The following is a 62,332-nucleotide window of genomic DNA, read 5'->3' on the forward strand; positions in this document are numbered from 1 at the left end:
ATTTTTGAAGGTTGAACCAATAGAAATAAGAGATAAAGTGCTATAGGGTGTGCACTACGACTAAGGGGCTACTCGCGAGGATTTGAAGTTATTAAGTGTTCAAGTATTATAGGATTGACTATTGGGTCTATAGAAAGATAAAGTGTGTCTCAGAAGGTAGTATTAACAGTGGGTTTTCTACTTTAAAATATAGTCATTCAGGTTAAGTTCTATGATATATGTTAATAGTCATTTTTCTAGACCCTAGAGTTCAATGAGTGTAGTTCAGTTTGGAGTCTAGTAAGGGATCTCTCAAACTTAAGATGATTGCTTAAAGCTAAGGGGGAGATAATAAAACAATAGACCAAGTCAGGCTCTTAGATTCTAATAGCGATGTCAGTATGATATAGAACATTAGAAAGTGAGAGTGATACTCAACCCTTTCATATCTCAGTATTTTTCAGTTATCCCAATACCTACTCACTCCTTACGTTTTAGTTCCATGATCATGGTTCATGTTCATGCATATGATAAAAAATCATGTGCTCTTCCAGTTCCTAAATGAGGAATTCCAGTTCATTTCAGTAGTCGGAATCACATTCCATAAGTTATGAACTCCAAGTTGAGGTCATGCAGCTCATAACTCATGTACTCATGCTTTATAGTGTGCTCGGTTTCCATAACTCATGCAGCACACCAAACAATTTGCTAGATTCATCTTATAGCCAGGTATGCCCTCAACTCAGATCACTTTAATGAATCCATGATGTTAATTCATTGTTCATCAGGTTTCAGTTAAGAGTCAAGTCTTATATGATATCCTTCCATGTTTCAAGGTCTTATGTTCTAACCTTTTAGTGACTCCTCCTTATGTAATAATAGTAGTGATGAGTAGATTTTTCTTGTTGATGAAAGATCATTGTATGCTTATCTTAGATAAGACCATAAGTGTGAAGTAAGATTTGGGGCCAAGTCTTTGATACATATGATGGTTAGTGGAAATTTGTGTGTGTATGTTCTTGGGATAGCATGTGGGAGTTATATTGACAATGGTTTAGAGACTATGTGAAGTATTTATTTATGGGTGTTTGCCTTGAAGTTCATATGTGGTTATAAAGATAGGCTTGAATGACATGTCGTGATTTAAGTGTAGGAACGTAATATCTGCTAGTAAATCCATAGTAAGAGTTTAGAGTTAGTCATCTTTAAAGTCTTAAGGCACGTTATGTTTAGGGTGTGATCTCTAAAAAGATATAGAAGACTGAATCATATGGTTTAGATTAGTATCGTTGTGCGGCATGTTGTATTTTGTGTTTTGGAGTTAGGCTTGATCGCAGTGAGTGGATTTAAGTCATTTTAGACATTAGTAAAATGATTTATCAATGCCCATATGAGAATTTTAAGTTGAATCGATTGAGCATGGTATTTAAGGGGAATAGTATAGTTAAGGGAGTATTCGGGAAGTGTGCTAAGCTGGAAAGTAAGAAGTTGCATTGCCTAAGGCCTGGTAATTTTACCCTAGTTTATGAATTATATGTCTATATTCTGTGCTATAGAGTAGTGTCAATGTTGTGATTCCTTAGTCAGATGTCAGGTGTAGATTATTCCCAAGATTCTTTTGCTCCCTAATGTTACTAGAATATCCTTAGAAAGAGTGTTGAAGAGATACTCCAGTTAAGCATAAGTTTCCAAGTATAATTCAGTCTGTATAGTCAAAATTCAGTTTAACAGTCAGGCAGACAAGTTACTGTGGTTTTCGACCTTTTCGCCCAGCCCTACTATCCGAAGTCTCATGTATATGACCATCCCCAAGATATAATCTATTCCATATATGTAAATTGGGAGTCTAGTTCAGTCCAAGCATCATGTTTCAGATTTAGCTATTTAGTCATGACTCGGTTCATAAGAGTTCAGCGCATATTCTCAAAATTTTCCAAGTATTTTAGATTAGACAGTGTAATACCCTAGTACAGTCTAGGTATTGTTACCTCATGATTCGGACTTTTCTAAGTTATCACTTATTACTTCAATATATATTATTAGATCATGAACACTTCAAAGGAATCCTAAATTCTCAGCATGAATCAGCTCCTTGAAGCAAGTAAAGTCAAATTAGCACAGAATTCAGTTTCATGATAGAAGTTTAAATGTTTCAGATCAGTTATATACTTTCTTAGAAGACACATCATGTCTGCATTATTTCATACGTTTAAGATTCAACATTCCTACCCATCATTCAGGGATGAATAATCCTAAGGGAGAGATAATGTAACACCCCACATTTCGGGCTAGAACGAAAACCATCTTTCCTACGCGTAGATGCTCCAAAAGCCGTAAATCCTATCAAAATTTGGTATGTTAATAAATTATGCAGGGTGGGATCCTATTTGAGCATGAGTTGAGATCATAGAGGTTGCTTAACTCAAGGACTAGTTGAAAGCTTTCCTATCATTCAAGTTTTAGTGAACGTCAAAACTTGGAACAAATTAAATCGACCATAACTCCTTTTATATGACGAACTAAATGGTGTACTATATATAAAATAAAAGGTCTTTTATTTCTCTTTCCAACACCACCAAATTTACCAAAATCCAATACCGGAGCTAAAACGTTATGCCCATTTTACTCCAGCATATCAGCCTGACAACTGAGTGACGACAATTCTGACGACTTGTCACAAATTTAACGACTTGTCAGAATATGTCATCATCCTTAGGAAGAAACCCATCAATTTCATCTCCTAGGTGACGACAAAAGATGACAGCTTGTCACAAATATGACGGCTTGTCAGCCTTGGTCGTCAGCTGGGAATTTCAGCAACTGGGAAGTGATTTCGTAGGGGTATTTTTGTCTTTTCCTAACACCAAAAACCTTTCACATGAATTAAATCACCTCTTCGATGTTATTAATCAATCATTATCAGTTTTACAACATCAAAAACTTTCTTTTCACTCTCAAAATAAGATCAAATTAGGGTTTTCTCCAAGAACAAGAAATTGAAGAAAATCAAGACTTAAGTTCAATATCTCCAAGAAACAAATCAAGATCCGGGTTTCATCTATTAAGATGTAGGTTCCATCTTTCATATCTTATAATTTAAGGTACGTGGGGTTTATCCTAAAAACTATATGGTCTTAAAACTATTAGAGCATGATTTTAAGATTTTTATGCATGAATTTCAAAGGGGTTTTGGAATCTATGTTCTAAATTACGTACTCCGAATGTTCTAATGTTACTATTATTTTGACCTTATGGTCCTATCCCTTAAATTGATTTACATGTTTACATATATGTATGGTATTTGAGATTTAAGATTGTTTGAGAGCATAAATTCTGAACTCCCTCTCTTGTATTGGATTAAAGCTTATGGTTTTGTTGGAAAAGAGTTGAAATGCATGTTTTATGATTTGAAAGATGTTTTCTCATTATCCTTAAACTTGAATATGATTTCAAATTGTTGATAGGGTATTTCTTCATATAACTATGGGATGTTAAAGAGAAAGAATTGCATGAGATTGAGACTTTTAACATGACCACCTTTGTTTATTGAATCATTGATAAAGAAAATTAACTACATTATTTTACATGAGTTTCTTGAAAGAATTGTTGATATGGTGGTCCGAAATTTCATGATTTGAAAACAAAGATATAAATTGCTATAAATGGCTCAGAGAATGTGACTTGCAAGTCAATGGTATGACGATACCATATATGTGCATATGCCATAACAGAGTTAAAGATTTCAGAGTATGTTTTCAGAGCATGCATGTTAAAGAACTAAAAATGGGCATAAAAGCAGTTAGGTGGTTACCCGAAGAAGGCATGACTTCAAGTAACTCTTAGCCTGAAATCGTTTTTTTTGATACAGGTAGATTATTATTGTACGCTAGCGAGGCCGTGTGGCGTAGTAGATTCAGAGACTCCGGCACACTTGGGTTGGGAGATCTCATATATCCCATGGGATTATAGATTGTAGTGTACACCACCTAACGCAGAAGTAAGACAAAGAGTGTCACAAATTTTAGATGTTTTCACAGAGTCTTTTAATATGCTCATGTGATTTCTTACTATATGATATGTTTATGAACTACTTTAAATTGCTCTCATATATATGTTGAACATAAATGATTATTTTAGATTTTCTCTGCGTACCAGTACATCTGTATTGACCCCCTTCCCTACCTCTCAGGTTCTGAGACTCAGTCTAGGGGTCCAGATAAGCAGTAGATAATTCAGACAGCAGATTAGATTGTGCAGTGGTGAGCCTTCTCTAATTTAGAAGGTCTGTCCTTTCAGATTATGTCATCTATTATAGTTTTGGTCTACTGGGGGCCTTGTCCCAATTTTCAGATAGTTGTCAGATTTTTATGTAGTAGAGATTTCGCAGACTGTTCCAGATGTTGTTAGTGATTTTTGAATTTCATTCTTATAGTAAAAATTTATCCAGAGTATGACCATGTTTCCGTATTAGATCATAATTCTGCATTTTCTTTTATTATATGAATGTTGTGCATGACTACCAGATAGAGCAGGACGTCCGGGCCATCATGTTTCGGGATGTCCGTCACGACCAGGCCCTAGTTCGAGTCGTGAAAACGCCTAAGAGCATATGCAAGTGTACGTAGTCTACCAAGTAATATAGTAGCCTTCAAGAAAGCAGAATATCGATTCCACAAAGACTTGATTTAACAATAATTTAATTTTAGTTCACCGTCTAGATTAATTTAGTGCAAAAGTAACAAAAAAGAGAATTTTAAATTATTTTATAACTTAAAAATCAAATAAATAATGTGGAAAAAAAATTCTTGGAACGATCAATGGAGAAAATCCCAGTGTTTAAGCACTTCAAACAATCATACTATGTTATTGAATTTCATCCGTTAATTTGTTTATCTTGGTTGTTGATTCGTAGGGTTAATTGCATGATCATGGTTTCCCAACCTATAATCTTTTACCTAATTTGGACATTACAACTACATCATTTATCGGGGATGTAACAATCCAATTAAGTAAATTGAAGCTATCATCCTACGTGTGAATCAAGTAAGGCATCTAAGTACATCCCTGTCCTAGACGCTAAGCTTAATTCTTTATTTTATAAAAGAATAAAAACTCAAACTTTGCTTATTCCCATGTTCTTTATCCCTATTCCCTCTCTCGAGATCAAAAGATTGACAATATATATATGTATATATTTTATGGGTGATTAGTCCATAAAATAATTAAAACAAGAATAAACAAACAACCAAATATGATAATCAAAATTAACAAAATTAATCCAAAATAATAGTAATCATGTTCTAGGCTTTAAGCCCGGAAAGGGATTTTAGCCAATAATATTCATAATCACGATCCAAATATATGAATACATGATATGAAAAATTAAATACCAAAAATAAAATTAAAGCCTAATAAACCTTATAGCCGCTTCCGTATTTTTCCTCAAAAGATCTGTCCAGGCAAATTGAATATCGTCTCTAGTGGTTAATTGGAAATATATATATATATATATATATATATATATGTGTGTGTGTGTGTGTGTGTGTGTGTGTGTGTGTGTGTGCGCGCGCGCGCAGCTGTCCCTTTCCCATGTAAAATTGGAAGTATATATTTAAAACAGTCCCACTTTTGGTAGAATTTAACAATCACGTGGTCCCCACTAAATTCCCACAAAAAATAGACCTTATTTTGTGTGTCAATTGTAACTAAAATATGGGATAAAACTGTGTTGTGTTGGCGCTATTTACCAGGTTGTGTATGCTTTAACGCGACGCATCAGTTAACGCGTTGGCACATCGATGCGATGCATTGATTTCACGTCGTCTCATTAAAATTTGCGTTAAAAAATTTGGTTAAGTGTGAAACATCCTATCCTTTGCTCGTGTCTTTTGTAGTGTATTTTGAATGAATTTCGAGTGTTTTTATCACCAATATATCACGGTATTTAGTTCACCAAGACCCCTACAAAATCATACACCACATATTAAACATCAAAACAACACAATATTCTCAATAGCAAATCAAAACAAGAGTTAAGATAAGGCAAATTTGCAATAATCTTCCACTTATTATTCCGACTCTCGACTTAATTAAATTAAGCTTTGCACATTACAAACAAGTTATTCCACATAAAATTACATAATTAAAATAGAAAATATATATATATGTTAACATACTTAAGTACTTAATTACAAAAAATAGCAACACTTTTTCCTAATTACATTCTATAACATATGTAGCATTATTTTAAGTGGTCCTTATTTTTTTGCCGCTTAAAATTTTTTACTGTGAGAAAATTCCCCTTTTCACTCCTCCTTCATTATCTTTCCATAATTTAATTCTTTTTTCTATTTTTCTGCCATTAACCATCACTCTCTCCTCAATCTTATTGCATTTTGCACGATTCTTGCACGATCTGTGATAAGGATTTGCTTCCCATATTTCAGGTAATTAGGAATCGTATTTTGCATGCGAGTGAATTTTCAACTGACAGTTGAATTAAAACAAATATAACAGATGAATCAACAATTGAATTTGATTCAATCGAATAACTGATTCGTTTTGCAATTGTTATTAATTTCGCGTAAGAATCAGTTCAATTTGATTAAGCAATACAGGGTTGGTTTTGAAGAAATTGAAAAAAAAAATATGCTGCTGTTAATGGTGAAAAACTAAAATTTGAATTATTTGATTATAACGGATGTCACGTTTTTTAAGTTTTTTAAATGGAAAAGGAATCAACATATTTACTTATTGGTAATTATACCATATATAGCTCAACTAATTTCAGTTAATTAAGTACAGTAATTTTTTTGTAGATGTATTTTTACAACAACATTTTTAAAAAATACAAAATAAAAGTTTCTATAAAATGTAATTATGAAACTATTGCTATAAAACTAGTAATTAGGCTCTTAAGTATGCTACTTGTGAATTTTACCTATTAAAATATTTGGAACAAATTAAACACATCAGAATCCACCGAGATCAACTAGACACATACATAGCTCAAGCTAGTAAAACTAGTTTTTCGGGTTGAACTCTAAATGACTCAATTATACACAAACTTGTTTGAAAAATACTTTGGACATTGTAAATACACACTTGGACACATAAATGCTTATTTATATCAATATAGACACATTAACCACACAAATTGCTCTCAAAACAAGGTGAAATAAGCTAGAATAATGACACCAAAGTGTGTAAAATTACCTCAGATCATCACCCCACACTTACACTCTTATTCATCCTCGAAAAACTCTTTACTCTAAGCACAAAAATTTGAGGTGATGCTACACTTTTACGAAATTCAATACACTCAAGATAGCACTACAATGACTACACGAAATGCAAGTTTCTACACAAAGCACGTTATTTACATCATTGAAAGCTCAAGAACACTACTCCAATATATCCTAGCCTCAAGAATTGGCTCACCTACATGAAAAACTCATGCTTATCATTCAATCAAGGACATCATACAAATCATCCACATTTATCAAACATGTTCCCCTCATAACAAGAGAGTTACCAATAATCACTCACAATAATGCAATTTATAACATAATGGGTACAAAAATCAAATTACGCTCACTCTCACAAAGAATTCACAAGTTACACACAATGAACCATAGGATTTCCCTTAGTGGAATGCTCCACTAATAGTCGAATATAAAGCTTAGGATCAATTAGGTCTTTCTCAGGTTATAATGTAGGCTAAGGGACGGGTAGGAACAATTTTGTAATAGTGACTAACCTTTCTAAGAGCTTTAATACACTATATTAAATATTTAAAACTAATCGTCAGCAACCAAATTATACCAATTTTTCCATCCACCTATCACCTTTATTTTTACCCCATCTCTTTTAAGCATTTTGACAAACACTTGGTGGACACATAGTTTACTACCACATGATGCAATTTTTTCTCCTTTTTCACAATCATGGAAAATATTTTTAGAATAAATTATATCACAACCATCCACCACACATCAATTACACACCAATAACTATTATATTGGGGCATCAATTTCAACTTTTTCTTCTTTAATTTCTCAAACTCCTTACTAATTCAATTTTTTTTAATTAAAGCACTTATGAGCTTTTTGGATCAAATTATGGTTTATCAAAGAAGAGATTCGTCTACTTATGAGGTTGAGAAAGAAAAGGCTAAAAGCTCAATGGGGTTAAACTAAGATAATATATAAAGGTAGGTAAAAAAAAAAAAGGTAAAACAAGGCTATCAAACAAATGACTAAATTATCTCCTAAACCCACATTCCTTATTTTGCTTTACGCACAAATTGGGCAAGTTCTTGACATCACATGCAACAAGAAATATAGAAATACCTCACAATCACATGGCACATGCTCACCTCAATAGGATTATCATAGACTCCTAACCAAATAATAACATGAATTCAAATTTAAGCCAACAAATACAAGAGTAAAAAACATGAGCCTAGGATTGTGTAATGTGGAATGTAAAGTGATTATAAGTAAGAGACGATGGATATTTTCAGTTTCTCTCCAAATAAATTAAATTTTCCCTTAAATTTTTTCTTTAATTCCTAAACCCAAAACTTTGACATAGGGGAGCAGCTTTAACAAATTAAAATCAGGTGGTGTACTATGGTTTCGAACTCGAGACCTATGAAATGCAAAGTTGATAGTTGACCAACTAGCTGCAAATAGCATTTGTTCATTTTTTTCACGCAGATATTTTATTTTACTCTTTATTTAGATATATCCCTAAGGAATAAATATATTTTTTTATCTAATCCTTTTTAATTTAAAATAATAAAAAAATTAAGTGACTCGTTATAACAATTTAAAGATTTTACATATAGATTAGGTCTCCCTCATCAAAAAGCAAAATTGAATATCAACCGATTCTATAATTTGTGATGAGAATAGCGTAGATAATTGATTAAATTATTCTCTAATTTAATGGTTCTGCATTGTTAAATTTTTACCAACTTTTTAATTAAATTAGTTTAAATTATAGATTTAAATAATTGTTGATTTAGTTACTTTTTCCCATTTGTTGTTCTTTTTGTTTATGAAACACAATTTTGTATTCTTTCATTTTGAAAAAATAACATGTATATGCTTTGTAGTCATTGCTCCTCTTTTCGAATTAAAACTTTAAAAAATTGAGTAATGAATTCAGTTAGTCTTAAGAAAATTAAAAAAAAATAGTGTTGAAGTAGCAAAATAAAGATTAATAAATTCGTTGAACATGAATAACAAAAACTATAAATGAAGATATTACAAAAGTAACCCAAACAATTAAACAATAGAGGACAATTAAAAAGTAGTTGTCCACTTGCAATATTAGGTTGTAGGAATGCATCCTTATTAAGAATAACAATTTTAACATCGTTTTAACAACTATGAATGAGTATCACATCTAAAATATATCCTTCCTTAAAATCCTTACCATAGATAAATTCTCTCCATCCGTTGTGTATAATACGTCAATTATTAATGCCACAAGGACCAACTTGAGCCAGATGCAACTCAACACCTAAATGCCTAATCTTAATCGTCATCATATTTTAGGGGAAGTACCTATTAACGCTATGTGGCAACCACTATAATTTCACAAAAAGATATGATGTATTAAATGAAGAGACATAGAAAGAATTATTACTAAAAAGTAATAAATAATTCTACCACTCCATCAAACGTCATATAGGATCGGTGTAGTTATTTTTTTGAGAGACATGCTAAGGAACTTTGTAATTTGTTGTGTATCGTTGAGGTGGAGTGTGCACTGTGAGGTTATTTTAAAGAGGAGAGGTGACCTAGTTTTTGACTCTAACTTCTTAAAACTTCTATTCCCGTTAATTTCAATGTTTGACTAGTTAGGTTTTTGGTTCCCATATTTAATTCGATAGTTTGAATGAATGGGTTAGTAATTTTTTCAAAAAAAAAATATGGGTGGGAGAATCTAACACGCGACCTAAGGAATGTGAACTTAATGATTAATTAAATTTTCTACTAGAGCTTTCAATGTATCCCATACGACAAAATAATCAAAGCCCAATCATTGAAATTTGTCCCATATCTCATACGTTTCAACATTATTTAATGTAATTATTTATAATTTTTTTTTGTTATAGTCACAACTATTAATTTACTAAGAATCGGAGATTGTTGGATCAATCTACACTAATTGTGTTGGTTGTCAATTTGACACGATAGATCAATCCTTATTAATTGACTTGTAATGAATATTGTTGAATTAATCTACATTATGAATTATGTTGATTCTCAATTTTGTAACATAATATCAAACTTTATTAAATTCAATCATGAAAGGGGATTCTTGAATCAAGGTAAGTTATAAATTGTGTTGATTCCCAGTTTGACAACATTATATCAAACTTTATTTATTGACTTCAAAACAAAATAGTTAGATAAATAGACTTAACTAATTGTGTTGATAGTCAATTTGACATGATTATATTAAACATTATGAGTTGACTTATAATGAAAATTGTTGAATCATTCTACATTTTGAATTACATTGATTCATAATTTCTCAATATTATATTTAACTTTATTAATTGATTTTGAATGAAGAATGTCGAATCAATCCACGTTATGAATTGTGTTGACTCCCAAATTTTAAAAATTATATCAAACTCTATTAATTGACTTCAAATGTAAATTGACAAATCAATCTACATTATGAATTTTGTTGATTCTCAATTTGTCAACAGTATATCAAACTTTATTAAATTCAATAATGACATGGGATTGTTGAATCAATATACATAACAAATTATGTTGATTGTTAATTTGGCCCGATTATATTAATCTTTATCAATTGACTTATAATAGAAATATCGAATCGATCTACGTTATGAATAACGATGATTCTCAATTTGTTAAACAATATATTAAACTTTACTAAACCCAATCATGACATGAAGTTGTTTAATTAATTTATGCAATGAATTGTGTTGGTTGTATTTAACATTATTAATTGACTTTGAATGAAAATTGTCGAATCAATCTACGTTATAAATTGTGTTGACTCTCAAATTTTGAATACTATATCAAACTCTATTAATTGACTTCAAATGAAAACTATCAAATCAATCTATGTTAGGAATTGCATTGATTCCCGATTTGTCAATATTAGATCAAATTTTATCAAATACAATCATGATAAGAGATTGTTGAATCAATCTACGCAACGAATTCTGTTAATTGTCAATTTGACCCGATTATATTTAACTTTATTAATTGACTTTAAATAAAAATTAATGAATCAATCTGCTTATGTATTGCATTGATTCCCAATTTGTAAAATATTATATCAAACTTTATTAAAATCAACCATGACAGAAGATTGTTGAATCAATCTCTGCAACTAATTGTGTTGATTATAAATTTGGCCCAATTATATTAATCTTTATTAATTGACTTCAAATAAAAATCATCGAATCAATCTACATTATGTATTGTGATGATTTCCAATTTGTCAAATATTATATCAAACTTTATTAAATTCAATCATGACAGAGAATTGTTGAATCAATCTGTGCATTGAATTGTGTTGATTGTCAATTTGGTTCGATTATATTAAACTTTATTAATTGACTTATAATGGAAATTGTCAAATCAATCTATGTTATGAATTGCGTCATGCATGGGATTGTTGAATCAAATCTTGCTACGAACTGTGTTGTTATCAATTTGGCCCAGTTATATTAATCTTTATCAATTGACTTACAATATAAATTTTCAAATCAATCTACGTTATGAATTGCGATGATTTCAATTTTTCGAAGAGTATATCAAATTTTATTAAATTCAATCATGATAAGAGATTGTTGAATCAATTTATGCAACGAATTGTGTTGATTGTCAAGTTGGCCCGATCATATTAAACTTTATTAATTGACTTACAATGAAAATTATCAAATCAATCTATGTTATGAATTGTGTTGATTTCCAATTTGTCAAATATTATATCCAACTTTATTAAATTTAATCATGACAAGGATTGTTAAATCAATATTCACAATGAATTTTGTTGATTATCAATTTAGCCCGACTATATTAAACTTTATTAATGGACTTATAATGAAAATTATCAAATCAATCTACTTATGAATTGCGTTGATTCCCAATTTATTGAACATTTCAATCTTGACAGGAGATTGTTGAATCAATTTATGAAACGAATTATTTTGATTGTCAATTTGGCCTGATTATATTAATATTTATTAATTAACTTATAATTGATATTGTCGAATCAATCTACGTTATGAATTGCGTTGATTCCCTATTTGTCGAACATTACATCAAATTTTATTAAATTCATTCGTAAGAGGGGATTGTTGAATCAATCTACACAAAGAATTGTGTTTATTGTCTGTTTTGCCCGATTATAATAAACTTTAGTAATCCACCCGATTTCTAATTATTTTATTAATGTTCTTTCAAGTCAAAAAGTAACAAAAATGTTAGAAAGGTGCATTATTTTATTTAAAATGCCCTTTGATTTTGTTGTGATAAATCATTCCAACTTTGTTTACAGGCTTGGTAATTTTATAATTCTTTGGTATATCACAGGTTTATCGATCATTATCTTTATCTTCTATTATGTTTCCTATATTAATTAATTTATTACAGTACTCTTATTATTATTTTTCTCCCTTTTTATCATAAATAAAACTAAAAGCTCTGAGAAGAACGATGATGCTTTGCTTGATAAGACCACGGAGACACGTTTTGCGGGCATTGACAAACACTACTCCAATAGCCTATTTGCATTACAAAAGATGAATATCATGCAAGTCCTAGTCAAATGGAGGGTGGATGAGATCGAGGCGATGATGAGGTAAAATGCCAGTGTCGGTGTCATTGATATTGCTGAAGTGCAACCACCCCCACCCCATCCCAACAAAGATTAGTGTTTAATTTAATGTAATAAATACCATTGTCAGAACTCTTTTGTGAAATAATTGTTGGATTTAAATAATGGTATTTAACTTTCATGAATTTTTGCTAAAAGGCCAAAGTTTTAATTTCTTTGTTATTACAATTTTTGATTTTCTCATATAATTTAGTTCTGAAGAAAAATCCTAAAAAATAAGAAGTGCAATTTCATTCAATTTTTTTATTTAAGAGTACTTGGTATTATTGAGTAGATGAATTATTTTATTTTATTGGAGTTATTCATAAACTTTTTATACAATTGATGTCAAATTTCTACATAAATTTTATGATATTGAAAATGATATGAGTTGGAATTCTATGTTAGGGCGTAAAATAGATTCGATAATCATAGTAAAATTGAAGAGATCATACTTGGATTTGAGTTTCGTCTTCATTTTAGTGATCTTATTTTGATTTGAATTAAAGGAAGAGTTATAAAACATAACTAAATCAATTATAGTGTGTATCCTTATGAAACATTTAGTTCCTTATGGTTGTGTTAGTGTTCATTGTGAATAACAAATCAGTGTTATAGTCATACAAAGTCATTCAACAATAACAAGTGGGAGATGTGGAATTCATTCACTCAAATTAGGTCTAATCAAACTTATGAACATGCTTAAAAGAAAGAGAAATGTCAAGTTGATCAAATTTTGTAAGAATAGGCATGGGGTAGGATGTTTAATGCTTTTTAGGTCATGATCACTCCAACTACTCCCTTAATGAATCTTAGGTAGAGTGCTCAATGTCTTTTAATTTGATTGATCACTCCAACTACTACATCAATTAATTGTCTTAGTGCATCAGTGTATATATTACGTTAGTTTTTCATTTCATCGATCTAAATTTAACCTCATTAAAACAAATTGCAATGTTTAGCAAAATCAAAGCAGTAATAATACATATGCAGGTGAGTTAACTTTTTTATTTTGATTGCATTAATTGGTTAATTTTAGTTGGTCCAAATAGTGGTTAAGATGTGCAAACTCACAAACTAGTGAGATGTAGCATGCTTCACTCAATATTCTCATCAAATTAATGAACATGCATAAAAAGGGGAGAAAATATCAAATCCTGTAGATTTACTGTTGCTATTATAGAAAAAATCATGGGGTAGAGTGTTCATTGCGTACTGAGGTTATTGTTCAGTGTAATCAGGCCTTTAATTTGTCAAACTTTTTCAACGTGTAACATTGGCAAATTTTCCAATGGTCCGAACTTTGAAGTTCATATTTGATTTTTCTTTTGTATATAAAAAATAATATTAATTTAACTCACCTCATATTTTTGGTTTATTAACCTGTCTTTCTTATTCAATTTGTAGTCATTTGCAATGACTCATGACTCAAACATTAAATGTAACCAACCACGTTATTTTTGTTATTGCGGTAATTTAGTTGTGTTGAGAATGCCACACACCGATTCAAATCTAGGTCGACGGTTCTTTAATTGTTCGGTTGGATAGGTGGATGCTTTTATATATTTGATTTATGATTATTTTATTTTGTTAATGCAAGATAATTAATCTAATTTGATTTAGTATAATGGTGGGTGCTCTTTTTTCGAGTGGCTTAGAGTGGATTCACTGATGAGCGACCCTTCTACATGTAATTTAAAAGGAGTTGCCAAGTTTAAAGTCCTCCTAAAGCTTCAGAAATCCCCAAAAAATAAGGATCTTCTGACGTCAATGCTTATTTAAGCCGAAGGGAAAACAAATCATTCAAAAGATTACTAAAAGAAATAAAATGGAGAGGGATCAACTTAAATAAAGATTGTTTTTTGCTGAAGAAAAAAAGAATGCCCTTATTTTTTTTGTATAATTTGCTGTTGGCATTAGATTTTTTGGAAAATGTAATAGGGATGTACTAGGACTGAATAAAAAGTATTTCTCCTAAAATAATAATAATTATGAGAATTTTTTATTCATAATCCACTATGGGTGCAGTCTACAATTTGAAAAGATGCACTAGTAAACCTATACAGGTCAATCAATCACCATCGTAAAAATAAATCTATTACTATTCAATCTTATAAGTCAAAGGTAAAATATAAAGCATTCCAAATAACCAATCCACACACAATCAATTAATGTTAAAGTGTGAATGATTTTAACTTCTGGTCAAGGGCGAGAAACTCTCTAAATTTTAGTGATTCTAGCAAAAATTTGGGAATTAAACCTCGGAAGAAAATCGTCATAGTGTTTAAATTTTTTATAATGAATTAAAAATTTTATGTCGTAACTATATAAAGGTGTAGTTGTTTTTGCTGAATCATAGCGGACTCTTATTATTCATTTTCTCCAAGTGTAACTTAAAAAATGTATGAGTAGACATAACTCTGTTTACTGTAACTATTATTTTATCTATTTATTATTATGATAATGAGTTTTCATGTTAAATTTTTTACGCAACCTTAAAATATACATTGAACAAATGCATTTTCGCATAGAATCATTAAAGAAAAGAATTAAAGGATTCTCAGATTATGAAGAATTTGATAAAGGATTATTGTATTGTCAGATCAAATTGTCACTTGTATAGTAATGCTAAGGGGTTTGCTCAATCACATGAGCTTGCTCAGTCACATGAGCATTAATGCTGATGAATGCTTCACTCCTCCATCATCACCCCCTAGACAATTAATATGTGTTGATAATTATTAAGCTTATTTTGATTATCTTTGACTCCTATGATTGTAATTTTATTTTATTTACTTATTAATTAAATAAATTCTTGCCTTCCTCCATTGTCGAACGTTGATTGCATTTTTTTCCTGCCGAGATTTTCCTACTGATTTTCATTAACCTAATAATTTATGTCAAAAGTATGTTTCAAATTTCAAAATATCACAGGGAGAATTGAAAATTGAAAATAACCATGGTAGAAGATTTGAGGTGGATTTATGCACCTCAGAGTTGTAATCGAGGCTTATTTAGCTTCATTTTGGGTACTTCTTATGTGCTTCATGAGTAAATAATGATATAATTAAGAATCTAAGTATTAAAATACTCGATTACAATGTTTAAGGTGTAAATGAAACAAGGTTGGATTCAAATTGATCATTTAGAGTTCAAATGAGAAAACTAGTATTACAAGATTGAGTTAGGTATTTTTCTAGTTCATCTCGATGATTTCTCGGGAGTGTAATGAGTTACTAATAGTATAATTATGTAATTATGTGTGGAAAAATATTTTTATAATGTTTGAGGTTAAATTGAATCAATTCAAGAGTCATAACTAAGTTAAAGATCAATAGGGTGAAACTAGTTCTTTGCTAAGTTTCTAATTCACCGTTGTGGATTGTTTGATGGTTTGAAATCTAATTCATGGTTTTTAATTCTATAGGATGCTTTTTGAGTTGATTATTATTATATATGGATGATACACAATCTGAAAATCAAGTGAAAACAGTATCACAAGATTTGGAATGGAAGGACGAAAGCATGGGATGAGATTCAAAGTAAAAATGGACAATTTGGAGTGATGGCGCATCGTGGAGGCAAGACACCGTAATTGGGGTCGTGACTTGAACTTGTATTCTTCTTAAATTACTTCAAAACAGTGTGGTATTTCTATAATACCATGACATATACCAACCTCGATAAGTGGTGCGACGCGCACCCGTCTCAAAATTGGATTAGCTTGTCCTCCTATAAATATGACACTTGAACACAATAAGAAACACCTTGAAGACTTTTAAAGTGTGTGGGAGACTGGAAAACACTTCAATTAGGGTTTTTATTTCCATACTTTATTTTTTTTATGGATTTTATAATGTATTCATCTATCGTGATTATGGTTATGTCCATGAACGACTAAAAGCCATTTTTTGGGGTTAAGGCCAAGAATATAATTACTATTGTTATGATTGATTTTGTTTATCATTTATCATATTTGGTTGTTTTTTATCCTTTTCATTACTATTTTAAGGATTTTCAACCCGTAGAATACATCCATTGTAATTTGTGAGCCCTGAAGGAGGAACACGAGGTGAGAATGTGGGGTAAATAAAATAGAATTGTAACTTTCTACAGAATGAAGTTATAATTTGCATGTAGGATAGGAATATACTTAAGTGACCTATTTGGTTCTCTTATGAGATGAAATATTAATGAATTTAACTTAGTAAACCCATCCCAACTCAATGATGTGGTTGTGGAGCTAAGTTAGATAGGTGACTAAAGGATCAGAAGACCATAGTCATAATATGAACCCCATGAATCAATAACCAAAATAAGTAACCCAATGAATGAATTTTAATAGCATAGTATACGTAATATCCTATATTTAACTTAGCTTAGTTCAGCTTCTAGTGATTGCATAAAAGGCTTGAAGCCCGGAAATTTAACTAAGTGTTGAAGACTTAGTCTTATTTTTAACCTCTTAACTTTGAGGATTTTTAAGTTGATCTTTTGGACTCAGAGATGATGGTTCTTGAGATAATTCATGTTCAAGGATGTAAGGAGCATGTCTCAGGGAAGTTTTGAATTTTTTGGATGAGGATTAGGTCGTGTTTGGATTTTGATTCCAACAACTCATCACTATTGCATCGCATCTTGCCCTATATAGCGGTGAACATGTCATCGCATCGTGCTAGGTCTCAAAAAGGCATTCCACTTATGAGTTTAATCTTCTGAATGCAGTTAGGTCATTTCCCACCGACTCAATTCACAAAAACATAAGATTAAATATCGGTTACAATATTATATGCCCATTCTCCTTCCGCTTTCTCTCAAAGAAACCCTAACCTAATCCCAAGAACTTCAAATTCATGTTACTTTGTCTTCAAGATAAGTAAGAATCTAAGTTTCCAAATCCAAGAATTTCAATAAAAGCTTTCAAATCATCTCCAAGGCTTTCAAAGTCAAGGTTTATCCATCAAATCAAGCCTATTAAGGTATGTGGGGTTATAAACAAGGGTATTCTTTCACCCTTGGGCCCAAATTGCATGATTTTAAGATTCAAATTACTTGTTTTGAATAATGGTTCATTCTCAAGTTTCTATATTCTTGAACCATGTTATAATAATGAGATTTAGATCTTTAAGTTTATCTAGAAGTGCTTATGTTTATGTTTTAACTTATAAGATTTCTATTATAAATGAGATTGCACAATCTTGATTTGATATTGTTGAAGTATTTCAAGATTGTTACTGAGCATGAAATGTTGTTATGAATCATCATGCCTTTTAATGTTGTTATGAATCATTATGCCTTTTAGGCATGAATTTCAAGCCCTATGCTTAAGTTTTGAGATTTCAAGAAGATCATGCTCTTAAGTTCTCTTTGATAAGTTTATATCAAGATTTAAAGAAAGAAGTGATTTTTGAATCCTAAGCTAAGTTATGGATTCCACATTTGTTTATCTTGATTATAATTTAAAATAAAGAGATGAATAATTGGTTTTGATTATATACCCTTATGCTACTTTAAAGTAAATTTCCTAAAGTATGAGCATATAATTAATAAGGGAGTAGTATTTAACACCGAGTTGGGTACGAGTCCAAGGTCGCATGCCCAAAAACTATGAGCCAACGTTAGTTAAGCTTATTCCCAATATGGATGAAGTTAAAGATAGTGGTCAGTTAAGTTAAGGTCCTATTTCAATATAAGGGTAGGACAACTCTCCTCAACATGGGTAAGACGTTGGACTCCATGATATCTCACATGGTTTATGCTGGTTAGAAGAACCTCCCTAAGAAAGAATAAGAGTAAAGATTTTTGAACTAGGTTTTATAGATCACAAAGTTTATCATTTTCCTTCATTACTCTTGTTTATAATTTTACAGCTTTTGTTTAATTCAAGCCCAAGGTAAAGTCATTTACACTTAGCATGCATTATTTTAAAATCTAAGTGCGTATTGAGTTATTGATTTACTTATGAATTCACCCCCATATGTTCATTACATTCCAGAAGTACTGATCCATATATATGTTTATGTGTTGGATTGTCTCATAATGTAGGTTTTGGTGCTCAGTTCATACAGCGTGATAAATTATGGGCATCTCCCCCCAATCTCAATGCTAGGTGAGTCCTCATAGTTTGAGGAACCATTTTGTCAGACATTATTATTGATGAAGTACTTTATTCATTTGATTTTAGTTAAGTTCGGGTCAATTAAGGCTTATCCCAGTGTCTCTTTAATTAGATGTAGAGGCTTGTCCGACCCATTTCTATTTAGACTTAAAAGTATTTGTTTTCAAGATTTCTATGTTTAAGACTCTCAGTAAGATATAAATTTAGTTTCAGTTCAGACGTTAATTTAGTATCTCAAGATTTTGTAAGTCAAGTTTATCCTTCTTATAAATTTCAAAGTTGTTAGAAAGCTAAAAGGGTTAGCTTGGGACTACTTGTATTCTTGAGCATCGTGTGATGTCTAGGGTGTATTTCTGGGTTATTGCAAACTTGGTATTAGAGCCTAAGGTTTTAAAGAGTCCTAGAGAGTCAGACAAGCCGCATAATATAGAGTCTTGATCATAGGTGTGAAGCATGCCATATTTATAAGAAAGAGGCTATGGAATAAGTTAGGAATCATCATTTCTTTCATGATCTATCATACTTAAGTTGTATTTATCTTCTTTAACTCATTCTTTAACTTGATAGAATATGCCTCCTCACCGAGCCAATGAATGTAGAAATGGTGACCGACCATCCTTGGCCACTGACCCTCTAAATTAGAATATGTCTCAAGCTAAATTTTGAGCTGCCTTTCAAGTGTTGGCCCAAGTTTTGAATGCCAATGTTCAGGTAAAGAAAAAGCGACAGTCAAGAAACAAGCGACAGTCCTACTTTAACAAAATGGTAGTCTAGCTACAGCTAGGATTCGTGATTTCTTAAGAATGAATCCTCCTGAGTTCTTTGGGTCAAAGGTTGGTGAGGATCCATAACTCTTTATTGATGAGGTAAGAAAGATCACTTAGATTATGCATATTACTGAGGAAGGGAGTACAGATTTGGCATCCTATAGGAATGAGGATGTTGTTCTTGATTGGGGTATTATATGGAAGAAAGGTAAAGGTGAGAATGCAACTCTTATAAGTTGGCAGGTGTTTTAGGATATGTTTTTGTAATACCCCAAGTTTTCATATCATAAACCTCTCATCCTTTCTCATGAGATCAGATCCAGGGTAAAGTAATGGTTACTCATAAGTTGACACTCTCGTTTCTATCTTAGCCATATAGTTATTTTTCTTGAGGATTCATGCACTTGCAGACCAGTTTAGTAGCTCATTATTCTTGAGATCCAGTGATTCAGTTCTATCAGTTACACATGACAGCTTGAAGACTAATAATACTCTATATTTTAGGTTAATTATCCACATTCGAGGACAAATGTTCCCAAGGGGGAAATAATGTAATACCCCGTATTTTCGTGCTAGAATTCTAACCGTCGTTCTTGCGCATCTAAGCTCTAATACAAATGATTCTCACGTGAATACAAGTTGCATGACCATTATCCTAGTATATGGAGTAGTTTATAGGTGGAAAATGTTTATAGGAATGACATAGAACAAGGTTGAGCTAAGACCAATTGATTCATCCAAAGTTTGATATTTGATTCTACAAGGGTCAACTTCAAATGTGAATATCTCTTAATATAAAGGAATTTTTCATCCCAAGACGTATAAAATTGTAGATAATTGAATTATCTTTCCAATGATAACAATTTTTCATAAATCTGATACTCGAGCGATGAGTTATGCCCATTTTTGTGAAAGACAGTAAGGGTGTGCGATGGGCAATGCGTCTCGCAATTAAATGTAGGGCTATTTTGATTCATTAGCAACTTGTTGTTTATCTTGTTGTTCTGGTGTTAGTTGAAAGTGTGGGTTTCTATGTAGTGACAGAAGTAGTAACGTTTTGTTGAAAGTCTTGTGTTAGTTGAAATTGTGGGTTTAGAAGTGTAGTGGCAAGAATGGTGGTAAGGGCGATTTATTGAATATGTATAGCTGAATTTTTTCTTATGATTGAATTAGTAATGAAGTGATATACCCTTGTTTGTTAGTTTAGTGAAGTTAGAGAAGGATATTATTAGTTAAGGTGGATTGTTGTTTGCTTGAAGTATGGAAAGAGTTATTGATGGTATTTGTTGTGCTATAAAAGTATAAGTTTTGATGGAAGTACTTGGTGGTTGATTATTGTTAATTTAGGCTTTCCTTAGATTGCAAGAGGAAGTTTAGTTGAAATTTATAGAGCTATGAAAGTAATTTAGATGTGAAGAAGGGTAAATAGTAATGATGTGAAGAAAGAGGATGTGTTAACAGATTATGAGTAAGATAGGCCATATGATTATGATCGATTGTCATTGTGTACTAGTTTTTCTTAATGCTATGTTCTATAGTTTTGAAGTGAAAATTATGTGTGAGATTAGGTTGTAAATCATGTTTAGCTCTAGATATTAAGTTTGAACAGTTGATGGTTTAGTGGTTGATGCTAGTTATATGGAGGTAATGTAGTAGGCCTTAACCGTGTATGCAAGAGTATAAGATCATGTGTTCGTAATTAACTATGGTGTAGAGGCATGCCCAAGGTGCTATAAGGCTGCATTATTTTTTGAGGATTATTGCATATTGTGTGGTTAGTTGTAACGTTGAGTTGCTAGGTGGGGAAAGGCTAGTTAGATAATTTATGTTGTTCTTAATAGCTAAATTAAGGAGTTATGATTGAAGATGTTGAGTCTTTTAAGTATGATTTTATTCTCATGGTTTGGGAAAAATATAAGTATAGAAGTATGATCTTGGTAGGCTATGATTATGTGATTAGAGATTTAGATATTGATGCAAATGAGAGTGTAAGTCTTTGATGATAATTATTGAAGCTAGGAATTAAGGATGGCATATGGATGGGTTGTTCAAGAATGAAGTCGGTAAGTTCGAAATTAGTTTATTCTTGTGAGTTTAGCATTTATGTGTAGATAATAGAATGATGAAATTATGGATTAATCTCGAGGATATGGAGTAGACCACATACTTAGAATACCAGCTTTGACCTAAGGGGGAGATAGTTAGTGAAGAACCAAATCGAGTTTTGAGAATTAGATTGTGATATATGTCAATAATGAGTTATGATGAGATAGTGATCCCTTCTTACTCTAGAGTATTCCTTGGATTTCAGTCATTACAATACCAAATCTATCACTTGCTTGACAAATCCATGCCACAGGCCTATGCTTATACCCATCCTGTGTGCTCAAGCCCATTCTCAGCTTCTAGTAAGCATGTAACAGCTTCATTCTGTGATTCGAGTTATCTCTTATGAATCTATGAACCCCAGTCTTATGTTGAATAGCTCATGATAAGTATAAAATCATGTTTCAGAGTATGACCAGTTTTTAAACTCATGATACTAGTGAAGTTAGCATTATATCATGCATGTCCTCAGCTTATATTTTTTTTAATAAATCTATGCATTTGATATTTTATTCCTCAGGACAAAGATAAGTGTTAATGTTATGTATTGTAGTTTTCGTGCTTCTGGTTCATATGTGTTAGCCCTTCGGTGACCACTTCCGATGTCAAGATAGTGGTGATGATAGTGGATAAGCAATGGTTTATATGTGAGAGAGTTGATGACCCTCATTAAGAAAGATTATTTATGCTTTTCTATCTAAGGCTAAAGTGTGAAGTAAGATTGAGGCCAAGTCTTTGATACATGTCATGGTTAGTTAGAAATTGTATGTATGTTTTTAAAAATAGTGCAAGAAAATTATTGTTGATAAAGGTTTAGAGAATATACGAAGTATGCCTTTAGGGGTATTTGCCTTAAAGTTATATGTGATTTTTAATGATAGGCTTGAATGTCATGTTGGGTGTAAGATGATTAATGCAATATGCACTAGTGAATCCATATCAAGAGTTTTAAATTAGTCATTGAAGTGGTAAGGCATGTTATACTTAGGGTGTGAGCTCTAAGAAGATATAGAATATTGAACCTTGCGGTTTCGATTAGTATTATAGTTTGGCATGTTGTATCTTGTGATTTAGTGTTAGGCTTGATCATGGTGAGAGAACTTAGTTTAGTTTAGACCATAGTAGAAAGATTTCGCAGTGCTAATATGAGAATTATAAGTTGAATCAAATGAGTATGGTATTTAAGGGGAATCGTATAGTTGAGAGAGCATTTGAGAAGTGATGCTAAGCTTGAAAGTAAGAAGTTGCGTTGCCTATGGCCTAGCAATCCTATTCTAGTTTATGAGTTATATAATTATATTCCATGCTATAGATTTATATCAATGTTGTAATTCCTTAGTCAAATGTCTTGTTCAGAGCATGCCAAAATTCTTTGCTCCCTAATGTCAATAGAATTTCGTAGAAAAGTTCTAAAGAAATACTCCATTTGAGTATGGGTAGTCAGTATGATCCAGTTCATATAGCCTGTAATCTAGTTTAGCAAGCAAGGAGATAAGCTCCTATAGATTCTTAATTTTCTAGCTAGTCTTACTATCCGCAGTATTATACGTATGTACTTTCCAAGAGGCAATGTGTTTGTGTCCAATTAAATTATGAATTCAGCTCAGTTCATGCATCAGTTTCAGTTTCATATATTAAGTCATGATTCAGTTCGTAAGTATCCTTTGTAGTATCACAGTCTCTTCCTAGTATTTTCATCAAATTATTATCATTCGGGGACGAACCATCCCAAGAGGGGGATGTTGTAATACCCCAAGTTTTCATGTCATAAAACTCTCATCCTTTCTCATGAGATCAGATCCAGTGCAAAGTAATGGTTACTCATAAGTTGACACTCTCGTTTCTATCTTAGCCATATAGTTATTTTTCTTGAGGATTCATGCACTTGCAGACTAGTTCAGTAGCTCACTATTCTTGAGATCTAGTGATTTAGTTCTATCAGTTACACATGATAGCTTGAAAACTAATATTTCTCTATGTTTCAGGTTAATTATCCACATTCGAGAATGAATGTTCCCAAGGGGGAAATAATGTAATACCCTGTATTTTTGTGCTAGAATCTAACCGTCGTTCCTGCACATCTAAGCTCTAATCCAAGTGATTCTCACGTGAATACAAGTTGCATCATCATTGTCCTAGTCTATGGAGTAGTTTAGAGGTGGAAAATATTTATAGCAATGACATAGAACAAGGTTGAGCTAAGACCAATTGATTCATCCAAAGTTTGACATTCGATTCTACAAGGGTCAACTTCAAACACGAATATCTCTTAATATACATGGAATTTTTCATCCCAAGACCTATGAAATTGTCGATTATTGAATTAGCTTTCCAACAATACCAATTTTACAAAAATCCGATACCCGAGCGAAGAGTTATGCCCATTTTTATGAGAGGCAGTAAAGGTGTACGATGGGCAATGCACCGCCCAATCAAATGTGTGCGATTGGGAGTGCGAGGCACACTTAAATGTCTGCCATAAGGTGTGCGGCACACACCTTAAGGTCTTTCATGGGTTGTGCACTGCATAATTCACTTCCAAGTGCCAAAAACACCCCTATATATGTCTATAACACGGGATTAAACTCCCACAACATCAAAATAAGTTTACTTTCTCTCAAAATCACCGAGAACAACCTTTAGGGTTTCAACATAAAAGCCCCAATAGCTAGAGATTCAACCGTGAGAATTCTATAATTTTTACATATTCGGAATCCCCGTTACGAAGGCTACGAGTGACACACAAAAGTTCATGAATAGCATTACGTCATTCGGAAAGTCATTCAAAGCTTTAAGTTTAAGGTATGTGGGGTTTTTCAACAAGAACACCCTTTCGTTCTTGTTCCCCAAAATACTTTCTTTTACAAAGTTATGGATTTTATATGTTTTACTATGATTTTGAGGCACGAATTTATATCCTATATTGATTATCATTAAATTTCATGTTTTTGATATTTTGAAATGAAATTATATGAGAATGATGATATTTTGTGCCTTATGGCTAAATTTCCAGATTTTAAAGGAATTTATATATGTTTATGATGTAAAGCTTGAACCTTGATAAATTTTCATATGATGTTGAGACATGAGTTTTGAACTCTAATTGAGATTGTCGTTTTTTTTTAGAAATCATGTGTTATAAACACTTTACGTTTGAATGAATTGAGATGATAATGAAGCTTTGACCTTTTGGTCATAAAGAGGGGTTGATTTGAACCCGAGATGAGAAAAGAAATCCACTTTTATTAATTATTTTAGAAAGGGTAGCATGATGGCTCCCGTTGTGAATTGTTGAATTGTTTATTTGTGGATTTTCTTTTGAAAAGATCTGAGCTAAGTCTGGGAGTAGTCTTTAACACCGAGTGGGAGGTATATCAGGGTTGGTACTTCCCTAGAACTATGTGCCCCTGTAGGTTGTGAGTTTAAGGATGATTTATATAGTGATCACTAGTGTTTGGATTGATGATTTAATGTCCTACTCCGATGGCAAGGATAGGATAGCTCTCCCCAACGTGGGTTAGAAGTTGGACTCCATGTATCTCACATAGTTTATGTCGGTTGTAAGAGACTCCCAATATGTGTGTGTGTGTATTCTCCTATCTAATATGAAAAGTCTTATTCTTCTATCTGAGATGAAAACATATTTGTTTGAAAGACTGAGTTTGAGAAAGTCATTATTTTTGAAAGATTTAATGAACATATATTCCAAAGAGAATTGTTATGAGATTTGATTGCTTTGATGATTTGGAATTGAGATAGAAGTGAATTGAGATTTATTATGATGACTCACATATTTCACGCGATATATTTTACTCTCTTATGATTATGATGATTTTAAGATATTATTTTATATATGCATTGCACCCCTATATGCTCGATACGTTTCCATGGTACTGACCCACATATTCGTATGTGAGCTACATTTTCTCAGAATTAGGTACAAGGTATAGGTTACATCTCAGATCTAGTCAGTTCGCGACATCCAGTCAGCAGGTGATGAGTCCTTTTAATTCAAGGGCTTGAGTTAGTTATACAGTTCAAAAAGTGTTGTATTTTCTTTATTCAGTCGTATTGAGTTGGTTTAGTCGGGAGTCATGACTCGGCTACCTACAGTCAGTACTAGTAGAGGCTTCATAGACAGTCAGTAGAAGTTGATGTATTCCATTTCAGTTTTGCTTGTAAAAGCAAAGTTGTAATCTTGTAAATTTAGTTTTGTATCTATCATATTCAGAAAAGAGTTATTTTCCACAGATTTGTATAGATTTATACTTTTTGTTCAGTTGCTTATGAGTTATGCAAGTAGAAGGGTTAGCTTGGGGTCACTTGTGATCCTAAGCACCGTGTGATGTCTCGGGACCATATTTTAGGGCATTATAATTTTTGGAAAAATTTTTTTCGCGTGAGATGAGGGAAGCTAAGGTTGAGGATTTTATAAACCTGAGGCAGGGCTCTATGATAGTGAAAGAGTACCGTCTTAAGTTCACTCAGTTTTTTAAGGTTACCCCTGAGTTAGTGTCTGACCCTAGGTCTAGTATGAGTAGGTTTGTTACTGGAGTGTCTAATTTAGTAGTCAAGGAGTGTAGGACTGCCATCGGTCGTTTTATATTAGGCCGCTTAATTACGTAGTCGGAAGAGATCTTTAGTATCTTAGGAACCTTACACTCATCCCTTTCCAACACATTGATCATGTATAAATTTTTATATAAGGGATTTTCATGGGGGACTTGTAAATATCAAATACCACCTCTTCACCATCTACCCTCATCTTGAGTGTGCCTTTTTTAACATCAATCAAAGCCCCTCTGGTCGCTAAGAATGGGCGCCCCAAAATAATTGGTACCTGGTCGTCTGCCACAAAATCAAGAACAAGAAAGTCAGCAGGAATAACAAATTTACCAACCTTTATAAGGACATCCTTAATTATTTCTTTCGGATATGCCATGGAATCGTCTGCTAACTGCAAAACCATGAAGGTTGATCTAGGATTTTCCAACCCTAATTTTTAAAACAAAGATAGGGGCATCAAGTTTATACTGGCCACTAAATCACTCAATGCATGGACCTATTTACTCCTAATTTGAATAGGGATGAGAAAATTCCCCTGAATTTTTAATATCTTGGGGATCTTTTGTATCATTACCGCACTACACTCTTTAGTGAGTGTTACTGCTCCCACATCTTGCAATTTCACCTTTTTATCCACCACATCCCTCAAGTACTTTGCATACTTAGGCATACTTTGCTAAAATCTAGCAAAGGTAGATTAATATGCAACTCTTTGAATGTGTCAATGAACTTTTTAAACAATGCATCCTCCTTCGCTTTTATTTTCCTTTGAGGAAAAGGTTGTGGCAACCACTTCTTCACTAGTTCAATAACTTTTTCATTCAAGTACTTAGACTTCATTGAATTTTTTACAACTTCTTCATCCACCTTTTAGGTCACCACATCAACATCTACCTACTTTGTTTCCATTAGAGGTTCTCCTTGAATCCCTTTACCATTCCGCAAAGTGATTGCCATGACTTGCTTGGGATTTTTTGTATCATCTGGAAAAGCATCTTGTGGTCTTGTATTCATTACCTATGATAATTGCCCCACTTGCAACTCTAAACTTCTTGTGGCCGTTTGCTGATTCTGTAATTTTGCCCTTTGACTGTTCAGATCCACAATCAATTGTGCTTGACCATCTAGAGTTTTTTCATCATCTCTTCCAGGTTGCTCGTACACTGATTTGATTTAGCCTGTGGCATGTGTATGTAAGGTTTTTTGTATATTCTTTATTGCATATGATGTCTAGAACTTGCCCGGTGTGTGTGTGATGTGAAATAAAGAATATGGCTTTAGAAGATGATATTGGCCTTTCTTTGATAGCCCTTTTTTATCCTCTAATTATCTTACCCTAGTGCATTATCCTAGTTAACCCTATTGAGTCTTTAGCTTTTTCTTTGGAAACCTCAGAAGTAGCCTAATCCCTTCTTTGATAGAGCATAATTTGATCCAAAAAGCTCCTAAGTGCTTAAATAAAAAAGAAGAAGAATTTTGAATTAGTAAGGAGTTTGAGAAAATTGAAAAAGAAAAAAAGTGAAATTAATGCCCCAAGGTAATTTTTATTACTTTTGATAATTGATGTTATATAATTGATGCTAGAAATATTGCCATGGTTGAGGAAAAAAACAAAACTAATTCTTGTAGTAATAAACTATATGCCCACCAAGTGTTTCTGAAAATGCTTAAAAGAGATAAGGCAAAAACAAAAGGTATGGGTGAATGAAAGAGTGTAATTTGGTTGTTAGAGATTTATTTTTAATGTATGATGTAGTGTATTAAAGAGCTTAGAGAGGTTAGTTACTATTCTTGGCCAAAATAGTTCCTACCCATCCCTTATCCTACATTGTAACCTGGAAAAGACCTACTTGATCCTAAACTTTAAATTCAACTATTAGTGGAGCATTACACTAAGGGCAAGCATATGGTTCATTATGTGTAACTTATGAATTCTTTATAAGAGTGAGCGTAACTTGAGTTGTATACCCATTGTGATAAATGGCATTATTATGAGTGATTTTGACTCTCTTGTGGTGAGTGGGACATGTTTGATGAATATGGGTGATTCTTGTGATGTCTTTGATTGAGAAATATGCATGATTTTTCCACTTGTGTAGTCCATCCTTGATGGTAGAATGCTTTGGTAGTAGGATTTTTGAGCTTACTACTGTATGTAACCTACTTTGTGATGTAAACTTGCATTCCGTGTAGTCATTGTAGTGTTAGCTTGAATCTCTTACATTTAGTAGAAGTGTGGAGTCTCTTAAGCTCATGGTGTTTATGGTTAAGAGTTGTTTGAGGATGAACAAGGCTTTAAGTGTGGTGTGGTGATATTGGGTGTATTTATTCATTATAACATTACTATTCTAGCTTATTTAGCCTTATTTTGATGATGATTCTTATGCTATATGTGTTAACAATGATATAAATGAGCATTTATGTCTCCAAGAATGTGTTTAAAATGTTTAATGGTGGATTCACATGAGTTTTGATTCAATTTGAGCATTTAGAGTTCAACCGAGAAAACTAGTGTAACTAGCTTGAGCTAGGTGTTTATCTAGTCTATTGTGTTGGATTCTAATGTATTTTAATGAGTTAATAAGGTTTTTATTATGTATTTATATGTTAAACAACTTAGTATAATGTTCAAGGGTCAATTGGATAAAAAAAGAGTCAAAACAATAAGTTAAAGCTCAATGTGAATTTAGCCTATGCTTACCTCGTGTTTCTAGTTCATCGTTGAGGATGTTGTGTCGTTTTGAGCTACAAAGTGTTGTGTTTAATGCTATAGGATGCTTTTTTAATGGAATATGATGATATATGATTTATTTACATGCTTCAAATTAAGTGGAAACAACTCAAAAGGATTGGAATGGATAACTGAAGCACAAAATGCAACTTGACGCCTATTTGGATACCTGAAAAGTATTAGGAGAGTGGCTGCGTGCGAATGATTATTGGTATGTGTGATACATCAATGGATTCAGAAGGCACCCAAAATAGTGAGCCAATGAAAAGTCGACGCATCGCATCGAAGTATAGAATGTTATAATCGACGCTTCGTGTCACTGTATTCCCAAACAACTAGAAATGTTTTCCTTGTTCAACAATGCATGGGCTATTTATTCCGCTATAAATAGGACATTATTCACATTTTTTACGAACTTTTGGATATCCTTTGAAGATATTCGAGGCTACACAACTTCTTTTTAGTTTTTGTCATTCTTTTATTTTAGTTTCTTTCATGATTTGTATCATCAATCCAAGGAATTGGATGATGAATATTTCCATTAAAGGCTAAAACTCCTATCCGGGGTTAAGGATTACTTTCGTTTTGAATTATGTTTGTTAATTTGGTTATCATTATTGGTTGTTTGTTTATTCTTGTTTTAACTATTTTAAGGATTAGCTAGCCTTAGAATACATTAATTGTCTATCTTGTGATCTCGGGAGATGGAATAGGGAGATAGAACATGGAAGTAAGCAAAGGATGGTTCTTGATTCTTTATAAAATAAGGAATTTGAATTAGTATGTAGGACATGGATGTACTTAGATTCCTTACTTGATTCACACATAGGATGATATTTGTAAAGAAGTTAGGTGAACTATTACATTCCCGCTCAATGATGTAGTTGTAAAGTTCGACTTAGGTAAAGGATTAGAGGTTGGGGAACCATGATCATGCAATTAACCCTATGAATCAATAACTAAGATAAGCGATTTAACGAATGAAGTTCAATAACGTAGTATGATTGATCTTAAGCCTTAACCCTGGGCTTCTATCCATTGATTTTCCTAAGTCAGTACTTTTTTGCATTAACTTAGTTTTCTTTTAGTTATCAATTCTAAAACTCTATTTGCTACTCTTCTCAATTTGTTAAACTAGAATTGGATAGGCGGCGAATGGAATTCCCTGAGAGATCGATACTTGGGCTTTCTTGAAGCCACTTTACTACTTGATAAGACCACGCACACTTGTGTGTGCGCTTTGGTGTCACGCGGGTTACCTGGGTTTGATTCCTGGCAACGGTGCCAAAAACATGATAGCGTACATGCTAGTGTACGTGGTCTACCAAATAATAGAGTGGCCTTCCAAAAAGCTGAATATCGATCCCATAGAGACTTGATCTAACAATGATTTAATTTTAGTTCTCCCTCTAGATTAATTTAGTGCAAAAGTAACAAAAAAATAAAATTTTGAATTATTTTGTAAATTAAAAATAAAATAAATAATGCAAAAAAAGAAATTCTTGGAAAAATCAATGGAGAAAAGCCCATGGTTAAAGCACTTCAAACAATCATACTATGTTATTGAATTTCATCCGTTAATTTGCTTATCTTGGTTGTTGATTCGTAGGGTTAATTGAATGATCATGATTTTCCAACCTATAATCTTTTACCTAATTATGACATTACAACTACATCGTTGAGCGGGTATTTAATAATCCAATTAAGTTAATTGAAGCTATCATCTTATGTATGAATCAAGTATGACATCTAAGTACATCCCTGTCCTAGATGCTAAGTTTAATTCTTTATTTTATAAAAGAATAAAAACCCAAACTTTCTTTATTCCCATGTTCTATCTCCCTATTCCCTCTCCCAAAAACAACAGGTTGACAACATATGTATTTTATGGGTGATCAATCCATAAAATAATTAAAACAAGAATAAACAAACAACTAAATATGATAAGCAAAATTAACAAAATTAATCCAAAGCAATAGTAATCATGTTCTTGACTTTAACCCCGAAAAGAAAGTTTTTAGCCACTAATATTCATAATCACGATCCAAATATATGAATATATGATATGAAAAATTAAATATAAAAAATAAAATTAAAACTTAATAAACTATGTAGCCGCCTCCATATTTTTCCTCAAAAACCGTGTCCAGCTGAACCGAATACCGTCTCCAGTGGTTAATTGGAAATATATATATATGTGCAGCTGTCCCTTTTCCATGTAAAATTGGAAATATATATTAAAAAGATTCCCACTTTTGGTTGGATTTGGCAATCACGTGGTCCCCACTAAATTCCCACAAAAAATAGTCCTTATTTCGTGTGCCAATTGTAATTAAAAAATGGGATAAAGCTATGTTGTGTCGGCGCTGATTTACCAAGTTGTGTATGCTTTGCCGCGACGCATCACTTAACGCATTCGCACATCGATTCGACGCATTGACTTTGCGTCATCTCACTGGAATTTGCGTTCAAAAATTTTGTTAAGTGTGGTACGTTCTATCCTTTTCCCGTTCCTTTTGTAGTGTATTTCGAATGAATTTCAAACCTTTTTATCATTAATGTATCACTGTATTTAGTTCACCAAGCCTCCTATAATATCATACACCACATATTAAAGATCAAAACAACACAATATTCTTAACATCAAATCAGAACAAGAGCTAAGATAAGGCTAATTTCCAATAATCCTCAACTTATTATTCTGACTTTTGACATAATTAAATTAAGCTTTGCACATTACAAACAAGTTATTCCACATAAAATTACATCATTAAAATATTTGAAACAAATTAAATATATAAGAATCCACCGAGATCAACTAGACACATACCTAGCTATAGCTAGTAAAACTAGTTTTCTGGGTTGAACTCTAAATGACTTAATTAAACACAGACTTGTTTAAAAAATATTTGGATATTGTAAATACACACGTGGACACTTAAATGCTTATTTATATCAATATAGACACATTAAACACACAAATTTCTCTCAAAACTAGGCAAAATAAGCTAGAATAATGACACCAAAGTATATAAAATCACCTCAAATCAGTAAGTTAGGCCATAGGATTGGAGAATGTCCTCAGGTGGGTTCGTAGATTAAGCATAATCATCCCAAGATCACTTTGATAGCCCATATTAGCAGGGTGCCGCTTCCAGTGCCACCAGTGGGCAGCACCCAAATAGGTTCTATGCACTTCAGCCATGAAAGGATTAGGAGAGTTTTCCAGATGTAGTTATTGGTACGTTGTAAGTATTTAATTTAAATGTTTATAGTTTGTTAGATACTAGAGCTTTTCTGTTTTTCGTAACTCCTTACATAGCCATCAACTTTGGAGTCAGCCCTAAAATCCTAATAGAGCCTTTCCCAATCTCTACCCTAGTGGGTAAGTCTATCATAGCCCAGCGAGTATATAAAAACTGTCCAATTATTGTGTCTCAAAAATTTACTTCAGTAGACTTTGTAGAGCTAGATATGACAGATTTCAACGTCATTATTAGCATGGTTTGGCTTTTTTCATTCTATGCTTCAGTTGATTGTAGAAACAGAGTTGTTTATTTTCTGTTCCAAAATGAACTAGTTCTAGAATGGAGGGGTAGTACTTCAGCACTTATGGGTCAACTTCTTTCAAACCTTAGAGCGAGAAAAATAATATCCAAGGGATGTGTCTATCATTTGGTGCGAGTCAAAGAATCTAGTTCTGAGACTCCTAATCTTGAGTCAGTTCCAATCGTAAGTAAATTTCCAGATGTGTTTCTCAAAGATCTCCCTAGAGTTCCTCCCAAAAGGGAAATTGACTTTGGAATAGACCTTCTTCCTGATACTCAGCCTATCTCTATTCTGCCATCATAATGGCTCTAGCTGAACTTAAATAGTTGAATGAACAATTGAAAGACCTCCTAGACAAAGGGTTCATCAAGCCCAACGTATCTCATAGCGGTGCACCAGTTCTTTTTGTGCGAAAGAAAGATGGTTCTCTTAGAATATGTATAGACTATCGTTAGTTGAACAAAGTCGCCATCAATAATAAATACCCACTTCCTAGAATCGATGACTTATTTCACCAATTTTAGGGTGCCAGTTACTTTTCTAAGATAGACCTCAGATTCGGCTATCATCAGCTTAGAGTAAGAGAATGTGACATTTCAAAAACAACTTTCAAAACATGGTATGGTCACTTTAAATTTCTTTTCATGTCTTTTGGTCTCACAAATTCCCTAGAAGATTTCATGGACTTGATGAATAGAGTGTTCAAGCGGTACTTGGACATGTTTGTCATAGTCTTCATAGATGACATCCTTTTCTACTCCCGTAATGAAAGTGATCATGTAGACCACTTCAGAATAGCATTGCAGACTCTTAGAGCCAATCAGTTGTTCGACAAATTCAATAAATGCAAATTTTAGCTAAGGTCAGTAGCTTTACTTGGTCACATAGTTTCTGGTGATGGCGTTAGAGTTGATCCTCAAAAGACCAAAGTAGTGAGAAACTGGCCCAGACCCATCTATCTGTCAGATATTAGGAATTTTTTCTGCAGTTTGGCTGGCTATTATCGGTGGTTTGTTAAAGAATTTTGTCTATTGCATCCCCCATGTCCAGATTGATTTAGAAGAAAGTCAAGTTCCAGTGGTCAGATTCTTTTGAGAAAAGTTTTCAGGGGTTGGAGACTCAACTCACTATAGCCTCAATTTTTACTTTGTCCAACTATTAAGATGAATTTTTTGTATACTGTTATGCTTTCAAAGTTGGCTTGGGGTGTGTTTTGATGTAGAAGGGTACGATCATAGTTTATGCTTCTCGACAACTTAATCCCTATGAAAAGAATTATCTCACCCATGATCTTGAGTTAGCACCTGTTCTGTTTTCCTTAAATATTTGGAGGTACTATTTGTATGTGATACATTTCGATGCTTTCACAAACCACAAAAACCTACAGTATGTATTTTTACAGAAAGGCCTAAACTTATGTCAGAGAAGGTGGTTAGAATTGTTGAAATAATATGATATGAGTATTTTGTACTACTTGGGAAGGGACAATATAGTGGTAGATGACCTCAGTTGATTGTCCATAGGCCGTATTGCTTACATTGAGGATGGTAAGAAGAAGTTAGTTTGGGAAGTTCATCAGCTTGCCGATTTAGGTGTCCATTCGGTTGATTTGGCTGGGGGTAGTGTTTGGGTGTTGAATAGTTTGGAATCTTCATTAGTTTTCAAAGTGTCAGAAAAGCAGGACAGGGATCTCAATTTAGTCAAGCTGAAAGAGTCAGTCAGAGGCCAGAAAGTAGAGGTTTTCTCCCAATTGAGAGATGGTGTGTTGCGTTGCTAGGGTAGGCTATGTGTGCCATGTGTAGATGACTTAAGACATAGAATACTTATTAAAGCGCACGGTGCTCGTTACTCAATCTATCCAGGGGCCATTAAGATGTACTGCGAATTATGGGAAGTCTATTGGTGAAGTGGGATAAAGAGAGACATTGCAGAGTTTATGGATAAGTGCTATACTTTTCAGCAGGTAAAGATTTAGCACCAAAAGCCTAGTGGTCCCTTGCTGGAGTTTGGTATTCCCACATGGAAGTGGGAAGAAGTGAACATGGACTTTGTGACAGGTTTGCCTCGTACTTGTTGTCAGTATGATTCAATTTGGGCCATTATAGAAAGAATGGCCAAGTACACCCATTCCTTGCCAGTCCATACTTCCTATTCAGCTGAGCACTATGACAGTCTCTATATCTGAGAGTTGGTTAGGTTGCATGGTGTCCCATTTTCCATCATTTTAGATAGAGGTACGTAGTTCACTTCTCACTTTTGAAAGTCTTCCACAAGGGTCTTGGTACCCAAGTCAATCTTAGTATAGCTTGCCACTCTCAAAGAGATGGTCAAGTAGAAAGGACTATTTAGACTTTAAAGGATATGTTGAGAGCATATGTCATTGACTTTAAGGGCAGTTGGGATGACCACTTACCTTTGATTGAATTCGTGTATAATAACAACTATCATTCCAGTATTTAGATGATTATGTTTGAGGCATTTTATGAGAGGAGATATAGATCTCCCATTGGTTGTTTTGAAGTAGGTGAGGCCGTAGTGGTGGGGCCTGACTTGGTGTTTGAAGATTTAGAAAAAGTATAGTTGATTAAGAAGAGGCTTAAGATAACCTAGAGCTGATAGAAATCATATGCAGATGTGAGAAGGAAAGACCTTGAATTTGAGATTGGTGACTTTATGTATTTAAAAATCTCTCCCATGAAGAGAGTAAAGAGGTTTAGTAAGAATAGGAAGCTTAATCCCCAATATGTTGGTCCTTATAGGATTCTGAGTCATTTTGGAAAAGTAGCCTATGAACTTGAGTTGCCTGCTGACTTAGCATTAGTGCACCCAATATTTTATGACTCTTTGTTAAAGAAGTTCATAGGTCACCCAACATTTGTAGTCCTTGTAGAGAGTGTAGATCTTTATAATAGTCTGGCTTACGAAGAAGTCCCAGTAGAAATCCTCGATCATCAAACTCATAGACTAAGGAACAAAGAAGTTACCTTTGTCAAAGTTCTTTGGAGAAACCAGTCCGTTGAGAGAGTCACTTGGGAAGCGGAAGCAGATATGCTAACCAAGTACCTTTATCTTTTCTTCGAAAACTCAGACTTAGCCTAAGGTAACAGTCTTTCTTAGATTTACTCTATTCCATGCTTAGTTCTAGCTGCATATCGTTCTCATATCATTCATGCATTCATTAATCAGTTTAGTCATGTGTCATGTCTCAAGATTTAGTCATGTTTCACCTATGCACGTCAATATAGTCATAGTATATCAGTGCCTCTAAGCTTAATCAGTCTTATTCGAGGACGAATGTACCCAAAGGGGAAATATTGTAAGACCCCGTAAAGTCCTAGCCCATTTCAGCCCCATATAGCATGCCAAAATAGGTTCCACAATTAGAAAATTTCAGCCAAGTGTTAAGACTTAGTCTCATTTTTGGCCTTGATATTTCAATTATCTTATTTTTTATCTTTCTGTCCTTAGATTGTTGATTTTCAAATTGATTAATGATCAGGGTTATCTATAGGTCATCTCGAGTGAGTTTTGGAATTTTTGGACATCGTTTGAGACATATTTGGATGACCAAAATAGTTGGCCAATCCAATTAGGACACGTTCACAATGGCTATTGTGTCGGCGTTGGCTATCGCTTCATTACCATCGACGTGACACATCGCTAATTGTGTCAATACCATCGACGTGGTGCATCATCTGTTGCATCACTAGGCACTTTTTGTCCAGTAAGTTATGGGTATGTGAGGGTAATTGAGTCATTTCCCCTATATTACCCTACTCATAACGCGCAATTAAGGATCCAAAAGGGCAAATCTACTTATCTTTTCACAATTTCTCTCAAGAACAAAGCACTAGTTTCTTCAAGTCCTAGTTCAAGCTTTAAGAAATCCCTAACAAACTCACATGAATTCAACAATCAAGGTATGTTCAGGTGTTCATCCTTGGGTTCCTTTCACCCTTGGAGTTCAAGAATCCTTTTTAAAAATTAGATTATAATTTACATTCTTGAATAGAATTATGTTCATGTATGTGTTGTTGTGTGGGTTTCAAGTCAAGAATATTTTGAGTTTCATGTGAATAAACTAGAATGCGCGTTGAATAATGTAACCCTCTTGTTAAATCCTTGAATTGTGATGTTGAATGTGGTAGTCATTGTATTCATATACATTGTATTCATATATTGCTCATTCTCATGTACAAGAATTATGCATCTTAGGTGTTTGAAAAAACATCTATGTGAACGATTTGTGCATGCTAACCTATGTGTGATGCTTTTAAAGTTCGGATATGGTTTCATTATATGTGCTATTGAGTCTTGGGGTATTGAATACCCAAAATTAGATGTTATCTAGTCTCTAGTCGAAATAGAAGGATTTTATAGTATTTGGAATAGTAGCACTCAGCCAGTTAATAAATGGAATTGAGATCAGTCAAGCCTAGTACAGTCTAGTGATTGGTTCAGTGCTGTTCAGTTGGTAGTAGGATTTAGCACGGAGCAAACCTAGGGATAGGGGTATTCCTTCCAGTATATGGTTTGGCCCTTAGTAGCAGTCCCTAAGTTATAAAACTACTTAGCCAGCATAGGGTAAATCATCTTCCTGCTAGACTAGGGTTGACGTAACTATATACATCTCATGAGTCTTCCTGCCAGATTAGGGTTGACCCATCCAGTGCTAGTAACCCGTGGCATGGTGATAACACCATTCCAATTAGGGTTATAGGTTGAACCCTAAATTAATCTATAATCGGGGTATGCTAGTTAGATAATAAATCCCACAATTTCAGTCTTGGTTTTTAGTAGTCAGTACTCAGTATTCAGTATTCAGTATTTAGTGCAGAGTTTATATCAGTTCTACTCGATCATTACTTATAGTTATCAGTTATTCAGTTATCAGAAACTCAGTAATTCATCTTCAGTCTAATTCATACAGATGATCTATGCTTTGTATTACACGTTCAATACTTTCAGTAGTCCCAGTCATACACATACTCTCATCTAGTTACTTCATGATATTTAGTTGTTATTACTCATGCTCGTGAATCCCATGCATGTTATTCTAACCTCACCTAGCATACCTGTACATTCAAAGTATTGACACATACTCTCTCTTTGTGCTATGATATCTCAAATCATAGTTTCGGATGCTTGGGTTCCTGACAATACTAAGTCAGATCAATCGACCAGCCACAACTACAGTAGTGAGTCCTCATCCATTGAGGATGTGATACTTATTTAGTCATTGTATTATTTACAGTATTTCAGTATTTCAGTTACTTTACAACAGTAGTTGGAGTTAGTTGGGGCATGTCCCATCAAATCTTTTATTTTAGATATTTAGAGTCTTTCAGACACTTTTAGTTAGCAATTATTCTGTAGATGTACTCAGTATAGATTTAGTTTTATGAACCTTATGGCATTTTCAGTTTTTACTTTTTCATATGTTTTATGATTATTATTCAGTGCTCATAGCAAGTATCGATCATGGGTTAGCTTGTGGTCTTTTAGGGTTGTAAGCACCGTGTGATGCCCAGGGTGTAGTCTTAGGGTGTTACAATTGATTTGGGAAATATAGAGATATTATAGAGGGAAGATGAGAAATATGGAAAAGTGGTTGAGGTTTTGAGCTACGGAAATTTTAGAATGCTCTCTCTATTACAAGTTGAAAGCTGTAAATAGGCGTCAAAAGTGCCTACTAATATCTACTAGACACTATGTATTTTACATCTATTTACATACTAATACATGCTATTTATTCTACATCTTTCTAGGAGTAGCCAACGACTATTTATTTGTTCTACACGTGTCTCTAGCTATCTTTTTTATCTTTATTATGTGTCTTTTGAATATTTTTAGAAGATTTTGGCTATTTTTGCCATGAAGATTTGTGCCTTTTGTCCTCTAGTCTACATTTTGTCAACGGCGTCCACCAAGTAGCTTTTCAAATTTTGAAGGAGTGTTGGAACCTTTCTTTTAATTGAGGAGGCATGGCAGTGCTATCTTTTAAGGATGTCACCATTACTATATTCATAGGCATATAAAGATGCAGTATCTAATATTTCCATTATCTGCTTCGAATCATTCTCATTATCTAGACTTGACAAGGCTTCTTTAAGTCTTCTTTTTAATTATTCTTTGGAAAGGTGTGATTCCATTCGTGAGGGTGAACTTGTTGCTAGTTTCTCTTTTGGAATACATCCTTTAGTATTGATGGTCTTACTTAAATATTTGATCCTTATCATAGATATTAAGGGACCAATAGATAATATATGAAATTCTTTTTGTAAAAAAAAATTGACACCATTTAGCCTTCTCTGGTAGTGTAGAGATATTCTGCTCTACTTGGAACTTTTCAAACTACTTTTGAAATTGTATTGACAATACCTGTTTATTTTCTCCAAATTGGCTCCACCAATCATAGAACCATTGGGGAATTACAACAGTTTTCATTTTCTCTGAGTATTTCACTAACCAGGTGTGAGTGTTATGCCTAACATACATAAAATTGTACTAGGCTTCCTTAAAATCATACAAATTATATTTTTGAGGTCGACAATTTCTTGACAGAGGAATACTTGTATGCAGATGATTTACATACCATTCAAACGGGCTAATATCCTTTTGATTGTAAATGTTGAGTATTGAATACTGTTATGATCATTTATACCCGCTAATAAAAGCATAATTTGCAACAAATCAATATCTATTAAAATGAACACATAGTACCTTCGGGTTTTAAAGGGACCATCTTTCTCTAAATGATCCCAATATGTGTAAAAAGGTTTTAACAACTCTGTTATTCAAAAAGTTTCATATTTCTTATCAACTACAGTAATTGGCAGTACCTGAAAATCTATTATGTCAAATTGCATTTTATTAGGACTACTTTGTTCTTCCTTCTTTTATGGAGTGGCTAGGGAGTTTTCCAGTGCGTATGTCTCTGGTGGTTTCATCGTGTAGCTATCTTTGGTTTGGATAGCAATATACTTATTGGATCATGACAAGGATTCTTATTTATATAATTTTTTAATTTGTTGCCTTTAGGGTAAACTGGTAACAGATTCTTTTAATAGTAGGGGAATGGTAGGCTTTGGTAAAGATGCAAATTCTGCCAGGACTAAATATCAATTTTCTAACCTTTTATCTTCTTCGTTGAAGGATCTTTTCATTTTTTGTTCTGGTCAAAAGGCTTGAATGGAGGCTTCACCCTAATTCTTGGTGTACTGGGTCTCATTATTTCTTTCTAAAAAAAATTTGTTAAAATTTTTGGAGATAATTTCTGTCTTTGTAAAATCGATTAAAAATATAATTTTGACATCTTTTGTCAAACAATATTGGCTGTTTTCAAAGAGTTTCTGAAATTTGTTAATTCGTAATATCATAAAAATTTCTTTTAGTAGCAGATTAGTTTTTATCTAATTCCCATTGGATAGAATTATTCTTAAGATTGATCTACAAACCTATCTAATAATAAGAATATAAGATTTACAACATAGTTGAGATTTCCTAAAAACCTTTGGGATTGAGTGTCATTGGAACAAACCTGTCGTTGTGTGACTTTTTGTGTGTTTCTACCCTTTTCTAGAAAAAATTCTAATTTTTTAATGTTTATTTGACTCTTTAGATAGTTTATCCTAAAGATAGTTTAATCTTTAATAACATCACTTTCTTTTTTTGATATACTATTTGGAGAGGGAAAAATAATCCCCTTTCCCAAAATAGTGGTCTGGATGCCACCTAGCTCGATAACATAAGGTTTTATTTCAGTTATAAAATAAAAACCTAATATTATCTCTTCATTAATATCTTTATCTTACAAAATCATTAATAAAACTAACTTCGTCGTTGGAGAGTTTATAATTTATTTTTAATCTTTCTCCTGTTGAGGAGAATAAGCGTGTTAAAACAAAGGGTTGAACAGAAAAATTCTTATTATATGATGAGAAGAAGGAAGCAATTTGGAGAATAAACTAAATTTTTTATTGAAAGCTTACGTTGAAAGAATACAGCAGAAAAAGGAATATATAACTCCTAAACTAGCACAACTTACTCCTAAAGAACTGCTGAAAATGTACTCCCATATAAAAGTACTGGTACACTTTGTTATTGACTCTAACTTATCCCAAATGTATAGGAACTAACCCTTAGACTTGTTAAAACTAAGTAAAACTAATAAATCAGTAAATAGACACTAATTTGTAATACTCCCCCTTAGTGTGTATTTACTGTCGATGACTCCAAGAGCAACTCTAAACTTTTCAAAATCAGGCTTAGCGAAAGCCTTTGTAAAAATATCTGCTACTTGTTCACTGGTATGAACTCCTTTCAACTCAATTTCTTGATTCAATACATTCTCTCGAATAAAATGGTGACGAACTTCTATTTGTTTTTTTCGCCCATGGAAAACTGGGTTTGAAGCAAGTTTGATGGCACTCTCATTATCATATTGAATTTGCACAGCGTAGCCCACTTTGCCAAAGATATCTCCCATAAAACATTTCAGCCAAATGCATTCTTGGGCTGCCATTGTTCGCTGCTATATATTTCGCTTCTGTACTGGACAAAACAACAGTGGACTGGTTCTTGCTACACCAAGAAACAGCCACAGATGCAAGGTTGAAATATTACCCTGAATTTGAACGACGACTAGCCGTATCACTTGCCCAATCTGTATCTGTAAATCCTTGCAACACAAAATCATTCCCTTTCTCGTACATAAGACCATAATCAACTGATACTTTTATATAACGTAGAATCCTTTTTGCTGCCTCTAAATGAGGAGTTCTTAGATCTTGCATAAATTGATAAATAACACCAACAGAGTATGCAATCTCCGGCCTTGTGATAGTTAAGTAAATTAAACTACCAACAAGTTGTTGAAATGATCTCGTATCCTTCAGCAATTTACCTTCATCTTTCTTCATCTTAAGGTTCATCTCCATTGGAGTTGCCATTTTCTTTGCCTCCCCCATGCTTAAGTGCCTCAACAAATTCGTAGTGTATCTTAGTTGACATATAAAATACCCTTGTCTCGTTTTCTCCACTTCCAAACCAAGAAAACATTCAACCTTACCTAAATTCTTCATCTCATATCGAACCAACAAATCATCCTTCAATCGAGATATTTCTTTTTCATCACTTCCAGTAATTATCATATCATCCACGTATAATAAAACCAACAAATGAATTTGTGATTCTAATTTTACAAACAAACTAGAATCTGAATCAGAAACTTTAAATCCACAAAAAATAAAATATTGTGCAATTTTAGCATACCAAGGATGTAGAGCTTCTTTGAGGCCATACAACACCTTCTTTAATCGACAAACATGGTTGGGAAATTGTTTAGAGATGAACCCTTAAGGTTGCTCCATTAGAACTTCATTATCCAACTCTCTATAAAGAAATGCATTCTTTACATCCTAGCTTCTAACAATGGCAAGTGAGAAATCGACCTCACAGTTACCATTTTTGCCACAGGACTGAAGGTTTCTTCATAGTCTTGCCCATAACTTTGAGAAAATACATGAGCAACGAGACGAGCTTTGAATCTTTCAATTGTTTGATCTGATTTCTTTTTCAATCGATAGACCCACTTACAAGTGACTGGTTTGTGGTTTTCTGTCTTTGGTACAAGCTCCCATATATCATTCTTTAGTAAGGCATCAATCTCTTCTTAGATAGTTATTTCCCACTTTTGACAGCCCTTATCTTCCTCGTAACATCTAGGTTCTTCATTAAATTCACCAGTGAAGGAACACTAAGTCACAGTGCAGTTATTTAATTGCTCTTGATAATCTTTGAGATGATTAGGTTGCCTTTTCTCCCTCAAGGATCTTCTAGCCATTTTCTGCCCATTTTCTGAAGATGAGGATTCCATAGCTGGGGTAGGGGATTCATTAACTCCTTGACCATTAATTTCAGGGAACAATAACTCATTTTGGTAATCATCAAGTGTGACATTCTCCAGGCTTGATTTTTGGGTTGTACACCAAGATGACACATCATCAAACACACATCTTTAGATGTAAAAAACCTTTTGGTTTATGGATCCATGCACTTCCACCCTTTCCTACATGAGTCGTAACCAATAAACATAAATCTCTTTGCTTTCGAGTCAAGTTTGGTTCTACTTAATTTAGGAATATGAACATAGCAAACAAAACCAAACACTCAAAAGTAATTAACATTTGTCTTTTGATCATATAGAAATTCTAAAGGAGTTTTTTCCTTAACAGGCCAAGGAGGTAAACGATTTACAACGTGGGATGCACATTGAAATGCTTCTGCCCATAGCTCACGAGGTAGATTCATATCGTGTAGCCATGAAAGACTTGCTGAAGAAAGATGTGCTAATTTTATTTCTGCAACCCCATTCTATTGAGGGGTATTGGGACATGTCATTTTTCTTTTAATGCCATTTTGTTCATAAAATTGAAAGAAATCAGTTGACATAAATTCACCACCATTGTCACTTCTCAAGCACTTTATTTTTTGCCTAAACTCCTTCTCTACAATGCTGCTAAATTCAATGAACTTGGAAAGTGCTTCGTTTTTCCCCCTCAAAAAATTTACCCAAGAAAATCTAGAGAAGTCATCTACCAATATAGTTGCATATCGATAGCCGCTACAACTTGTTGTTCTTGTCGGTCCTATCAAGTCTGTGTGTACTAGTTCAAATGGAGCTGATCTACAATTTAATGAGCTTTTGAAAGGAAGGCGATGTGATTTTCCATATTGGTAGCCCTGACAAATCACTTTTTCTTATGCATTTTTCAGAGTTGGCATGCCATCTAAGAGTTTATCTGAAGAGATCTTTTGTAGCATTTGATAACCTAAATGCCCCAACTGAGCATGCCATATCACTGCATTATCTATTTGGCTTGTTTTCTTCACATACGCCTCTGCAGTTAACATGATAAATAAAGAAACTTTCTTCTTACCAGAAAATAGAACATCAGCTTTAATATTTTTCATGTTACCAAGTACTTTCACATCATCTGGACCAAATAAAACATATTTTCCAAAATCAATAATTTGAGAAATTGAAACTAGATTCTTCTTCAAACCTGGAACATGATAGACATCATTTAGCTTGATGTTTGAATCATTTACACCAATTTCAACCACCCCTTCCTTCATTACTGGATAAGTTGAGTTATCAGCCATTACAATAACTCTTTCTCCCTTATGTTGTCACAGCTCTGAAAATAGTTAATCTTCACTGGTCACTGGTGTGTACAACTAGAATCAACTATCTATTCTTCCTTGAAGTCAACATAATTGATATGAGATTCAGTTGGTGTCGATTCAAACGTCGCATTATATTTTATTTCAATGTCTTTAATAGTAAAACAATGCTCCCATTTAGGTTCATCATCTTGTTCATCTTCACATAAAGTATTTTCTTTGGAGATCTTAACACGACAATATCTCTGAATGTGTACAAGTTTCTCGCACCTATGACACCTGATTGATTTTGTAGCCTTGTGAATTATTTCCAGCAACCTTCCTCCGATTAGTACCTTCCTGTAAATCATCCTCATTTGACCTTCCTTTTGAGAAAAGAACAGCTCTATGTTCAAATTTGAAACCTTTGGCCATTTGTTTATCCAAAGCTTCCTGATTAGACAATAGATTTTCCAGTTCTTCAATCGATGGTTGTTGCGCCTATCCTTGAATGGAGGTGACAAAAAGTGTATACTCTTTGCTTAAACCATGAATGAGGAATCTCCTTAAACGGGCTACACTAATCTTCTCGATGGCAATTAGTTCTGAAATTTCAGCACAAATATTTTTCACTCACAAGAAATATTCTGAAATCGACATGGTTCCTTCCATCGTCATTGCCAATTCATTTTCCAAGAAATGTAATCTTGCTGTAGTTTTCTTGGAAAATAACCTTTCAAGAGTTTCCCAGACTTGCTTTAGAGAATCAACATCATGGACATAATTAATAAACTCTTTACTTTTCGATGTCCTTAGGCAAATAGAGCCTTCCCGCACTTGATCTTCCATTTCCTACGTTGTTCAACATTAGCAACAGTATCTACTGGAATTTCTGTATCTGAAACAACAACCAGTTCCCACAAGTCTTGACCTTGAAGATAAACTTCCATACGCATTCTCCAATAGTTGTAGTTAGTTCGTACAAGTTTCTCAACACCATTTTGTGCATTTTCACCACTTTCCCCATTAAACTGATCCATGTTACACAATAAGAATTTTCTTATGGAATGATAACAACAACAGAGATTGAAGAATCCCAACCTTTCTCTGATACCATAAAATAAAGGGTTGAACATAAAAATTCTTATTTATATAATGAGAAGTGGCAAGCAATTTGGAGAATAAACTAATATTTTTATTGAAATCTTATGTTGCAAGAATATAGTAGAAAGAGGAATATATAACTCCTAAACTAGCACAACTTACTCCTAAAAAACTACTGAAAATATACTCTCATATCAAAATACTGGTACACTTTGTTATTGACTCTAACATATCCAAAATATATAGGAACTAACCCTTAGACTTGGTAAAACTAAGTAAAACTAATAAAGCGGTAAATTGACACTAATTTGTAAAATGTGTAGCACCTGTTTCTAGGTACTCTATAGGAATTAGTCCTTCTATAATGCAGTTTTCATCACCACCTATAGCAAATAATTCAATCTTATTAATTTTATAATCTTATTGATAAATATAGTAATTGGCATATGGTAACTTTGTGCTTTAACTACTATAATTGTATTAATTCTTGATTTATTTATAGGAGACTTCTCTAGAGATTCTATTTCTAGAGACTCAATTTCTCTATTATAACTTTTTACTCCTGATATTTCACGGATCTCAAATTGATGTGATTCGGGATCATGGTTAGATGTTAAATCCTTTAGTATTTTATTAGCAAGTGATTTTGTTTATAGATCGTTATGTCTTTGCTTAATATATCTAACTTCATCTTTTATATATACTAGTTCTGCCTAAAGATCCTGTATTGTTATTTTAGACTTATGTTCTTTAAATTTATTAAATGTATTTTTCATATTAAAGGGTTCAATCGCTTCTTTATCAACCTGACGATTAAGAACAATATCCTTTAACGCTATTAAGTATTTTTTCCTAAGAGTTTGATCTTCTAGATGATATATTATGTCAAATAAGGTCTCTTTTTCTTTATTACTATTGGTGATAATATTTATAGAATGACTATTGCAAGTGCAAATTGCCCCACTACAATTACAATGGTCTGTTGACTTACTACTATCTGAACTATATGCTACATTAATATGATTATCATCACTAAGACTTTCTTCAAAAGAAGAACTATTTTCATTTTCATCAAGAATTGAATATAATTTATCTTTAACATCATTTCCTAATTCTAACATATTTATCTTTTCTTTCTTTTTATTTGGAACCCGACAATCTTTAGCCCTATGATGATTTTTTCCGCAGTTCCAACATGTTTCATTATTGGTTTTATATTCACTTTTAGAATCTTTTTTTGGATCTTATGCATTGTATTTTATAATAATTAGATTTTTTAGATTTATCTTTATAATTTTTATGTTGTCTTTTAATCTTCTTGGTAGCTATCTTTGAGAGGGCTAATAACTTCATATATCCAAAATCTAGATAAAAGCTTCCTAGTTCATATCTAGTTATTTTAGTATCTCTTTCTATCTGATTTTTAAGTTTAATGTTTGTAAATATTTCTAGTCCTATGACATTTATAAAACCTATAATATCACCATAAGTTAAATCAAAATAACGAATTTTCCCCTCTAATTCATCTTTTAATTTTGTTCTACTGTTTTCGCAAATAATGTTGGTAAACCACTTATAGTTTTTTTTTTCCAATAATCATACTTACAATCTTCTCTAACCATGACTTCGTTGAGGAAAACAACTTTATACCATCTAAAGTCATCTAACTTTGCACAAGATAAATTTGACAATATTTCTAAGATTTTATCTTGAAAAGTTGAAGTTCTCCTATAAAATGTTTAGCTATACTATAATTAAAGTGGCTGTGGCATCTTCTGAGACTTAATTTTCAACTATTTGTTCTATTGACTCAGTTTTAATAGCTTGATTAATAGTTGTAGCATTTAATGTGGTTTTTCTAATACTATAAGTGAGGTATTTATCCCACAAATATTTTATAGTACTATAAATTCTTATATAAATATAGTAGCTGCTTGTTTAACTATCATGTTGTTAAATTTATATACCTTAATGGTCATTCTCATTTCAGGTAGTTTATTATATATTTGATGCTCTGCTAATCCATCTATATTCCATTCGGCAATTTCTCTTCCAGAATGTGAAGTATGAGAGAAAAATTCACTTTCTTCATACTGGATATTCGGAAAAGTTGGCTTTTTATAATAATTCTTTTTACTGTATATTTAGAACTTAGTTTGTTAATTTCATTATCGTTCTTATCCGATAAAGTTCTTATAACATTATCATTTGAGGCTTTTAATTAAAATTTTAATCTTTCATTAATTTTTCTTAAAATATCATCGGTTACTTCAAACTTTTCTTCAAATTTAGGAAATTTATCTTTTGAAAATTCAGGTAATTAAATATTGGGTGACATTTCAACATTTTATCATGATGAGAAGAACTTGGTTAGTTTTTAAAAGTTGATTTATTCTCGACTTCGGAATCTATTGAGAAACTATATGTAGTAGTTGATTTGTGTAATTGTTTTGTTGAAGTATTCTATTTATATCCTTATTTTTAGGATCACCTTTACTATCTAGTATACCTAATTTAAAGGGTGAAGCAGTGACAATTCTACCATCTATTGGTAGGCTAATTTCTTTTAATGGAGGAATTATTGATTCTACTACTTTATCACTAGTATACCATTTATTAACAATCATATTTAATGATTCTTTTTGATCATCTAATTTTCCTGTAATATCAAACCATTTAAAAAATTCAATATTACATCATAATCTTTTCATATCATTGTACCATTTTTCTCTAAATGAATATCTTTCCTTTAATGAATATCCTTGTTTATACCATTCCTTTTTAATAGAATTTTCTGAGCTATACCATAATTTATCAAAATATTCAAAATCAGGTTTAAACATTTTCATCTGACCAAATCATGCATAGAGAATTTTTTACTCCTAGCATTTCACTAGCAGTGAGACTTACTGATTTTTTAGTCTTTAAATTTCTAGATTCATATTCTACTTTGAAAATTATTTATGAGAAATCTACTCCATTTAATTTTCTTTCAATATCTCCTAATGTTACTTCCCTTTCTTCTACAGATTTGGAAATTGATGGTCTAGAAAAGGACATTCTTCTACATGAAGATGCTTGATTAAAAGACTGGGATCTTAGAAATATTAAGTCTATAGATTCATCTAGATATTGTATAACTTGTTCAATGTTTGAATTTTCTTCTTCAATTTTTGGCCCCATTATGGAGTGAAATCCCAATTATCTTTTATAAATACATCATCCCATTTTATCATTTTTGGGACAAAGATATTATTATGATTATGCATAGCTTCCGTAAGCACGGTGACTCTTTTATTACTAACTATTTTTGCCTTAAAGGGCTAATGTTGTTTTCAATAATCTTTAATATACTCAATATATTATTGCTTTTTCTCTAGTATTTACCTTACTATTCATGTTTTTGTTTTAACATTTAATGTCAAGGTATCCGTATCATTTTGATCATTAATATCTATAGAGAAATTAGGATAACAATTAAAGTATATCGGTCTATTAGCGAGGTTACTTTGTAGTACTGCTAATAACGAGTCATCAAAGTTTAATGACCTATTATCTCCTAAGAGTAGACATATAGGAACATCTTGACCTAATATATATAATGGTTTTACTACTACTTGAACAAGACCTCTGTGGAGGAACTTGTAATTTTTTCTGTACCTGTTAATATCTTCAGCTGCTAATAATTTAATAGTCTCAATATTTCTATTAATTTCTAGAGTGGATTCAAAAGTTTTAAGACTATAATTTTTTACAAAATCAAATTGTCCAGTTTTATTGACTCTATTAAAACTTTCTTTTGGAATATTTCAATTTCTTAAACGACTTTCTATTTTATCTAATTTACTAGAGGTATTAGAAATATTAACACTATTTATTTCTTTTTGGTTGGTTGGAGTATTTATTAGGATTTTTGCAAATAAGAGATAAAACACTATCCTAGGACCAAAATGTACTTTAGATGTTACCCTAAAATAATAATTTCTTTGTAGTAATTACTAGCCTTTCTTCTTCTATTATTCTTTTATTTTATTCCTGTAGGCTAGGCGATGGAAATACCCTATGGGTCCGGCTTTATTTTTCACTACATACTCAGAGCTAATCCAACAGAAAATTCCAAGTTTGCCAATATCTAAACCTCTATTAAATGGATATCCAACTTAACAAATAAAACTAAGAACATAGAGGAAGAAAAATAATAAATACTAACAAGTGAAACGATTATTCAAAGAGTAACACTAATTTCAACCGGCTATAGGACAACATAGCGCTCTAGCCGCTCCTACTCTTACTTATACTCCCTTAGAACAATAAAATAAGAAAAACATAAAAGTAAAGTAAAATGAAATAAAAATTTAGAGAAATAGATAAATTTATACTTATAAGACTATCTATTGAATTAGGAAATGTAGACAGATTACAGAGGGAAGATGGGAAAAATAGGAAAGTGGTAAAGATTTTTTCTGAGTTGTGCAAATTTCATAATGCTCTCTCTATTACAAGTTGAAAGCCTTAAATAAGCCTAAAAATGCTGACTAATATCTAACAGACACTATCTATTTTACATCTGTTCACATACTACTAAATATTATTTATTCTACACCTGCCTAGGATAGCTAATGACTTTTTATTTGTTCTGCATGTGTCCTTGACTATCTTTTTTATCTTGATAGCGTTTTTTTTATGATTTTGGCTTTTACTTCCTGGAAGATTTGTGACATTTGTCTTATAGTCTTCATTTTGCCTGTGGGGTCCACCAAGTAGCTTTTCAAATTTTGAAGGAGTGCTGGCACCTTTTTTTTCTAATTGAGGAGGTATGCCTATGCTATCCCTTAAGGATCCATCATGTCATCATTACTAGGTTCAATGGCATGTGAAGATGCAATATGTAATAATTCCATTATCTTGCTTTGAATTATTTTCATTATCTAGACTTGATGAGGCTTCTTTTAGGCTTCATTTTAATTCTTCTTTGGAAAGGTTTGATTCCTTTCGTAAGGATGAACTTATTGCTAATTTTTTTGTTGGAATCCATCCTGTAATATTGATGATCTTACTTAAATATTTGATCCTTTTAATTTGATAAATATTAAAGAACTAATAGAAAATATATATAAAATTCTTTTTTCCATAGATAATTTATACCATTTAACATTTGTTGGCAGTGTAGAGATATTCTGCTTTACCTATAACTTTTCAAACTGCTTTTGAAATTATGTTGACAATACCTATTTATTTCATCCAAATTGGCTCCACCAATCTTAGAACCATCGGGGAATTATATCAGTCTTCATCTGCTCTAAGTATTTAACGAACCAAGAGTGAGTGTTAGGCCTAACATACATAAAATTGTACCAGTGAATTAGTTCTATGTAGATGATCTGCATACCATTCAAACGGACTTAGAATCCTTTTAATAGTAAACTTTGAGTATTGAATGCTGTTGGGATTATTTATATCTTCTAACCTATGCTCAATTTCCAGCGAATTAGTATCTATTAAAATAAACTCATAGTACCTTCGGGTTTTGAGGGGATCATCTGTCTCAACATAATCCCAATTTGTATAACAAGGTTTTTACAAATCCGGTATAGAAATTTTCATATTTCTTATCAAGTGCCATTATTGGCAGTACTTGCAAGTCTATTATCTCAAATTTCTTTTAATCAAGATTACTTTGTTCTTCCTTACTTTGTAGAGTGGCTGGGTAAACTGCCTGTGATTATGTCTCTGGAGGTTTCTTCAAGTAGCTATCTTTGGCTTGGATAGAAATATTTTTATTGGCTGATGACAAGGATTCTTCCTTAAATATTTATGTAAGTGGTTGCCTTTTGGGTAAATTGGTAACAAATTCTTTTAATGAAAGGGGAATGGTAGGCTTTGGCAGGGATGAAAATTCTACAAGGACTAAATATCTATTTCTAACCTTTTATATTCTTTGTTGAAGAGTCTTTTCATTATTTCTTCTGGTCGAATATACTAGAATAGAGGCCCCAGCCTCATTCTTGGTGTTCCAGGTCTCATTTTTTCCTGTAGAAAAAATTTGTTAAAATTTTTTGATAGAATTTTTCTCTTTATAAATCTATTAAAAATCAAATTTTTACTTCTTTTGAAAAATAGTTTTGGTTGTTTTCAAAGAATTTTTTAAATTTGATAATTAATAATATCATAAAATTTTCTTTTAATACTAGATTAGTTTTTCTCTAATCCCCCATGGACTAAAATTTTCATAAGATGAATCTTAAAAACCAATCTAATAATAAAAATATAAGATTTACAACATAGTTGAGATTTCCTAGAAACCTTTGGGACTGATTTTCATCGAAACAAACTTCTCATTGTATGACCTTTTATAGATTTCTAGCTTTTTCTAGCAAAAATTCTAATTTTTTATTGTTTGTTTGACTCTTTAGACAGTTTATCCTAAAGATAGTTTGATCATTTATAAAATCACTTTCTTCTTTTTATATACTGTTTAGATAAGGGAAAATAAACCTTTTCCCAAAATAGTAGTGTGGATGCCATCTAGCTCAGCAACATAGGTTTTATTTGAATTATAAAAGGAAGACCTAATATTATCTCTTCATTAATATCTTTTATTATTATAAAATCATTAATAAAACAATCTCCGTTGTTGCAAATATGTGCTTTGGAGATTTTATAATTTATTTTTAATCTTTTTCCTACTGTGGAGACTAAGCGTGTAGCACCTTTTTCTAGGTACTCTATAGGAATTAATCCTTCTATAATGAAGTTTACATCACCACGTGTATCAAATAATGCAATCTTCTAAATTTTATAAACTTTAATGATGACTATAGTAATGTGTATATGGTAAGTTTATGCTTTGACTACTGTAATTGTATTAATTCTTGATGTATTTATAGGAGGTTTCTCTTGAGATTATATTTCTAGAGACTCTATTTCTCTATGATCACTTTTTACTACTGATGTTTCAGCTCTATTTTTTACCACATACTAAGAGCTAATCCAACAAAAAATTCTAGGTGCCAACATCTAAACTACTATTAAACAGCTACCCAACTTAAGGAATAAAACTAATAACATAGAGGAAGAACAACAATAACTACTAACAAGCAAAATTATTATTCCAAGATTAACACTAATTTCGACTGGCTCTAGGACAGCGTAGTGCTCTAGCCGCTTCTACTCATACTCATACTCCCTTTCAGACAACTTGGCTCTAATACCATTTTGGGGGTAGATCAGGAAAATAGGAGGAAAGTAAAAACATAAAGTAATTTATACTATTTGGAAGATGGATCGGGAAAACGGGGAGCAGAGACTCTATTTGTCTATTATCACTTTATAGTCCTGATGTTTCACCAAGCTCAAATTGATGTGATTTGGGGTCTTGGTTAGATGTTAAATATTTTAGTATTTTATGAGCAAGTGATTTTTTTCTAGGTCATTAAGTCTTTGCTTAACTTTTCTAACTTTTTCTTTTATGTATACTAGTTCTGCCTTAAGATCCTGTATTGTTGTTTCAGACTTATGTTCTTTAATCTTATTTAATACATTTTTCATATTAAAGGGTTCAACAGTTTTTTTATCAACATAATGATTAAGAACAATATCCTTTAAGTCTATTAAATATTTTCTCTCAAGAGTATGATTATTAGTAGGAGTGACTAGAGTGCCACACTTTCCAAGAGCCGATCAAAATTAATGTTATTCAGGGAATAATCATTTCTTTGGTTAGTAGTTACTATTGTTATTTGTTATGACCTGAGGCTACCCCCTAGTCGCGACAATGGTTTTTATAGTCATAAGTGACCACAAGATAACCCATAAGCTGGTACTTCCTGTGAACATTGAATAAAGTAACAAAATACATATGTGCGGAAGTAAACTATCAATGCCATAATGTTTAAATACTGATAAGATAATGTAAAAATGCATACTAAAATATGTGTCAAAACATATCTGAATGCCTGAAAATATCTAATAAAATTGACTGACTATCTAACTGACTAACTGCATATCTGATAGCCTCGGAACTAACTGAAGAGTTGATAGGACAGGCCCCAACTAAATCCTAACTGAAATAACTTAAAAAATATGAAATTACTAAAATAACATAGCAGGTCCTCGACATATAAGAACTCGCCACAACATCTGCGGTAGATAAACTGAATTGTCTAAGTGTGGTCAAGAAATTCAGCATTCGAGCCTGTAACATAAGACATCATAAAGTGAAGAAAGATTGTAGTTATTACATTAAATGTACTAGTATATGAGATGAGGTTAGGTTGAAATGCATAGGTTCATGTGCATGAAATACTGACTGAATAGCTTAAGATGATAACTGACTGAATAACATTAGATAACTGATGCATAAAATACATGAAATCTATAAAATCTAAGAATGCATGACCAAGCATATAACATGATACTAAAATAGTCTATAAACTGAAATACTTAAATCTGGTAACTGAATTACTGATGAACTGTATGCTTTGGTCAAGCAAACCTGAACTGAATTCTGTATTTATACTGAACTTAGACTATGGTAGGTATCATATAACCGACATATCCCAATCTGAGCTAATCGGAGTCAAACCTATAACCCTAGTTAGAAGAGTGTCAATATCGTGCCACGTGTACTAACAATGGCTATGTGGATCAACTAAACTAATGTCCTGAAGGACTAATAAGTCATCCTCAACTGGCAGGTACTCTTAGTAGATATGTGTTACCCTTAACTGGCAGGTAAACACTTTATTAACCCTCAACTGGTAGGTAGATATCTTTAACCTACGGTAGGCTACGTATTTCTAGAACTCAGGGACTACCACTAAAGGTCACACCCTCTATTGGCAGATGACACTGAATTATTTTACTGAACTAAGCTTAACTAAACAAAAAACTGATCGTGATAGCTAACTAAATGACAACATTCATTGTTGATCTGAAACCGTGCTGAAGATAATTAAATCATATAAACAACTAAGTATCGAGTGTTCATAACCCTCCAAAACATAATGAAAATATCAATAAGGACATGTAAATATTTAAAACCCTATAAAGGATCATTACTTAAAACCCAACATTTAGACATTTTATCAAACACATGAGAGTCATGAATTTAGGCATGGGAATGGCTAAAGCAAGTGATTGAAAACATAGTTACTATACTAAAATCATGAATTTGTGATTTAACATAAGGATTTAAATTCTCAAATCATATAAGGGCTCATTCCATCAAAAAAAATTAGAAACATAACTTATGATCAAAATCAATAACAATTTCTTAGAAACAATTCATCATAAACATGCAAAAACTCATAATTAGATATCAATAGGGGTTTCTTAGACACCACGGGTTGAAAGGGCTCATGGATGAACATCACACATACCTTAAACCTTATATCATAAAATAGAAACATAAATATTTAAGCTTCCTTGTAAGTTATTGGATTTTGAAACTTGATTATTGGTTTAGTTGGAGAGAAAAAAATGAAATTGATGAACTTGAGGCAATGATTAGGGTTTGTTTTCGAGAGGAAATTGGGGAAAAATAGACATATAATGCCCTAACCGACTTTTTAATACATATTTTACAAATTGGATTGAGGGGAAAAGATATAATTTCCCCTCAAACATTTAAATTCATAACTGGAACATAGATTGGAGAGAGATCTATAATACCCCGCATGTTTCTAAGCTAGGAAGTGAATAAGTATTCCTATGTATGAAATCTCCTATACTGTGATTCATACTTGAGTACATGACTTACAATGAATATCCTAGTGATAGGATAGCTTATGATTCATTAAGAATGTTCATATGAGTCACTTAAGGTAATACAAGTTAAAAATTTTTGAATCCATCAAGTTTTAGTGTTTGATTTTGCAAGGGTCATCTTTGAACGAGTATAAATTGATTTTAATGTTCTATTTTGTCTTATTTAGACCCACCAAATTGTATAGAATCTAATTATCTTTCCAATGATACCAATTTTTCCTTAATCCAATACCCGAGCAAAAAGTTATGCCCATTTTCGTGAGAGACAGTAAGGATAGGCGATTGGTTAGGCGCCGCCCATACAAACATAGGAGATTGGTTAGGAGCCACCCAACCTAGCTTAGGAAATCACTTGGTCACCACCTAAGTCAGTTCCAGGTGCCAAAAACACTTCGTTTCGAGTTATTTTAAGGGTAATTAAGTCTTTTAACACTTCTTACACGCCCCTAAACTTAACACTACAAAATATATGGCTTCTAAACATATTACAACCCAATTATCATCTCAAAGCTCATCATCCAAGATCACTAAAAGATAAAATTAACTAGGGTTGCATAACTAAGCTTGAAGATCTGATTTCAAGGAAATTGCTCCGCCAATCATCAAGAATTTTCCTTCTAAGGTATGCGTGATTTGATTCATGGACTCCTTTCGTCTATGAAGCTCAAGAACCATTTTCTAAATTTTGTATCATGATGTTTATGTTTTTGGTGGTTGATGTTCATGTGGTTGGAGTTTGATGATGCCTAATATGGGATCTTTGTATGTTTATTGTGAGGATATGGTGGTATTAAATGTATAAATATATGAAATTGGTGGTTGAATATTTGTAATCTTGATGAATTCACCTATGCCTCAGATGTGCATGTAAGGTGTTTGTGAAAATACCTAAGGGAATAGAAATCATTCTTTTATGACATAATAAGTCCTAAATGACTATTCCATGTTCTAAGTTTATGTTCAACGTGATCCCCATGCTATTGTCTTGAATTGAAGAAGTTGTCCGAGATGCTCATGATATTGTTGCAATATGGAATGACCATGTTTATGGAGCCATGCAAGTATATACATGTTGTGTGCATTCCCTATCATGTGATAGTTTGTTGAGAATCATTCTTATTATGAAAGCCTTAATTATGATATTGTGAATTGTGGGCTCAAATCTTGTCATCAAGTCATGTCATGTGTGTTGGTTTCCTTCTATCGAATCCTGGGGGTACTTGTACCCAAAAAATATAGCTGTGTGCCTAGAGCCATGTCATGTTTCACGATATCCGAACTCAAGCTATAATTCCATAGACTTCAGTCAGTCATGTGACTCAGGAAAACCTCATGATCTTAGTCAGTTGCCAGACATCAGTAACATTTCACCAGTTAATGGAATTCAATAAGATTAAGTCATGCACAGTCAGTTATTCATGTCCAGCCCCTCCAGATGGGAGTAGAGGTTAGTACCGAGTAAACCCAAGGATGGGAACTCACCCGCCAGTTCAGGGTATGATTCTTAGTATTCATCCTTATATTCTAGTACTACATAGCCAGTGTAAGTTGAGACATCTTAAACCGTCAGATTAGGGTTGATGAGGTGCCTTAACCCGTCAATTTAGGGTTCCCACCGTTCTCATTGAGTATATTCCAAATAAGGGTTACTCACAGGTTGTCCTTACTTGTGGCACGGTATTGACACCACTCCAGTCGGGGTAGAGATTGGACCCCAGCTTAGCTATAACGGCATACATGGGGCATGTCAGTTAAACACTACTTCCCATAGTTTCAGTATCAGTCTCAATAAAAGAACTCAGGGTGTTCTTCAGATTTTAGTATATATAGGACTGTCAGATACAGTCGTCCATGTTGTCAGTTTCAGTATTAGTCATGTGAGTTATCAGTAAACCATGTATTAGCTTACAGGTTATGCTATCACATATTCACAGTCCCAGTTTCTATATATGTGTGTTTGCACTCCCACGTTCATATTAGTTAGTCAGTGTTGTTTGTGCATGAAACCCTTTATGTTCAGCCTACCTTCCTCATATACTCAGTACTCTAGTTGTACTGATGTATTTACGCTATGGTGCTTTCATTTTATGTTACACCATAGGTTCCGAGATATGACCTCTAGCCCAGCTGTAGCGGTCGCATTCCAGTCCCAGAGACACAGTGAGTCCTCATTGATTCGAGGACAATATGATTTGAGACATTTATTTATTTCTTCAGTTCAGTTTTACAGAGTTAGCTGGAGACATGTTCCTTTAACTCCTTATTCAGATAGTTTAGAGGCTTTCAGATTTACGTTCAGATTTATGTTCAAACTTAGCTTTCAGATTGAGTTGTTTTAGGTATTTTCACCCACATAATTTTATTCAGTTGAACTTTATGGCCTTACAGTTCTATGTATTCCGCATTATTATATCATGATTTGCAATATACAGGTACAGATATCAGTCATGGGTTAGCTTGTGGTCCCTCGGGATCATGAGCACCGTGTAGCATTCCGGTTCAGCGAATCGGGGTATTACAAACTTGGTATCAGAGCTTAAGGTTCAATAGAGTCCTAGGAAGTCTGAAAGCCGCATCTAGTAGAGTCTTGTACATGGGTGTGTTACACACCATATTTATGTGCGGGAGGCTGTAAGATGTTATAGGAATAGTCCCTTTTCTTTATTATTCATGTCATGCTCGTGAGCATAATCATAAGTTAAACTCTTAGTCTAATCCATTCTTCTCTTATTCTACACCATGGCCCCAAAGAAAAGAAACCAGCCAACTCCTCAGCCTGAAGATCCTTTGGGCAAATATGTTTCCCATGCGGAGTTTAGAGCTGTATTTACCACACTTGCTCAGTCCATGGCTGAACGAATGAATGGCCGCCAGTCATTCCGGCCAATCCAGTGGCCAATCCCAAAGAAGCTAGGGTTCGGGACTTCACCCGGATGAACCCTCCATCTTTCCATAGGTCAAAGTCTGATAAGGACCCTCAGGAGTTGATTCACCAAATCCAAAAGGTCATTGACATCAAGGGTGTTACTTCTATTGAAAGTGCTGAGTTAGCCGCTTACCAGTTACAGGATATTGCTCATGATTGTTACAAACAGTGGAAGTCTTAGAGGTTAGATGACACAGGCCCTATCGAGTGGGAGAAATTTGTCACGGCCTTCTTAGACAGATTCTTTCCCCAAGAGCTGAGGAAAGCCAAAGTTCTTGAGTTCATCAACCTTAGGTAGGGGAATATGACGGTTAGGGAGTATTATCTCAGATTTACTCAGCTAGCCAGGTATGCTCTGCATGTGGTTGCAGACAATAGAGCTAAGATAAGCAAGTTAGTATCAGGGGTCAACTTGTTTCCTACCTTCGGGCAAGGAAAATGATTTCTAAGAGGTGTGTGCATCATCTCGTGCATGTTAAAGATTCTAGTTCTGAATCTCCCATCCTCGAAACAGTCCCTATTGTTAATGAATACTCAGATGTCTTTCCCAAAGATCTTCCAGGCATTCCTCCCAAAAGTGAAATAGACTTCGACGTAGACCTTCTTTTGGATACTCAACCTATTTCTATTCTGCCATATAGAATGGCACCAACAGAACTCAAGGAACTGAAAGATTAGTTGAAGGATCTCTTAGATAAGGGATTCATCAGACCCAGTGTTTCCCCATGGGGTGCGCTAATGTTATTCGTGCGCAAGAAAGATGGTTCTCTCAGGATGTGTATTGATCACCGTCAACTCAACAAGGTCACGGTCAAGAACAGATATCCTCTTCCCAGAATTGATGATCTATTCGACCAACTTCAAGGTGCTCGTTACTTCTCCAAGATAGACCTCAGATCAAGCTATCATCAGCTCAGAGTTAGAGAATGTGACATTCTGAAGATGGCTTTCCATACTCGGTATGGTCACTTCAAATTTTTAGTCATGTCGTTTGGTCTTACCGATTCCACTGAAGCTTTTATGAACTTGATGAACCGTGTATTCAAGCAGTACTAGGATATGTTTGTCATAGTCTTTATAGATGATATTCTGGTCTATTCTCACCTAGAGCATGATCATGCAGACTATCTCAGGATTGTTCTTTAGACTCTCAGGGATCACCAGTTATTCGCTAAGTTCAGTAAGTGCAAATTTTGGCTAAGATACGTAGCATTCCTTGGCCATATTATTTTCAACGATGGAATTAGAGTAGATCCTCAGACAATCGAGGTGGTAAGAAACTGGCCCAGATCCGTATCTCTATTAGATATTAGGATTTTTTTGGGTTTGGCTGGCTATTATAGATGGTTTGTTGAGGGATTTTCTTCTATTGTATATCCCATGTCCAAATTGACTTAGAAGAAGATTAAGTTTCAGTGGTCAAATTCATACGAAAAGAGCTTTCAAGAGTTGAAGACTCGACTCACCTCAGCTCCAGTTCTAGCTATTCCAGATGGTTCAGATGGTTTTGTAGTCTATTGTGATACATCCAGAGTGGGTTTAGGTTGTGTCCTCATGTAGCATGGTAAGGTCATAGCCTACGCCTCCAGACATTTAAAGCCACATGAGAAGAGTTATCCTACTCATGATCTTGAGTTAGCAGCGGTAGTTTTTTCTTTGAAGATTTGGAGGAATTATCTCTATGGATTTCATGTAGATTTCTTCACAGACCATAAAATCCTTCAGTATGTCTTTTCCCAGAAAGATCTCAATCTTCGCTAGAGAAGGTGGTTAAAGCTCTTGAAGGATTATGACATGAGTGTTCTTTATCATCCGGGCAAGGCCAATGTTGTGGCCGACGCTCGGAGTCGACTCTCCATGGGTAGTATTTCTCACATTGAGGATAGTAAAAAAAAGATGGCTCAGGAGATGCATCAGCTTGCCAGACTAGGCGTTTGCTTAGTCAATTCTTCAGAGGGTGGTGTATGTGTTCATAGTAGTTCAGAGTCATCTCTAGTTTCCAAGGTGAAAGAGAAACAAGACAGGGATCCTAGCCTTGTCAAGCTCAAAGAGTTAGTTCAGAATCAGAAAGTCAAGGTTTTCTCCCAAGGGGGAGATGGTGTTCTTCACTGTCAGGGTCGTTTATGTGTTCCAGATATAGATGAATTGAGGCATCAAATTCTTGCAGAAGCACATGGTGCGTGATACTCTATTCATCCAGGGGACATTAAGATGTACCGACATGCGGGAGATCTATTGGTGGAGTGGGATGAAGAGAGATGTTGCAGAGTTCGTGGCTAAGTGCTGTACATGTCAGCAAGTTAAGATAGAGCATCAGAAATATAATATTCCGTGCAAGAGTTCACCATTCCTACTTGGAAGTAGAAAGAAGTTAACATGGACTTCGTGAAGGGTTTGCCTAGAACTCGTTATCAGCATGATTCAGTCTGGGTCATTATAGATAGAATGACCAAGTCAGCTCATTTCCTTTCTGTTCGTACTTCTTATTCCGCCTAGGATTATTCCAAACTCTATATCAGGGAGTTACTCAGGTTACACGGTGTTCCACTATCTATCATCTCAGACAGAGGTACCCAGTTCACTTCTCACTTTTGGAAAGTGTTCCAAAAGGGTCTCGGTACCCAAGTCCATCTCAGCATAGTATTTCATCCTTAGACAGATGGTCAAGCAGAGAGGACCATTCAGACTCTTGAAGATATTCTAAAGTCATGTGCAATTGACTTCAAGGGAAGCTGGGACGACCACTTGCCTTTGATTGAGTTTGCATACAACAATAGCTATCATTCTACTATTCAAATGGCTCCATTCGAAGCTCTCCATGGTAGTAGATGTAGATCTCCGATTGGTTGGTTTAAAGTTAGTGAGGCCTCAATCATAGGTCTTGACTTAGTATTCGACGCCTTAGAGAAATTTCAATTGATCAGAAAGAGACTCCAGGCTGCTCAAAGTCGACAGAAGTCCTGTACAGATGTTCATTGAAAGGATCTCAAGTTTGAGGTCAATGACTATGTCTATCTTAAGATCTCTCCGATGAAGGAGTGAAGAGGTTTGTTAAGAAAGGGAAACTCAATCCCTGATATGTCGGTCCCTTCAAAATTTTGTGTCTCTTTGGCAAGGTAGCTTATGAGCATTAGTTGCCTTCAGATCTAGCCTCAGTCCATCCAGTCTTCCATGTCTCTTTGATAAAGAAGTGCATAGGTGACCCAGCAGTTGTTGTCCCTATTCAGAGCATCAACATTCAGAACAGCCTCTCTTATGAAGAGATTCCAGTCGAAATCTTAGATTATCAGACTCGTAGATTGAGGAACAAAGAAGTCCCTCTAGTCAAGGTTCTTTGGCGAAATTAGTCTCATGAGGGAGCTACTTCGGAAGAAGAAGCAGATATGTGTACCAAGTATCCTCAGCTCTTCCCCACCAATTCATATTAAGCTCAAGGTAACAGTTTTCCTTAATCTTATTCAGTTTCACGTTCATGTTTCCAGTATAAACTTAGTACCTATTAACCATTTCATACTCAGTCATGCATTTATCTGTTAATTGTCCGTGCATCAGATATGAATGAGTTCAGTATGTTTAGCATTTTAGTCATCAGATCAAGTTGCAGTTCTTCATGTTTAGTTCAGGTTCTAATGTCTTGTATCCCTTCTCAGTAAATTCTCATTCGAGAACGAATGTTCCCCAAGGGGAGATGTTGTAATACCCTGCATGTTTCTAAGCAAGGAAGTGAATAAGTATTCCTATGTATGAAGTCTCCTATCCTGTGATTCATACTTGAGTACATGATTTACAATGAATATCTTAGTGATAGGATATCTTATGATGCATTAAGCATGTTCGTATGAGTCACTTAAGGTAAAAAAAGCTAAGAGTTTTTGAATCAATCAACTTTTAGTGTTCGATTTTACAAGGGTCATAGTTCAATGAGTATAAATCAATGTTAATGTGGTATTTTGGCTGCTTTAGACCCACCAAATTTTATAGAATTGAATTATCTTTCCAACGATACCAATTTTTCCTTAATCCAATACCCGAGCAAAAAGTTATGCCCATTTTCGTGAAAGACAGTAAGGATAGGAGATTGGTTAGGCGCCGCCCAACCAAACATAGGCGATTGGTTAGGCGCTGGCCAACCTAGCTTAGGTAATCACTTGGGCGCCGCCTAAGTCAATTCCAGGTGCCAAAAACACTCCGTTTTGAGTTATTTTAAGGGTAATTAAGTCTTTTAACACTCCTTACACATCCCTAAATTTAACCCTACAAAATATATAGCTTCTAAACATATTACAACCTTATTATCATCTCAAAGCTCATCATCCAAGAGCACTAAAAGAGAAAAACAACTAGGGTTGCGTAACTAAGCTTGAAGATCTGATTTCAAGGAAATTCCTCCATCAATCATCAAGAATCTTCTTTCTAAGGTATGCGTGAGTTGATTCATGGACTCCTTTCATCCATGAAGCTCAAGAACCATCTTATAAATTTTGTATCATGATGTTTATGTTGTTGGTGGTTGATATTCATGTGGTTGGAGTTTGATGATGCCTAAGATGGACTCTTTGTATGTTTATTGTAAGGATATGGTGGTATTTAATGTATAAATATGTGAAATTGGTGGTTGAATATTTGTAATCTTGATGAATCCACCTATGCCTAAGATGTGCATGGAAGGTGTT

At 33.4% G+C, this 62,332-nt stretch overlaps 1 protein-coding gene across 1 annotated transcript; it reads right to left on the reverse strand.

The window, feature by feature from the left end:
• Window positions 1-41,133: 41,133 nt before the first annotated feature.
• Window positions 41,134-41,664, reverse strand: LOC107879122 (secreted RxLR effector protein 161-like). Its single transcript, XM_016726231.2, has 2 exons — window positions 41,321-41,664; window positions 41,134-41,278 (listed from the first exon to the last, which is right to left on the reverse strand). Exons 1-2 carry the CDS (start codon window positions 41,662-41,664, stop codon window positions 41,134-41,136), a joined length of 489 nt encoding a protein of 162 aa, XP_016581717.2.
• Window positions 41,665-62,332: the final 20,668 nt, after the last annotated feature.

This window comes from Capsicum annuum, chromosome 8 (assembly GCF_002878395.1).
Source record: "Capsicum annuum cultivar UCD-10X-F1 chromosome 8, UCD10Xv1.1, whole genome shotgun sequence".
Taxonomy (NCBI): domain Eukaryota; kingdom Viridiplantae; phylum Streptophyta; class Magnoliopsida; order Solanales; family Solanaceae; genus Capsicum; species Capsicum annuum.

What these genes read in the sequence shown, in the direction of transcription:
- LOC107879122 (XM_016726231.2), bottom strand. Translation starts at nt 41,664, where the DNA reads ATGGGGGAGGCAAAGAAAATGGCAACTCCAATGGAGATGAACCTTAAG. An exon ending in AGTCGTCGTTCAAATTCAGG is followed by an intron (nt 41,279 to 41,320) that starts GTAATATTTCAA and finishes TTCTTGGTGTAG; the next exon opens with CAAGAACCAGTCCACTGTTG.